The sequence below is a fragment of the Fringilla coelebs genome, assembly GCF_963513975.1.
Source record: "Fringilla coelebs genome assembly, chromosome: 2".
NCBI lineage: Eukaryota > Metazoa > Chordata > Aves > Passeriformes > Fringillidae > Fringilla > Fringilla coelebs.
In genome coordinates, this window is record NC_140029.1 from 7,021,456 (window position 1) to 7,084,094 (window position 62,639).

The following is a 62,639-nucleotide window of genomic DNA, read 5'->3' on the forward strand; positions in this document are numbered from 1 at the left end:
AGGAAGATAAAGAGAATGAGGAACCAGAGGAATGCAAATCTAGGAGCTTCTTTTGACTCCCATAAAGGTGAAATAAACCAGCAATGAATTAATGATGAAGGCTGGTGCTGGACAGACTGGAAGGGGGCTATCCTTCAAGTGACAGATGGAAACAGCGTGCTGTGACTTCCGTAGATGCAAAGCAGCAGGGCCATCATGATCAAGAGAAAATAAAATGTCACCAGCCATTATTCACAAGAAAACATTTGGCATGAGTGAGATGCACAACTTGTCTCTTCAGGAACTCTTCAGATTAGGTTATTGGTGAAGGAAGGACATGGTAGATTTTTTTGTCAAAGGGATGAAAATGTTCCATTTCCTCACGTATTCTGAGGTATGCTGCTGCATTTGCCCAGGACATTGTCTTTTTAGAGGTAGGAGATGGAATTTCATTGTTCTCATCTGCTTTGCATCTTTAGGTTTTGCTCACCTAGTTCAAGAGAAAAAGAACTGAGCTCAAATCGACTTTAAACATGGGTCAGTAAAAAATAGGTATTACATAGCAAAGGCTGTTGGCTTTCAGTTCAGAACATGTCTTCTGGTCACTACTTTAAAAACACTGATCATTTTTGAGCAACACCCTTTGATTAAGTCTGTCCTTAAATCTGTCCCTGTCTGAAGCAGCAATATGGAACTTTCTAAGGCACTTTAATTTTCTAACTCCTTTACATTTACATAAAACCTTGCTTTTCATTCTGATCTTATCCTTGCCTGCATGGGTGACCTGTGGGCCCATTCCCCAGGAATTCTGCATGGCAAGAACTGACATTGCCCATGAACAAATGCAAAGTGCCTCTTTAGAAATTGGCACAAGTCCACCTCACAGATGCCATGGCAGTGCCAAGCACCTCTGCATGCAGTTATTCATGCCAATAACAACAGTGAACACCACCACAAACCTGAAAATAGATTTCTTTTGGAGGAAAATTTTGCAAAAAAAAAGAGAAGCAATAGGAAATTGGATCAGCCTGAACTGCAGCTAATCATCAAGCTGAGATTAGCACAATCCAAGGATGAGCTTGACATTGGGGAATTAATTTATGTTTGTTCAAGGGTTTCCCCCTGCTTTTTCTTTGTTTGTTTTATTAGTAAGTATGCATATATTTGCATGATTACCATTATTGTTTTTAATCCTTCCATCAGAATGGTGGTTACACCAGTCACAGATTTGTAAAAGTGGGCTCATTAGGATAAACAGATGGAAAAGAAACCAGAGACTATGAAGTAGGATATCTGGAATGCTTTGAGACATCACATCAGTTTTCTTCTACTCCTTCTTGGGGTTTCATTACACATGCAGTGTTGATGAATGGCTTCTCTGTGAGATCTAATGAGGGCACATGTGACTGACTCCTTGTTGTGTTAGAGCCTACATGGCCTCCCTCCACTGAATGGGAAGCTGTCTCTATACCCTTTAGACCAGGAAGATCCTTAAATCCACACAGACAGACCATAAATAATAGGAAAGCTAAAATTATTTTGTTCTAAAATCTTGTGCACTTGTATTAAATAATTATGGCATCAGTAGGGACCTAATTTTGGGAGCTGCTCCAGCCTGGGGGTGGGACAGGCCTGGGCTGTCACCCTCCCTTGGGGGTCCCCATGATCCTTGTCCCCATCCCCAGGCCTGGCTGTATGGTAGTCAGAGCCTTGCTCTGTCCTTCTGCTGCGGCTCTGTGTGTGCTCAGAATGTGAATGTTTACATTCCCTCATTGCTTCTACTAACAGGCCTAATCTTGTAGGTTTTACATTTAATGATCAGTCCTACTTTGAACACAACTTGATTGATAAAATATTCAATTTTTGCTTATTAGCTCTAGGTGAATGTCAGACTGTGTAAGCTGGATTAAAACTCTTGGCTATTAACATTTACCTCTCCAGTTAGCATTCACTGCTAATCAAGAGACATTTCAGTCATGGCTGATGCACTGTGGAGTGCAGGGACAGAGCAGACAACCTGCTGAGACACCTTGCAGCAGTTTTACCCTAGTGGAAAGCCTGGCATGCAGCTTTTGCTCATTTAATTGTGCAGCATTTCAAAAGCACTGGGGTGCTTTCACAATTTCTGCACTGATTGCATGGGGGAAATTTGAAACTGTGTAAGATGTATGTTTAGCAAGGTATTTAAATCTGCCTGTCTTCTGCAACACCAGTATTCAGCAAGCACAAAGGCACTAAGCAGGAGAACAGCATGGCTTGGTTGCAGATGAGGGAGGTGCCAAGCCATGTTCACCCCTCCTTCGAGGGATGCTCCACCAGATCCACTGGGGGCCTGAAAGCACCAAGGCTCAGGGAATGTTCTGGTCTTGTCAGGACAGGGTGGAAAAGGGTGAGAGGAGGATGAGCACCCAGGGATCACTGACAGGGACCTGGCACAGTGGGAGTTTGCATTCAGACCAGGAATTTAGAAGAATTCAGTCACACCCCTGCCCCTGAAGCAGGTGCTAATATAGTCTGCAGGTAACAGAGGAATCCATTTGGGTGCTTTGGCTGAAGGTGATGTTAACATCCATTTACTTGCCAGCAGGAAATTTCAGAGATGTGAACCAGCTTGTCCCAAAGAAGAGATTTCTCCCCTGAGCATGTTGAAGAAAAATTGTAGCACATAAACAACAAAAAACTGGTTTTTTAAAATGCACTACTGTCTAATGTGTAGAAACTGAGAGGATGTGCTGCACAGTGCTTTTACCAGCCACTGACCAGACAGTAATGAATCATGTGCCTAAATTCTACCTCTCACACTTTTAAAATGTAGAGATCTTTGGCTTTGACCCCTACTTCACCATCTTTCCACTAAGTCCTCAACATTTAGTCCCTGGCTGTCGGTACATTTTCTACCAGACAGCATAGCTATTGTGCCATTTCATTGCCACAGTGTCAGAGAGCCTAAGAAAATTTATGAAAACAATGTATTTTATCTCAGACAAGCTCTACTCTGAGGTGAGAAAATGTGGAGGCTCTCAGCTGCTGTGTTTTCACTGAAAGTTCACTTTGCTTTTAACATCATGCATTCAAAGGATAATGTGCCAAAATCCAGGCACAACACACTTTATCTATTTAATTAGTTAGAATCACATGGGAGAAGTAATGGGATCATAAAACCCAGGAACTGAGTCCTAATGTGATTAGATGTGAAGGTTCCAGACCAAAAAAAAAAAAAAAAAAAAATCATCTCTATGCCATCATATAGGCTTTGTTAGAGTTATGTACACCATTCTGCTCATACCCTCATACCTGTTAAAAACAGATACTTTTGGACTGGGATCTGTGTATAAAATCTTTATTAGGATCAGCAACATTGCAAACAGAAAAGCAAAAAGGGGAATACAGAACCTGTTTGAATGTCCCATGTTGTGCTAGCTTTTGTGTGGCCGGGGTTACCATCAAAAAGAACCTTTGAAGCAGACTTATTGCAGGAGAGAGGAAGGAAAAAACACCAACCTGGCCTTGGGAGAGGTTTGGCCTGCTCTAGACAGTGCTGGATTTGCTCACTAGCAGGGTTATATAATGTGTCCATGAACATACAGAAACAGACTTAATGACACAGATCTTTGCTCTGTTGTGTCTTAACAGGAGGCCTTGGAGGGCTTTGTGCCTTGATAGGTCCTTTAACACATACCCTCAAATGCAAGCACCACAGCCTTCTGTTTTAAACACAACTATTTAAAAAATAAATAAAAAAAGATATTGGTTCTTCGAGCTCCAAGAGAAAAATAGGAACCAGAAGAATCCCAGGAATAAGTGTTATATATTGGGAACATTAAGAGGTTGTGGCACCTGGCATTAAATACATAAATATAACCATAGCTACCCTTGACAAGAGTCCATAAAATTACCCATTTCTGCTTTTGGAATAGCCTTCCCCAGTTTTCAGTGTTTCATACATGTCTCTGCAACCATTATTTCTGATAATTTGATAATTGTGTCTCTCTCAGGATAAAGAGGTTTTGGAGTTTGATTTAATCAGACAGATTCTTTCAATCAGAGTAAGAATACGTATTTCTATTTTTGTTCTATTTACTGTCCCTTTAATTTTCTTCCCTCCCCATTTTGCCTAAAAATGCAGGACTGCACCCATTGTAGTCAATATTTGTGACTTCCATCACAGATGCCCCTCTCTCTGAACCCCATAAACTCTCACTTGAGGTGTTATGGGAGAGGGACAGGAAACCCTCTCCAGACTCTCATGGCCTGCTTTCTGCAATGTACAGCTCCAGCACATGGAGAATGACAGAAACTGAACAAGTGATTTTGGCTCAGAGGATGTCCTGAAGCTGGGAACCTTCTGCCTGGAGCCTGCTGGGTGTGTGTCACTACAGGACATGAAATAAAACTACAAGGACACACAACACTCTAAGGTAAAAAAGAGGGAAGTTTAATTTCTGACTCTAACATTTATAGATTTCCAAAAGTGACAGTGGATTGGAGCATGACAGTGCTACTTCTCCAATGACACTGGACAAATCAACAGTCAAATGTTTCTCCTCCATAAAAGAATGCAAAACAATAAGTTATTTACATAAAGTGCGTGAGAAAGTTCCTTACAAGAATGAAAACATCAGAAAGCTTAGAAAAACTTGAAAAAACAGGGCGACAGGTGTGGGAGGTCAGGTATGACTGAAATGAACTGCTGGATGGGATCCCTACAGATACACCAGACCAAACTTATTTCCACACTTTGAGCATCCCCAAACCGGCTTCTCCTGGTGCCACCCTGGCAGTAAAACAGAAACCCGAGCAGTGGAAGGCCCGGCCGGGTGTGATAGGCTTAGGGGACCAGCCTAAAGCATCACGGTGGATTTGATGACCGGAGGCCGGTCTGCAGGAGCACTGACACATCTCAGAGTCCCTACCGCGGCAGCCTCAGGCCCCTCTGGCAGCCCCGGGGTGGGCTGCACAAGTGAATTCCAACAGAACCGAGCAGAGACCCCCACTGCTGCGCTGCTCCACCAGGGCCGAATTCCCTGCCCTTGGCTGTGGGTCAGTGCCCGGCACCGGCACCGGCAGCACCAGCACCAGCAGCACCAGCAGCACCAGCAGCACCGGCAGCACCAGTACCAGCATCAGCAGCAGCACCAGCAGCACCGGCAGCACCGGCGGCAGCAGCACCAGCAGCACCAGCAGCAGCCCCGCGCCGCCCGCAGCGCTCGCTCCGGCCGGGTCCCGCAGCGGGGGCGGCGCCAGCGCGGGGCGGGACCGGCACAGCCCGGCCGGAGCCGCCGCGGGAGCAGCGAGCCCCGGAGCGCCATGGCCGAGAGATGCGACGTGGTCGTGGTCGGGGGCGGCATCTCAGGTGGGTGCGGGGACGGCGGGAGGGGATGGGGCAGCGCGGCGGGGGATGCGCGACCCCCGCCCGGCCCGAGCGCATCCCCGCCGGCTCGGTAAAACCGGCTGAGCACAACCCCATCGTTCGGTGGCGTATGGTGCAGGCATGTTTTTATTATTATAAACTATTAATAATGTCAATTGTAGTGTTATTTTAATTATTTCTCTCTTATTTTTATTTGATAATTTACTTTATCTTTGGTTTTATTATTATTCTTTTTATTATAATTCATTATTATCCTTATTTATCTTTATTAATTATTTCCATTATTATTTATTTCCATTATTATCTATTTCCATTATTATTATTTCCACTATTATTTATTTATTATATGTATAATATTTATTTTTTATATTGTATTTTATAACAATTAATTGTTATTATCATTTTATCCATTACCGTTTATTTTTACTACTATTGTTCATTTTAATCATTTTTTATTAAAAATTTCAATTTTATTTTATAGATTAACGTTTTATTTTACTGGTTCTTCCACTGTCCACTCCTGGCATCCCCTGAACCTGTGCAATTTTTTCCAGTAGCCCTGGATCTTTAGGGCAAGCGAGGCTGGAAGCACTCAGCATCCTCTGCGCCCAGTCCAGGTGTTGGGTACAGGCCCTCAGTCACATGTGATTAATTTGAATCCTTGGCTGCCTTTTGTTCAGAGCAGGTAGAGGCATAAAGGAAAAATGCCTGAAATCAGCTGGGTGGCTAGGAAGTTTCTAGCTCCCCTTTCAGCACAGGGATGGGTTTGAGAGCATGAGCAGCCTGGCAGAATGGACAGACAGCACTGGGGCCCTGGAGCCTTCTTGCACTTGAGTGACAATCAGCTGTTTCTAACCCAGTCTGGGCTAGAAAACCTCTGTGCCTGCCCACAGTGAATATCTCCCCTGAGCATTTTGTTCTGAGATGCATGTGCCAAACAAATTGTGCACGGGCAGTAGATTTTCTTCCCCTGTGCCTTTGGCATGTCAACAGTTGCATTTTGGCCCCTTAGCATAGGGAGGTGTGGAGTGATAGCTCCTGTCCCATTGGTGATCTCCTCAGAGCATGAGGAGTGCTCCCACATCCACAGGTCCAGCAGAATCTCCTGCCAAACCACAAACAATTACTTGAGATCTGTTACAAAATGTGATTTTGTCCATCTGTTTTTCGTATGGCTTTTGATTTCCACTATTTACTTATGTATAATTCCAGGTGTCTGTTTAACCATCATGTTAAGGTGTGTAGCATATAATTTGAATTATATACAAAATGCAGAGACAAAATCATAGGCATTATTTCCAAAGGACGATTCTCTGATAACAAACTGCTGAATAATGTTTGAGTGTTTCAATATGTTTATACAAACAGCAAAAATTAACCATTGCTTTTCTATGAAGCACAGTGGATTCTGAACATGGTGCTATGGCTAATTTTTAACTTACACCGTGTGTCACAGTGAAACTCAATTACAGTAATTAGCTCCTGGTAAATATCTGTTCATGCCTTGTAAACAAAAACATTTCCAGTGGCATGGTTTTGTACAGCAGTAGTGCTGCATTCCCTCTGTTGAATGACTTGGAGTGAGAGAGTCAGTGTAATAGCTTTTAAACTACCCTTGTTATCCATGGTTACCTTGGGAATATTTTCATGGCAAGCCTGCACAGCCCACTTAGGTTTTTCTGGAAGAGCATCACGACAGAGGAGCAGTGCTAAGCTCTGGTCAATTGTTTGTTTCACTCTTTGCCACCTGTAGACAGCAGCAAGTGGCAGGGGGAACCAGTTTTCTATTTACTTCCCTTTACATTAAATAGCCTCCAAAATGCTCCTGTTTCATGCTGTAGCAACTTTTCTCCTGTCTTCCCACAAAGACAGGAAAAATATACAGGCACAAAAATTGCCATTGACCAAGTACCCCTCTTCAGTCCCTTTCCTTTGCCTTTTGTCTACTGCTCCTGCTCTCCTCTGAGTCCCTCTTGTCTGTACATCCTTGAACTTGCAGCCAGGTGATGGAACTGTGGTTTCAGATCTCCTTACACTGATTAAAACCCCTGCTAACATGGGTAGCTGCTGCTGAGATCTCCGCTCCTGTCCACCAGGGAGTGATGCGTACGATTTTTAGAATGAGGCACCCCTGGGAGGCTGGGGTTGTTGCTGCTCCACAATTTGTGTGTGTTCCTTCAGAAAGACTCTGGATTTGAGCTGCCTGAGGCTCTTCTGACCGAGGCTCTGTGGCTGCTGCCTGTGAAAACAGCAGAAGGCTCTTGTCACATTGGGGTGTGCTCGAGCCACCTGCTCCAGCCCCAGCAAAGCAGGGAATTGCAGAGCAAACAAAGATTTGCTGTGCCAGCAGGAGGATGCACACAAACAAGTGTCACAGAGCTGCCACTTGGCCATCTCCTTTCTCTTTATTTCTGCAGGTAAAGCAAGCTGCCCATTTGCAGGCTCAGACCCTCTTTGGCAGCAGCTCTGCCTGTCTTTTTATCCAGGTGTAATCAGTAGGGTTTAAAATGTAGAGACTGAAATCCTGATCATGAAATAACAGTGCAGAGGCCTTCACAACCCTGGCAGTCTCTGTTCTTTTATCTGAAGATGCCACTTCCTTTGCTGAATAATTTTTAGTGTCCTCCATGGCAGGTTTCATAAAAGGGAAGAATAAAACTAAGGAACAATTTTAATTTTATGTAATGAAAATCTACTAAAAATTAGTCTTCATTTCTTTCGAATCAAAGTGATGGTCTGTGGCTTTTCTGAAGATGTCAGGTAATCTCTATAATACTGATGATAATGGAGACCTTGGAGGAGCAGAAGGATTTACTAAGGGTAGATTCTGTTTTACGGATAAAACTTCAGGAAAAGTTTTTGAAATTATTTTTTGCAAATGGTGCAGATTAAAAAGAAATGTTTTAAAAGAAAATTTCTCGGAGTCTAAAAGCATATATAAAAATGCTTAGCCACACATTGCAGTATGCCTGGTACTAAAGAATATTTAGATCAGAAGCATAACAGACCCTCTTCGAGCTGGAATGTGCATTGTGACCGATTCTTCTCTTTGTTTGGAGTCCTCTCTTTTCCTTTGAAGGGCTCCTGTAGCATGAGGGTCAAAACAACTATGAGAAAACTATAAAGGTACATCATCAAACTTGTTTATCTTCTTCACTGAGACACCAATGACTTCAAATAAAATCTTGAAATTCACTCAGAAATTTTAGTTACAGACTTTCTCCTTTTGTTTTCAAAAGTGTCTTCTTATCCCCGCTTTTGCCTTGGGAACTGCTTTCCTTGTTTTGTTTTCAAGTAAATGATAAGATTTTATCCTAATCTTATGCCAGTCCTACTTAAGAAAATGCTTCTCTTAAATCTCTAGTGCACAGATTTTACAATCAAAGTGAGGTCAATCGAATTTTTTTCCTTAAAGGTGAAGTCTTTTGTTAATTATAGTGTTATTTGAAGTATGCTTGGTGTTTTGCTGTTCACAAGCAGCCTGCCATGTTCCTGCAAGATTAGAGCCAAAACACACTGTAAGATAAAGTAATTCTATTGTTGAGTTTTAAAAATATTTCCATACCTATTCTTATTCATTATATTGATGCCACTGTGCTCTCTACTCTTCTTAAGCCTCACTTTTAATTTATGTGACAGTTTAATGTGCTGTATAATTACAGTAGCTCTCACTGCATCTGTGAACCACTGTCAAGTTACTTTAAAAATAAAAACGAAACCAAAACATCCGAAAACAGACCAGGTGTTTTGAGGGCTATTATCTGATGGTATTCTATCTGTTTAAAAATAGACTGATGCAGTGGGAAAAATTGTTTTTTAAAACAAATCTGGGACAAGTTGTAAGAAAACTATAGATGAAAAAAATATGTAATATTCAGTAGATACTTGTTTCCTTTTGCCCTCTGGTAGTAAATTACAATGTCTCGATGCTCCTCCTCTGAAAAGATGGTTCACCAAACAAGACAATGTTTTTGGAGAACATTACTAGTCTGGGAGGCCTATGCTAGATGTGCATTTGGACAAGAAAAAAGCCCCCCAGAACCAAACTGGGGGCATGGATGAAATAGCTGCTCATGAGGAACCAGATTGGACTGGTCAGTGGGAGGACTCTGACCCTCTCTAGGGAATGCCACCCTCTCTGGCACAGGGAATCCAGGACATTTTCCTGTCAGTTGGCATGATGAAGCTCTTGGTTCACATTTTCAGTCGCCTGTCTCTGTATCTGACAGCAGGAATTTATTCCTTTTGTACTCAGCCACTCTCATGGTAAAGCAGTATGAGCCAGTTAGCTGGAATCTGCATTTGACTTCTAGACATTTCACAGAAAAAAACTTGGCAATGCACAGTAAACAGGACAGAAAGCAGATGCATAATGTTGTGAAATGGTTTGGTAGCCTAGGCAGCAGGGACAGCTCTTGTAATTCACTGTCTGAGACCTCCTAATTGGTCTGAGAGTTGATTTGATAAGAAGCTTTCCAGTCTACCTGCAGGAGCCATCTCATCTCACAAGGCTCAGGGTGATGCTTCATTAAGGAAAGGTTTTCCATTAGCTTATTTAACCATTATGAAAGGGTTTTGTTAGGAAAAGTTCATTCAGTCTGCCCAGCAAAATGTGAAAACTACCATGGAAGGGGGAAAAAGGTAAACTGGGATAACAAAACTTTGGGAAAGGAATTGCTGTTGTATATATTATGGGAAGTATGTTAAGCTGTTAAAGGAAATAACTGGTAGGGAACCAAAGTTTCTGTGCAGCAGTGGGTGTTAAAGTTACAAACTGGAGAGTCCACAGGATTTTCTTATCTGTGCTGCTGAATTGCATTTTTTTTTTCTTTGACTAATGATTTTCAGGAGAGCCTGGAAGCTCTTTGTAAGCAAGTTCTGTGCATTGTTTGCTCAGACAACCACCTGCAGGGATACTTTTAGTTGGTGAGATTTGTCAGAGATTGGTCTAGCACTTGACTAGAACCTAATGACCCTAGAGGTGGTGAGTGGTGTTTGTCTGCACTAGGGAGTTGGTTCAGATCAAGTGTGTGATGTTCTGCACTATTTTTGCAGATAGACATTTCCAACTGGTTGTCTTGGAAAACTTAGTTTCCCTGATCAAAGACAGTGACATGGAAAGAGTGAATACTTCAGTTTTGTGGTCTTCTTCCTTCCATGAAGACACAGTTAAAAATTATTTACTTGGTCATCTTTGGACCAGAGATGTGCAGCTGCATCCTCTATATCTATCCTCTCTGCTTTCTCCTTGCATACTTCTTTCTTTCTTTCATTTTCCTGTAGCATCAAGATGTTCCCAAAAGATCGCATTCTGCACGCTAATGAATCATGATTTGCTCACTTTACTCCTTGGCACCATCAAGTTCAGGAGTTATTTTAGAGAAACACAATTCATTGTGCTTCCCCTGCTGTAAGGAGTGAACAGTGTCAGTCTCCAGCAAGCAGCATCGTGTCAGACCCCACAGTGACACAGGTCTGGGTTAAACACTGGTGCCTCTGGTCCCAGTGGCTGGGAGGAGCAGCCCTCTGCTCTGGCTCCATCCTGGAGTGTTCAGGCTGTCTGGGATGATCTCAGGAATGTGTTGACAAGGATGCTGGGGACTACTGGAGGTCCTCTTACTGCTGTGTATATATGTAGTCTTATCCAAAGCTGGAGAGATGTGCCAAAAAGCTGTGTATTCATGTTTGCACTGCCTAAGGAGGCAGTCTGAGCAGTGTGGGCTTACACAGCTCTGACAGTCTCAGAGGTAAACTTCCAGTGCTGCTTGTATTATTATAAACCAGCTGAGAGTTTGCTCTATATTTACATATCTTACACAGCAGCTAATGTCAATGAATTAGGCCTTATGCTTAATTTAATCAATTGAGAAGGATTTTCTTCTTCAGAAGTTATTATTATGTATGCAAACAATCTGGGGGATTTTGGCACATTTCCCACTGCCACGGTTTCCTTCTCCATAACACAACTGAAAACTGTAATTAAATAGTTATGTTATTTCATGATAAAAATCCATGTTGTCTCTTTGCCCCTTCCCAAAAGAGGAGTTGTTTGCCTTTATGTTCTGTCTCTGTTCTGTAGCAGTTATTTCACTGATATAGCACTGAAGTTTATCATGCTTATAAAAGTTTACTGAGCAGGGTCCTATATCATTGAAGACCTTTCTTTGGATTCCCTCTGCTGACAGTGTGTCTTACAAACCACTCAGGGATGATTCTAAAATCAGTCATTGGAGTGATTGTAGTCATAGAACAGTTTGGGCTCGAAGGAACCTCTAAAGACTATTCTTCCAATGACCATTTTTCCAAGGTCTTCTTCTATTCCAACTGCCCTGCCATGAGTAGGGACATCTTCAGCTAGATCAGGTTGCTCAGAGCCCTGGCCAGCCTGGTCTTGAATGTTTCCACCACCTCTCCTGTCCAACCTCTTCCAGCTTTTCACCATCCTCATTGTAAGAAATTACTTTCTTTACATCCAATCTGAATCTACTCTCTTTTAGTCTAAAGATCATTATCCCTTGTCCTATTGTGACAGGCCCTACTAAGAATTTCATCCTCATCTTTCTGGTAAACCTCCTTAGGCACTGGGAGCTGTTATATGGTCTTCCCAGAGCTCTCTCTTCTCCAAACCAAGTTGTCTCAGCTTTCCACATAGGAAAAAGTGTTCCATCCCTTGGATCATCTTCGTGGGCCTCCTCTGGACCTGCTGTAAGAGGTCCTTGTCTTTTTTGTGGTGAGGACTCCAGGGCTTCAGCCAGCCTTTGGTTTCTTGAGGAAATTCCATTCATCTCATTAAAGTTTCAATCATTTAATTTTTATATAGCCATTTTTTGAACTTAATCTGATTTTCCTTCTGGGCAGATAGCCTATTTCATCCTTGTGAACTTATGTCAGATGTTATTATCATTGCTGCCTGGAAGGATGGTCAAAATGTGGTCATTCATCTAAACCACTGTTTTGTTTTGTTTTTTTTTTCTCTTGTGGTCTGATTCATGTCTAAAGTTTATAATTTTGTAATACTGCATTATTCTTGTTGAACATGTTTTTTTGCTGTTTTCAGTGGTCAGTGAGGCTGCACTTCAGGCCATTGGTATTTAAACCATGAATGACTAGCATTCTTCTAAGTAACCTACCCTTGCTCTGGTGTTTTGCACAACTTTCTTTGTCCTGTCAGTTTTCTGTTCAAACAGCTTGCTTTAAAGAAAAACCACTATAAAGTCACTCAGAAAACTGTATTTTCTCCACAAACCATTATTTGGTTTGGGGTGGAAGGGAAGAGAAAGAAGAATGGTCATCAGGGTCTCATTTGGGGAGACTCTGAGTTCTGGATAAGTCAGTAATAAAAGGGGTGCTGAAAAGGGCCTGTCAAGCCAGAGGAGTTGCCTTGACCTAGTCTAGAAACAGTGACAATATTATTTGTGGGAAGAGAAGGCTTCTGTCCCTATGCCACCCACATCCCCACAGGACTCAGCTGTGTAAGTTTTGTGGGCTCTTAATAACATCAGGACCACCAGCAGTGGATGGAGAGCAAGGAACTGCCCAAGGAAATGATGGGCATGGGGATTTTGTAGGGGGTCTGTGTGTGTTTGTGTAGCAGAAAGGAGAGCAAGGGATAGGATGGGGGAAAGCAAAGTGAAAACCATCCCTGGAAGAATGGGTGGTCTAGTCTAGAAGGTCTGAGACCTTGTGGGTTACTTCTAGTAGCTGGCACATCTGGCAAAATAAATCACAGATTGACTTTTACCACGGAAGAGTCTGGCTGTGGCTCATTAGAGGCTTGGGCATCATGCAAAGATGAAATTATGGTGGTGACCTGGCTTCTATTGGCACTTCATTTTTCAGGTGTTTATAAAGTTCCCTGAAGTTTTGATTGATTTTAAAGCTGCTCATCTTACAGATACTACTTTATACTGTTCAACTTTTTCATGCTTTTCAGTTTCACCCAGCTGGAAGTGAGGAGGGTGGGGGGAAAGATGCCCCTGTAGCCTCCTGCCTCCCAGGCAGCTTCTCTTTATCTTGAGGTCATAATTCATATATAAAACATTAAATTGAGTCTGTTCAGTTGACTGCACACAGCAACAGCTGATCAAACAGCAGGTTCATGCTGTGCACCATGATTACCTGGATTACTAGGATAGCTTGAGTATAAACTGGGCTCATTTTTGCTTGAGTGATAAATTTGTGTTTGAATGTATTAAATATTGGAGCAAGACACCTCTTTTGTTCCAATCTGAATTAATTTTTTATGACGTAGCTTGGCTAGAGGCTGAATCAGTGAGTTATGCTAAATAATGAGCACAAATGAGGAAAGGAATGTGTGTAAATGCATTTTTTTTCCACTTTATATAATTATCTTTTTTTTTTTTTATGTTTCCTTCACCATTTTTGCCCCTACACATTCTATCAGAATGGTACAATTCTAGTAGTAGCATTTTTTCTTTCACAGCAGTGATGTTTTTATGAACTGTTTGGCTCAAACCTGCCTGCACTTAGAGATGGATGGATGGATGGATGGATGGATGGATGGATGGATGGAAGTCACAAGTCATCTTATTTAGTGGCTCTCTTTTGGGCTTCTCTAGATGAACTGTACACTCTCAGCCTTTGGTATCTCAGCTGGAGAGTGGTTTGGGCTTTCAGCTGGGTTCATCTTGATTTTTTGGTTGTTCAAATAAATAAAATGTTCACAAATCCTTGTAGGCTTACAATTTAGTATGTGTGGGCACACCTACTTGTATTTGTGGGCTGTGATAATGACAGGAATTTCCAAAGAGTCTCTGGGGCGTGGCTGTTTGGAAGTGACACTGAGAGGTGCTCAATATAAATCTGAAATTATTATGTCCTACTGGTGTGAAAATCGTTAGCTGAAGATCAATTAAAATGTGAAACAAAAGGGGCAGCCATGGAATGAGGGCATGATGAGTCTGCTGGGCTTTGCTGTCGCCCAGCCTGGCCTAGGTGAACACCTGTGAGTCATTAGATACTGAGAAATCTGGGAAATTACATGTTAATCTTTAATGTCAAGATATGAGAATGATAGTCTGCTTATTTTTTAAGTTCACTTCTTCCAGTTGATTTTGGTTTTTTTTGAGCATTTACTTTTCTCAGAGGACTAAAAAAAAGAAGTCTCTGCTTGAGAACAAGCAAGACTTGGCAAAACAGATAAGCATTTCTCTTCTGAGGCAACTGTTGCATAATTTTACAAAATTTTCCAGATGCAGCTTAGCTTTTTTTTCCCACATTGCCACGTATGGAAGGCAAAACTATTCTTCAGGGTAAATCTGACTGGCATTTTATTTGCTTGTAGATCTCTTCATAATAGTAATGCCTGAAAGGATGCCTTTAGGAAACTGCCTGTATAGACCCTCAGCCAGTTCACTGTGCTCAGCTTTATTTGATCCAGTGCTGTGATCTGTTTGCTGTAGTACTTTCAGTTCTTTCTGTCCTTTTTCCCCCCTCTGTTGTGTCTGTTGTGTTTTGAGGCAGCTCAGATTGTAAACTAGCAGAAAGGGATGACCTAAGCTAAAGGAGGCCCTGGGACTAAGGTGTGGGATAATATCTGAGTATAAATAATAATTATATTATTAATATTAGCTTTTTCAATATATCCTGGGGCCATAACAAGGGACATGCAGAATGTGTTTGGGTTTGGTTTTTTTACCTGATTGAAGCCTAGAAGAAGACTTTTGACATGCTTTTAAAGTGTGTGAGGTGGCCCTGGCTGTTCATGACAAGTCCATTAAATGAAGAGAACACAGTAAATGGTTGATACTAGAAATATTCAACCTTTGAAAATCTGGAGTTCCCAGTTCTGTCAGTATGAAGTTTCACTTCAGATGTAAAAGTGAAGAGGAAACGAGGGAAGCCTTGGGGAGAACAGCTGTGCCTTCAGTGCTCAAGCCTGGGTACCACTGAACCAAGGGTGTTGGGTTTCTACCCAAATGTCACAAATTGTCTTCATCCTATGCTTGGCAGGGCTTGAGATCAACACCCCACAACTTTGGTTATCTCACTCTTATCTGCCCACTTCTGTATCACCCAACCAGCTGCAATGCTTGGGACGAGCACAGGCTGAATGTTTGCAATTCTGGTTAAAAAACTTAATAAATGCTGCTCCCTGCCCTGTGGATGGATCATCCAGGAGCTCTTGCAGGGAGAAGAGATCACAGAAAGCTGGGACTAGAGTTCATGCTCCCATGATGTCCCATTAACTCATGGGGATGCTCATATTGACCTCGGTGACAAAATTACAGAATTAGAGCTCAGACAGAAAAACTCATTGCCTTGGCTAGACAATGAAATGCCAACAGAAATAAATTATATTTGCTCATAGAGTGCTGAATCTTAGCCAGAAATGTTAGGTCTTTTGGACAAATATTTTAAGTAAATGTACATTTTAAGCAGATAGGTTGATAATGTCTCTTTCTGCTCCTTGGGGTTTCTGAAACTGTAATTTTGTTTTTTTCCTAAGCTGTGTAATGTTCTAGGTGAGTGATATTCATTTTAATGGCATTAATTGCAGCATGGTGATACAGTTTAGGAAATCAGAGTGTCTCCCCTCATGGCCAAAATACTTGGGTCAAAAAAGAGTTGCTTTGCTCATTTTCACTGTACTGTTTAGACATGAAGGTGAGGCATGACCAAGTGACAACTTACATTGGCCCAGCTCTACCATGGTTTTGTTTCTGAACTATAATTTTTGAATTTTCTGTGGTAAGACTGAGTCAGATATCTAAATTACTATCGTTAAGATGGCCCAAATTAGAGAAGTTAAAAGGTTGCCTTCACACTGAAGGCACAGTATTCTTCACAAGAGCAAAATTCTTTGACCTTTCCATAAAGTGAGGAACCTTACAAAACAATCCTGTACCACCTTAACTCACCCCGACCCTGGGTTTTGCTTTTTTGTTGCAGTTGTTGGTTTTGCTTTATTTACAATCCATATCTATAATGCCTTGCAGGCATTATTGTCTCAAGCCATTATTTCAATTAAAACATTTTAGCTGGCTGATGATGAGTGACAGAGCTAAAGGTGACCAGTGCCAGGTTCAATCTCTCAGTGGTGGAGCAGTAATCAGATTGTGTTCATTAGGGCACAGACAAGACCAAGGCTATTAAATTGCAGTTTCTAGCACAGCAATGCAATGAAGAGGCTGTGGAGCACCAAGGAGAAATCCCACTGCTGCAAAATGCCTGCTTGGCTGTGGGTGAGGTCTTCTCCCTGCTCCTGCCCTCCGTCCCTCCATGGTCACAGTGACATGGAAGCTGTCACCAATGCTGGTGGCACTGAATTACAGGAGGTTGTGGGGACATTTCATAGGAGGAGGTCAGAGAGCCCTGAGTATAAACCAGGACGGGTTTTGTTTGAATTTTTGAGTAATTAGGTCTAAGCAACAGCAAACTGGATTCTTCCGCTAACTGATCTAAATTTTACATGCTTGAAACTTAATTCCTGATTGATGGAGTGTTTTTTCTCTTTCCCCCACAATTTACCTCACCTGCTTGGGGCATATTCCTCTCAGTTTCTTCTTAAGGACCTCATTCACTGCTGCTGTGTTGACCACTAATGGTGGTGCTCTCCCCAAATGTCCTTCTGCAACATTAAGAGATGGATTTTGTTTCTTTGGTGCAGCAGTGCAGCAGTTTTGGCCAAATTAATTTATTTGCTGTATGTATTTTGCAAGTATTCCTGAGAATCAAAAGTGGTAGGCCAGGGATACTGTACAAAGACATTTAATAGTGAGGAAAGTTGTATTTCCCATGTGATCCCGCAGCAATAGCAGCTTCTATAGCTTTTTGTAGGTTTTGACAGAGTTCCTGGTTTTTTCCTAACATTTTAGATACTTCAGGTAGGGATTTTTTAATTTGTTTATTTGGGCTTGGGTTTTTTTGTTTAGTTTTTTTCTTTGATCCTCATTACTCAAATTAAGAAAAGAAGTGACCTCTCTGGTCAAAATGAGATTTATACTGAAGACCATGAAGAAGAATGTGAAGATTACTAAGTAATTACTAAGTAATTACTAAGTAACAGCTTCAATGTGTTTAATATTCATGATCATCTATGAATAATTGAATAATTCTGTTAAAAATACTTGAGTTCACCTAGCTTAGACCCTGAACTGAAGTCTTGACTGTATATAATTAGTTGTGATACATTTCCTTTTTTTTGCTGTCAGTCTTGTGAAACATTTCTGCATCCCACAATTTCTCCATTAACCCCAGGCCAGAGGACTGTGCTTGTTCTGCAGGCTCTTAACCCATTTCCAAGGTGCATTTTTGGGCACATCCTGATGCTGAGCCTGGTGCAATGTTTGTTCACCAAGGCTGCTCTGCCCTCTGGCTCTGTGCAAAGCAGCCTCTGCTACCTGACATCTCTGCAGGCTCAGTCATTTAGATGTGGCTGAACAGGTTGACAACCAGAAAAAAAAAAAATCCTCTGCAAACATATCTTTTGTGTCAAAATAAATACAGGGAGAAAAATGTTGGCAAATTCCATGAATTGGAGGAAGCTCTGCATTAAGAGCTTCAAGTTAATACAGCACAAGTACAATGGCAGCATTTCTTCCTGCTCAATGTTCAATTTTAGTCAAAGAAGGGAGTTTTTATGGTTATAAGGTGAGCAATTTTTTTTTTGTGCCAGCCATTTTAGAAGCTATTAATTGAATGCCTGTGGCTTAGAACTTTCTTTGCTCCCTCCCTGAATTAAAATTTAGAATTCGTAGATGATTTTTATAATTATATAAGAGAAGCAATTTTTTTTTTTCCTAGAAAGGAGATAATAATTATGGAGGAACATGATAAAGTAGTGAGTAATACAGAGAAAGTACAGCAGGAATGCCTTCAGAAATTTACAGCTTTTCAGAGATGCAACTTCCAGTGATGTCCTTTTGTCATGTTATGACCCTGGCACAATGTGAGTCCCCCCCACGAAAATACATTCTCCCTGGTGTCTGCTGTGAGATGTGATCAGGAATAGAGCAAAGCAGGCTCCAACTTAGGAATAAAGGGGAAAAAAACCTTTATTAACCTACAACTGTATGTAAAAAGAAACACACAGAACTCAGAATGAAAGCCTTCCAAAAACATTCCTCCTCCCCCCCACCAAATTCCCAATACATCGCAATAAGACAAGACCTTGGATTCTCAATTCAGTTACCACCCCTCAGATCACTAACTCTCAGTCCATCACCACCCTTCAGACAATCAACTCTCAGCTCATCAAGGAGAGAGGAGTCCCTCTTGCACCATGGGCTTCCCCAGGAAACACAGTTGGAACCTCTTGTGTTTCCCTGTCACACGTGGCACCTCCCGGAAATCATCTGCCAGCGTGACCTCTTCTTTCCATGCCCAGTGCTCTCACCACTGCGCATGGACCAGAGCTGCCTCTAGGGTTTTCCTTTTCAAGGATGCTTTGCCTAGTTCCAAAAAAGCACAGTCTCTCACTTTCGGGACACCTGTCCCCCCCAAATTCACCCCCTGGGGCCGAGGGGTCTCAAGAACAGAGATCCTCTTCTTCACTCAAGAAAGAGGGTACCACCACCACCCTCCTCACCCGTTGTCTCTGTTCATGCGCGCCTTCCATCACATCACTGCACTCTCTTGGCTCTGAGTCACTGCCTCCCCCTAAATGCAGTCTCTGTGTCACAGGAAGAGTGGTTCTGTCCATGGCTATACCAGAAAAGTCCAACCAAAGGCCACTCCATCACCTCCTCCCACCTAGGATTCTTCTCAGCTTCTCTCAGACATCTTTCACTTGCACGGACTTTCATCATGCTTGCCCATTTCCTGCTATTCCATCTCTAGCTCTCTCCTCATTCAGCTCCAGGAGGATCAGCATTTGTAAGGTTCCCATCATCCAAAAAAGGGTTAAAAGTCTCAGGCTCTGCCTGTGCAGAGCTCCCACGGCTGCCCTGCCGGACACCTTCTCCCTGCACGCCCCTTCTCCTTCTCGGCTGGCTGTGCTAGCAAATCTCAAGGTGGCACAGGCACAGACCCCAGCTATTGCTGTCTCTCTCTCCCTCTGGGGAGGGCTGCCCGATGGCTCTCAGGGTTCCTCCACCCTTCCATCCTGCAGGGGCCATCACCTCCCTTCTCTGTCCAGGCCCCCAGCCTACCTCACCCAGAACTGGGCAGGGTTAGGGTCCGGGCTCTTTCAGGGACGGAACCCAAGAGAGCTTCCCCCTGAGAGTTCTCTGCTTTCAACCCCCTGTGTTCTCAGAGGCGTATCCATTGTAAATCAAAGACGACTCTGATGAAGGGGAGAGAGCATGATGCATCTGACTGCATCATCAGAAGGCTGATGAATTACTTTATTACACTATACTATGTACATTTCACCTAAACTGAGTCTGCCCTGCACTCACTCTTGCTCACAGCTGCACAGAGGTGCGCTCATCCCTGATCCTCTCGGGACTGTCCCGTGACAGCCCCACACACACACTCACACACTCATTGGCCCTGACAGGCCCAGGGAACAAAACATCCTCACTGTGGGTGGACAATCTCCAAATTGCATTCTGCTTTAGCACAACACAGGCACAGCAAGCCAGATAAGAATTGTGTTTTCCTCCTTCTCTGCTCATGTCACAGCTTCTCGCTGTTCAGAGGGCATGTGAATGCCACACGTATCCATGTCCTCAGTGGCCACACCAGGTGCCAATATTCAAATCTGAGCACCTATTGGTCTGACCACAGCATCCCAACAAACTCACTTCCTCTCAAACCAGGACACCTTTCTAGTGGTTTTTTGTTTTTTTCTGAAATGCTAAGATTAAAGGTTGTTTCAGTAAAATTGCTGATTCCAGGCAGAATAGAATGGTGTTAATAAATTTCAGGGTTTTTAGAAAATATACTTTAAAATACTCTTATCTAATCAAATATATTTGATCATTAGGCTACATTGTAGGGCACATGGGGGTCAGATGAAAAATGAGACTCTTCTCACATTTGTCAACTCAAATATAAATATGATAAATATAACATTTATATTATATATAATGCAAGTATATGTAATCCAAATAAACACACACACACACACACACACATATATATCTATCAATATGAATAAACATATATAATAAAGATTGGACTCTGATCCTGGACATACTTCCAAGCTTAATGATTGTATGATTCTATGAAATAGCAGTTTGGATTTTGCCCTAGCATAAATATTTAAAATTTTCTGTTTAAAAATGAATTAAAAATCTGAATTAGTCATTCAGGATAAAAAACCTGTTGATGTTAGGAAGTGAGGTTGTAATGAAGCTGTTCAGTGAAATGGTGCAATTTATTAGTAGGTAAAGAGACATCAAACAAGAAAGAAAGTAGTTGGAACTGAAGATGAAACAATTACTGTGATGATTACATTTGAGTCCAATCTGTGTGAATGCGGAGTGCTGCACGATGGGGAAAGATATGATTTTTGTGACTTGAACTTGTGTTATAAGATTCTGGGGGAGGCAATCTCCCACCAGCATCTCTGGGCGGCTGCCTTGGGTACCAGGTTGCCATGGCGACAGATGGAGGCTTGCCCGGTTAAGCATCCTCTAAACACGGTGGTATTTTCAATCTGGGGTTTCAAATAATCATCTTTGCCTCTTTGTTGTTTGCATTAATTACCTGCCTGTTGGTTCTTTGAGCAGAACTGCAGGTGAGGCTGCTTAACTGTTTGATTTCTGCTTTATCTCTCTATTTATTTATATATGGCTCTCTCTGGCCCCTGGGAGAAAGCTGACCTGTGCTGGAAACCCAATTTCTGTCTCTTGTGTAGTGGTGGCAAAAGTGGCTGAGCCCTCTTATTGCAATTCAGATCTGATTCTACTGAGATGCTCCTGGGAGCAGGGAAAGCTGCCTCTGGGTGACAGAACACTGTGCACAGGAGCAATAATGGCATCAGTCACAGTTTTGGATGGTTTTTGCATTTCAATGCAGCTCTTTGCCTTGCTTGTGAGGAATGGGGGCAATCTCAAAGATCTGCCTTTTGTTAGTGATGTGTTAGAGCGGCAGGTAAGCCAGAGGCAGAGCTGGAATGTGAAACATGTGAAGGGTTAAACTTCTCAAGAGGAGACCTTATATCATGTGTGACTGATTTTTCCAGGCTTTGCTTCACAGGTATTGTGTGTGCTCTGTTTGCAGCAGTCAAGGCACAGAGAGACCACTCTGACTCTTGCCCAGAAAAGAGGCTGTGGTTTGTGGGGTTTTCTGCAGCAAACCTCAACCTTGTGCCCCAATATTCACATTTTAGTGTTCATTTCCATGTTAATATGCTTTTGTTGTTGTTCCTGGTGCCTTCCCTGCTCTTGCACCACTTTGGCTCAGAGCTCTCCCTCCCAGACATCCACTCCCCTCACTGTTATTGCAGTGACAGTCCAAGAGCCCATTTGGGGCCCTGGGTCCAGGTCCAGGAACAGGTATGGAGTGATGTGGCAGTACTGTGATTCCCAATGTGTGAAGTGCCAAAACCAGCAACATTCCCACCTGACACTTGCACTGTGATGTGGTATCTGGCACCAGCAGCCTTGAGTTATCCTGTTCTGTGTGTGCTGAGAGACCAGCTCTGGTCCTTTGCTGTGCCCTCTGACCCTCCTGAGCCTCTGCCTTTGCTTCTTCCATCTTTTTCCTGGTATGTGTTTGGGATGATTTCTGCAGCAAACCTGGGACCAGCACAGAGCTGTGAGGTGGCTGAGAGGAAGGGGGGACCACCAGCCCTTGAACTGATCAGGTGATGCTTAGTTTGGGAACCCTGCAGACTACATCTTCCAAGCCCCAAGGACACATCCCTCCCCTTGCTGAGATCTGATCTGCTGGAGGATGGGCAGTGAGATATTAATGAGTCTTATCCTTCCTTCAACACTGTCTGGTTTTTGGTTTTGCTTCAGGAAAGAGGAAATTCCTGTCCATCTTTAACAGGTCCATGTGTGAATATGACAGGGGGTGGGGGAAAGGTGGCACATGCCCCAAAATGGGGAGTAAATACCAGGTAGGTCAATCAGGTGGATGAAGGGTGCAGGAGGAGATGAGGAGATGCTACCTGGGCTGCCAGTCAGCTGCAGTTCAGTGGAATCCAGAGAGTTATCCTTTTACAAACTTCTCTGTTGGTTCAGCTCCTGGGAATAAACTGCTTTTGTTCCCAGCTGCACTGCAATGTTTATTCATTAGATTTTAATAAAGAAAGTCAAATCTCATATCCCTGAATCAGTGTTGGTAACTGAATGCTATTAATTGATTACTCAATACCTGTTAGCATGAAAAGCCAGCAGAGACCTTCAGTGACAACAGCCTTCAGTTTATGCATTCATTCTGTAAATTATTAATAACTACTATTGATCCTCCCTCAACTGATGAAATGTTTGTCTTTTTTGAGAAATAAACTCTTTTTTTCTTTGACAGATAAGCCAGATTTATTTAGGAGATTCGTTGCTTATTTTTTCTCCAGGAGCCAATCTCTCTTTGCAAGTTGTTTGAAGGAGTTGTCCGTGTTTACATACCATGGCTGTTTCTGTATTTTGTTCTTCCTTGGTATCTTCAAATATTTTTGAGTGTAGTCAAGGCCACTGATCCAGCCAGATGTTTTTGCAATATAATTTCCTCAGTAGGAAGTATGGAAAGACCTTTATCAGTTTCATTACTGGTTTTCTCACAAAACACTTATGTGAAAGCCCAAGATAAATAAGCCCATGAAACGAGGAAAAAAAAAAGGCAGGAGGGTATGATGTTTTAAGGGACACATCTGCAGCTGTTCTTCAGAAAATGTCAAATTCTTTATGTGCATAGGTCTCTACACTATTGTAACTTTTTTTCCTCTCTTTTCAATTTTTTTTTTTAATGGGGTAAGAAAGAGCTTAATTGCAGCACATTGCAGCAGTTTCACTGCAGGGCTGGGAACTGGACTGGGTTCTCCTACCCCAAGTCCAGGAGCTGGTGACCAAAATGTTCTGTAGCCTCTCCCCAGGACTGCTATATTTTCTTCATTTTCATTTCATTCAGTCCTGCCATGTTAGCTTGGGCCATCTGTTTTTGCTGTCAGTTCTTTTTGCCATTTCTTCCACTGCTGCTTTCTGCTTGGAACAATCTGTTTGGATGACAACTCAAAAACTGCATGTACTAGGACACACAGAGGGAGCTGATTGCATTCTCATGGTAACAAGGCAGGGATCCAGAAAGGATAGATAAATTATGATGTCTGAGTGTGGCTTCCAGCCTGGCCTCTTGCTGAACTTTATTCAACACATCCTGTTGGTTCAAAAGGATGATACAACCTGCTAGAATATAACTCTTTTCCTACTAGAAATTCACATGGGGCCAAAGTAAGCACCTCAGTTTATTTAAATCTCAGTTTGTGTGCTGAAGTAAAAGGCAGAGATGTTCTTGGGAAGTTGAGAGGTTGGGCTGGATTCCCTCCATGTGCACCCTTTCCAGTTCTCTTCATTCCCACAGCAGCTTGACACACTTGCTGCAGGGCTTGACTCTGATATTTTCCACTGCGATTGTGAGGATTTACGACATCACAACTAAAAAGAGATATTGCCTCCTCTATTTTTACTGTTCCTTCACTTGGATGTCCCAGCTTCAAGAGTTGCAAGATGGAAATAAAATGTATTAAAAAATGGATGAGAAAAAAGCAATTTTTTGGGGTAGACTTACCCATGTGCTTAATTCTTCTTGCCACACACAGCTGCATATTCCATCTCTTAGTCAGACCATGTGTTCTAGAGATGAAACCTCTGACCTGACTGTGTGGGAACATTGCTGCTGTGCTTCAAAATATTCAGAACTGGAAAGCAGAGACATAGAGCAAGTGTCAGGAAAACTTCACAAATTTAGGACAATTCTAATAATGATTCATCCTTTTTTGTTGTTGTTGGGGTTATAAAGAATGAAATGCTGGGGAGGACAGCTTTCTGTTTACAAACAGTAAAGTTTGTAAGTTCTCTGCCTGGCTGGGTGACCACCCTACCAAGCGCTGGCTGATGCATTGGAATTCCTGAGCATGTGGTGCAAAACTTGCTCAGCACATGTGAATTTGGACAACAAACTGTTTAATTAGGTGGCTTTTGTTCCTTTTAATGATTATTGGGTTTGAGGGTTTTAATTCCACCACCTCACCACTCTGATGAGCCTTTGAATGAAAAATTCAGGATTTGGATGGACAGCTATGAGAGTATTTGCATATCAAGTCACAAGAGCTGTGCAGTGCATACACAGAAGTATTCTTTAATTGATTTTTATCTTTTAGGTCTCTCAGCAGCCAAGCTACTCACTGAGTCAGGCTTGAATGTGGTGCTGCTGGAAGCCAATGACAGAGTTGGTGGAAGAACTTTCACTGTAAAGGTAATTATCCCCAGAGCCATTTGTATTCTACATGTTCATACTTACAGTGTGTGCCATGTGGGGAAAATTTCCAGAGTACCAACAGGTGGGAAATTTCCTGATGCTGTACCAATAAGAGAAGGGAAAGACTGGCATGATGGTGGGGACAGAATATTTCTGTGATCTTCAACCTCTGGAGTCATCCACCTGGGATGGAGAACACAACGAGCTAAGTTTCAGGATAATTTCCTGGGGAAAGACACTGCATGAGTCTCTATGGAAGAAACACCCATGAGGCCAACCATGCTGTGAAGAGTCTTGAGCTGGGCTGTGGCATGGCCATACAGAGTGGTGTAGGGCCACTCTGTGAGTGTCACTCACTCTGTTGGTGTCAGGGCTGGTTGGGAACTAGAACAACTCCCTTCACTCCATTCTTCTGCTCTGTCTTGATGTGGGACAACTCCTCTCACTCTGCCCATTAGAAAATCTTGCCTGTGCTGCTTCCTAGGATGGTGTGTTTTAAACTGGTCATTGGTGAGAAGCCTGACTGAACAAGAGCTGCACAGATGTCTCTGACTCTCCTCTCTCTGCCTGCCAGGTTCTTTCCTCTTTTTAAGGCTGTAATGTCACAATGGGTCACTTATTCTGGTTATGAACTCCAAATTATAATCAACGTGCTGGTTATGAACTCGGTATTCACCACACCAGAACTCTACCAAAGAATTTGTTTTCCGTGGAGAGAAGAATCTTAGCCAAAATGCTCTTGGAGTATTTAATTTAATTTCATTCCTCTGGATTGCTCTTTTAAGCTGAGTGCTATTTACAAAGGGCTTATACCTTTTGGTTTTGTTTTTTTTTTCTTCCCTTTTGTGTGTGTTGTGTGATAAACCAGAATAAGCAAGTTAAATATGTGGACCTTGGAGGGGCTTACGTGGGGCCAACCCAGAATCGTCTCCTGAGGCTCTCTAAAGAGCTGGGAATAGAGACATACAAAGTGAATGAAGTTGAGCACCTCATTCACCATGTCAAGGTAAGAGATGCTCCCAAGCTGCTGCTGTAAACATGAACATTGTGGTGATGTCCTTTCTCCTTGTTTTCCACTTTTGCTGCAGTGGAGAGTACCTGTTTGAGTATGCAGCATCTGAATTTGTTGCTTTAAAAAAATGTGTTGATAATGAAGTCACCTACAAATTTCTATACCAGTACAAATTATGACACACACACATATTTCTTTGTGTACCCCGTGTGTGCATCCTGTTAGCTCCTGCCTTGGTTCAGGTCTCACCTCTGACTTGAAAACTCTCAAAAAACTTCCTTGTTTATGAACAGTGCAACTGTGACTCTTCTGTGCAGGCCAGCTCTGATATGCACTGCCCAAGGTGTCTGAAAATCCCTGTCAGAAGTCCTGGATGTATCTCCAGGGGGCTGAAATTCTCTCAGGATGGCCTTCCTAAACCAGTGACATTTATTATGCTGATGAAAGAAACGTGAAAGGCTATGTCTGGTTGTGCTGATGGGGAGATTTAACATGCAGGGTAGCAAAATAGTAACTGCAAAAGGCTCTGGGAATCAGACAGTCTTGTGGAGGCAGATCTGAGCCTCCACATGGTCTGAAATAGAGCAGCTGTAGCAAAGCTGTTAAAAAGCCCACGTATTCTCAGTAGTCATTCTCCAAAAGAGCATCCTTTCTCCTTTCCTGATATAGACCAGTGCTGCACTTGCAAGAAAGGAAACTTTCCTTGTTAGACCCAAGGAAGTTAACTCTGGGTTTCATTGGATGCTTAGGAAAAGCCATTGTGCAATGACTGGCAAAATATTTTTAGTTGATGTTTGATCAAAGGTTAAAGACTTTGACAGTTTTTAAAACAGCAATAGAGAAAAGATGTCTTGTCACGTTTTCCATTATTTTTTCCACTCAATTGTTATTAAAAAAAAAGAGTTTTCTCAAAGTGATTTGCTATGGTGACTGTCTGTAATTACCATTTCTGTGGTAGAACTAATGGATACTTCCACACTGCTCTGTTTTGTGTGCCTCTGGCATCAACTTCACAGCCAAATTTTCTCTTTGTTCACAGTATTTTCTGTGCCTTCAAATCTCCCTAACAGTGATAGGAGGTCATGCCATGAGGGGAAACACTTGACATGGCCAGTCAGGATGCCCAGCTTTTCAGGGCAGCCTGCTGTCCTGAAAAGCATGGTGGCATTCCAAAATACTGCCAGAAATCACTGTTTATTGGGGTTGTTGCCAGTCAAGTGTTGAAAGTCTCCAAGGAGGGAGATCCCAGCTGCTGGCTGAGTACTCCCAAGCCATGCTAATAGCCTAAAAGTTATATGGGAACAGTTTAGGCTCAATTGCCTGTAGGAGTTCCTGAAGAGAGGAGGGAGAGAACTGTGTGCCAGAACTCCCTGGTAGCTGAGCAAGAGGTAAAGAGAAGAGATAATTCCACAGTCAGCAGCACATCCTTTGCATTTTGTCATTTAAAATCCTTTATTTCCATTTTTCTCCTGTGTTTATACAATTGTGGGGAATCATTAACATAGTTGAAGAATTACTCAGAGTTAAATAATTGGCATGTGAGCACTATATAAGAAACATATGCACTGTCTTGTGGCCAAATCTTTAGCATTTCATGTGTCTTCACCACATTCCTTGCAGGTTTCTGAGCTGTGTGGCTTGTCCATGGTTTCCCTGAAAATGAACAGTGCTCATGTGCTCCTTGAAATCTGGGCAGTGCTCCCAGGTTGTAGATTCAAAGTACACAAGGGGCTGTGTCCCCTGTGTAAATTTCAATTCACATGCTGACCCAAGCTTGTGACTGTGGTCAAATGTAATTAAATTCTGGACCACAAAATTATCCAAGCCCAGAGAGGCAATGAAACCCAAAGGTTTTAATTCTTTTTGCTGCACAAAAATCAGGCATCACAGTGCATCTTGTAAAATCAGCCACTGTTTTTTCTTATACCCAAAGGCAAAATAAAGCCTTTCATAGTTAATTAAATTCATTTTAGAGGCTTTTTAATACAAGTAATATATGCAGCTTCTTTGTACTACAAAATGAAAAGAATGCATTTTGTTGATCTCTGGGTGGGTCTCTGCTAATTAGGCTTTACCAGCTTGATTGGGTTGCATGGTTCTTTTCTCCTTTAATCTTTTTTAATGCCAGGTTCTATTGTGAGATTATTTTTGGTCTTGCTTATATGACGTGTGATATTTTCACAGTAACTCAAAATTATGTTTCTTGCCCTACATTTTTTTTTCTTTTCCCTCCATTTGTTAAGCAGCCTTTTTCATGGTCTTTGAAAAGAGATTAGCATGTTCTTTTCATTTTTGTAAATACTGGTTCATCAGCCTTAGTGAGAAAATTAGTATAGCTCTGTAAGTAGTATTTGGTAGGCAAATTGCTGCCTGAACACCATTGATTTTTCAATAGCCTAACTGAAATTAGGTTCATAAATCCAGATTTAAGAAGCAAAAGCAGAACTGTCTGAGAAGTCATCTTCTCCTAACAGTTCTCCCACTGGACTGGTAGGAAGATGTAAAATCTGTAAAAATGCTTCTTAAAATGGGATAACTTCTTAGCTGGCCAGGAGAGTACTCAGGGTCCTACCTTAGATATGCACATTTGCTACTTTTGACTAGTGGTGTTTATTTTCCTTCACCAAAATGACAGCTTTTGTCTTTTAAACAAGCAGAGCTAAGAGCACATAATCCCAGTAATTTTTACCATGTAACAGTCTCTGGAGAGAATGAAATATGAAAACGTAGCAATTATTGTGGGGGTTTAATTAACAAATCTTCCTTGTTAATTCAAGCTGCACTTCACTTCTGTGGACTCTCATTAGCCATGCCAACTTTCTGCATTTTGAAACACAAATTTACCATATTTTCAGTTGTAAGACAGGTTCATTCTCCAAGGTAACTGTGGAACTGGTTTTCTCTGCAATCCTAAATCTGTGTGAGGAAACATTTCTTTGTATGAATGGCTTGCCCAGTGAATGTTTTTACATTATTCCTTCATGTGCTGTGGGGATGATCCACTCTTTCTTTGTCCAGCTGTGGTGCCAACTGAACATCCTCTGATCCTATTTTCTACCAGATCTTTTTATGGGATAATGCCATTGATGCTTCTTGGAAATTCCATATTATAAAAAATGGTAGAAACACTTGTTCCATCTGATCTCTGTGTTGTCTCAGGCAGGCTGTGGACAGTGCTGACAGGTGCCTGAGGTAGCTGGCTATTTTCACAGCCTGTTGCACCTGAAACATTCCTCTCATGGTTATAACTGAGTTATTTCTTTAGCACCAAAAAGGCCCCAGGACCCATCCTGGGGCTCTTTCAGGTTCAGATGCTGGGGGAAGCATGAAGCATCCCCTCCCCAGTCACTGGATAAGTTCTTGACAGCAGCTTGCCACCCCACCATTCCCTCAGTCAAGTTCCCTGTGAGAGGATGGAGTTTCCCCATGCTCATCTCTCTGCCAGCAGCACTGGCTGGAGGTGTCTGAATGCACACCATGCCCACTTGAAGTTTGGCACCACTTTCATACAGAGATTAATAATTGACAGCTCTGGGGAGAGTGATAATGGGAACCCTGCCTGTAGCACCTCATGAAGGTGAATATTTAATCCTGTGCACACAGAACTTTTAACCAGGACCCCAAGTCTGCACTGATTTTGCCAGGTTGCCTACGATCTTCTTGTTCTGCAAGTAGACTTGCAGAACAAAATTTTACAGCCCTCTTGGGTGTCATTCATTTTCATCACTATTGTGCTTATTAAAATGCAGTTTGCAGTGGTCTTGTTCATGAACTAGAAATATGATGGTTGTGTTGTATTGGGATTTAATTAGCAGCTGGATAAGTGACTGCTGTGTCTAAAGCTGCAGAATTTAGTGATGTTTCTTCTGTGATATCTGTGATACATGCACTGAAGCTAAACAATATGATTTACTTAAGCTTTTCACCTGCCTTGTCTGCAAGTCTAAGGGCAGTATCTTCTGGCATAGTCTGCACTACAGAACATAACTGCTTAAATGCATTTTTGAAATGACTTGATAAAAGTGCTTTCATTGTTCTTTGTAAATGTCAATTAGAGTGCAGTCAGAGAATGGACAGGCTGTGAGACTCAGTGACTATCAGTTTAAGTGAGGTGAAATACCCTTGTGTCTTTTGTTTTCTCTCCTTTTTGGTGACAATTTGTGAACAAGAATTTGGGGAACTGGGAAGAAGACATCTGAATGTTGAAGAAGCTGGGCATCTGCTCTCTTGAAAGGGAAGCCAAGTAAATTCAAAGACACTTAAATTGCTGCAGGGCCTTGGTAGTGTCATGTGTCATGGCTGGAACACAGATCTGGAGATGAGGATGCAGACATTCCTGCCACAAGATGCTGGGTCATCACCACACCCACTTGTAGCTTCAGAAGTGAGCCTGAGGTTGGCCAGGCTCAAGTTGGTGAAAGCATCTTCCAGACCCCCAGAAGGGATGTCCTTCAGTCAGAGAATGAAGAGCAGCTTTTGGCAGGAGTATAGGAAAAGCTGGACTTGTTTGGTCTCACTGGACCTGCCCTGTAAATAGAGGGGCATCTTCCCTTTTCTCCATGCCAGCCAGCTAGCAGTATTTGCAAGGAGAAATTTCCTAATTAAGACTTTTAAAATTAAAATATAGATATTTGTATTAAAGCAGCTTAAAAGAAGCAATTATGGACAGCAAATCTGCAAAGTTATCTCTGTAAAGGGGGGCTGTAAAGCAGGGTCTTGCAAAGGGTGTTTATTGATGAGGAAGACTGAATGGAAGGCTGGAAGCTGTGACCTAATGGTAGCATGAGGATGAAAGCAGTAAGAAAAATGAACTGTGAATAAAGTATGCATTTCTTAATTAAATTTGAGGGGAAAAAAGTCTTCCTGAGTCTTAGCTTTCCCAGACTCCATAGTCTGTTGGTGAGGAGACAAGGAAAAGGACTTGTGCTCCCACCAAGATTATTTAATTGAGGCTGCTGGGAGAAAAGCTTCTGATTGTGGAACTGATCTTTGTTTCCCTTGAGAAGCTGATTAATGCCTACAGGAAAACAGAATTAGAGAAATGTATATTTAATGCTGGAACAACTGGCTGAGCATACTGGGTTTCACAAGTCTGTAAAATTTTATGTAAGTTTTCCTATTTTTAGTGACCCCACAGTCATGTTCTACATAAACCCAGTGTTCTAGTTGTGGGACAGTGTGTCTACTCAGTTATGCTGTGGGCAGATGCTCTTTTGAAGGCTTTCTTTCAAATGAATCCCCACTTTTCTTTTGTTTTCATTTATTTATGCTCCATTTCTCTGCTTTTTAGAAGGGAAGGAAGATTTTTCTTAAGACTAATTCTAGAAATACTGAATAATTTTCAAATTATTTTATCCATTTTGTTGACTGGTTAAATTCAGGTGTTGAAAGCCACATACAAGCCCAGTATCAAAGAGTATTTAGAAACAAAGTCCCTATAAATCTGTGCTTCATAAGATACCTTAATGTTTTTCCTAAAGGTGTTTCTCAGTGTCTGAAAACAAAAAAAAATCTCATTCTAGTAGGAAGGAGAGTTGGTTAATTATTTTCAGAGCTGATTGGAACAAATACTTATGTGTATATATATAGTTATAGATGGACTTTAAATTCACAGCAGGTCCTCAAGATCCTCAATTTCACTTTCTATATCACTTCAGTGGTGTTTCTCTAATTCTGTTTTTTTTCAAGTATGACATGTATTTAACAGATTACATGACCAATGCTGCAGAGTGAAGATGGACTTTATTTCCATAATACAACAGAAACAAGTTGTTCCCAATTAGCTCCTTTCCTTTTTAGAATGCACATTTCAAGCCGCTGTGTCTGGCTCTGCAACACTTAAAATGGAATTAGTTTTCTTAATGAAATTCCCAAGATGTGTTGGCATCCACAACTGATGAACTCAAATTAAATATTGAAAGATATTTGGATGAAATTTTGGCATGTTTTAATGTTCTAGCTTTGCACCATCAGTTACAAGGTTTTTTTCTGCTGTAATTAAATTTTCTAACCTATAAATCTTCTTACCTTTAGAATATCTGTCAGTGTCGTAACCAGCTGAGCATTTGAGATCCTGAACAGTTTTGCAATTAAGGGAGTTCTATTGCAGCTCAGCTCTGTTGCAGTTTCTAAGTTGGTTGTAAAATCCCTCTAATTTTGGTCCAGCTACTTGCCATATTTTAATTGAGAATCATGATTATAAAAGAGGCTTAGTCTCAAAAATGTCTTGTTAGAATTAAAAACAAAAAAACCCCAACCAACCATAAAACCCTCAAAAAGCAACAAACACATGCACACACCCCAAAAAGCCCCCCTCAAAAAAAACAGACCAAAATTATACTTTTCCATAAGGCAACAGATGAGAAACAGAATCTGAGACAGGTACAGAGTTACAGCCTGAAGTGATGCTCTTCTGTTTCTGATTTTTCTTGTCACAGCTTGGGGTCTTACGGTTCCTGAGTTTTGTATGAGTGACATTACTGGGATTTTACTCTGAGAAAACTGGGTGTGTGCTGTACCGGGGCTGTGAATCAGCAGAGGGCACTGCGTGCCAATAAACCTGCCTGGCTGTGAATTAACATGCAGAGTGACAGTCTTGGTGAAGTGAGCATCGCTTAGTCCAAGGTTTAGACGGCTTAGCTGAGGGAATATCTGTGCTCAGCGAGAGCTGACTTAATTTATAAGATGTTTATACTGTGCTATGAAAAATGCATGGATCATTGTCACCAGGGGCTTCAGTTCACACTGCTGCATCTCACTCCAACACTACCTGGGTGCATAATGTTTAGGGGAGCCTGGCGTTGTCCTGGGCCTGCAAAAGCAGATTTTCTCCTGAGAATCCCACTCTGCATTGAGACATTGATATTTCCTGGCAGTCCTTTCTCAGCCAAGCATTTGTTCACTGTCACCTTCACAGGAGAAGGCACAAGAGATCCCTGTGCCCTGCTGAGTGCTGGGGCTGATATTCAAGGGGCTGCTGATATTCAGTTGTCATGCTGTGGGGCTTTTCCCCCTGTAATAATCCATTTCTTAAGTCAACTATTTGAACTGAAAAAGACCTGGTGTATAAAGAAATCTTATTTCTGCACGACTTACACAGGTCCATCGTAACTCAGGCAAATGTCAGCTGACGTGAAACAGATGGCTGAGGAAAATCTACTGGGAGTTGTAGAGTTTGTGACAAACACTGGGTTTCTCATTTCCCTGCTGGTTTATTCTTGGGACAGCTGGGTTGCAAGAGTTTCCTCCCTTTAGTTTCATCTTCTTCAGTGAGTTTAGCCCCCAGTGCAGCAGCAGCCTTTGTGATCCAAGTGATTCATGCAATGGCAGGGAGATCTGCAAGGGCTGATGCTGCTGTTGTGGGCTTTTTTTCGGAGCACTACAAGTGGCATCATGAAACCATTTCTAAAATTTTATATGCAAATTAAAAAAGGGCAAGAAATACTTCTGAGCATCGTAGAACTGGTGTTGAAGGACCGTGTCAAACGATTGGAAGTGATGGTTATTGTTGAGGGTTTTATACACCTCTGATTTAGGCATAAAAATATTTAAAAAGGAAATGTTTTGTGCATCTTGGGGCGTGCAAGTGCCTTGTTATTCTTTAGAGATTACACACCACCAGGAGGCACAGAGAATGCTATTCCCAGCAAATAAGCAAATTTTGCCTAAATATCAAAAAGGTTTCTGTGTTTGCAAAAATGCAAATTCAGCACGAGTGAAGCTGAAATGTTTTGGTTTGTTGGTGACTACTCAGAGCCATCTGTAGTCTTTCTTTGCTGCTGCTAATTTTGCTTCTGTGTAGAGCCTAGTCTGGCAGTCTCTTCTCAAACAAAATTCTGATTGACAGCTCCTGCAGTTTTGTTTGTGCAAGAAATAAGGATCAGGCCTTAGGAGATGCCTTAGGAGCTCTTGAAAATAACTTTCACAGGAAACTCGCTAACTTTGATGGCTGTTTTTATTTTTTTCAGGTAGGAGTTCGTGTTCTTTATGAGACTTACACCACGGGTTCCTACACAAGAGACATAGCCAAGGTTTTGCTTTTGGCAGTTCAAATGCAGTGAAATAGAAGAACAGTAAAACAGAAATATGGTTTGTGTGTCTCTTAGCCGTGCACTCATCAGGGAGCACCGCAGGGAATTCATAAGACTTGAGTTCACTCAGAGGGGATAACTGGGTTAGGGTTGCCTCTGGCAGATCAGGAAGCTCTGAACAAAATCAATAATTAGAATAACCCATTCTGATGCTGTCCTGGTTTTCTTGAGCACAGCAGTATGCTTGTTTCATAAGCTAAATTTGGGAAATAGCAGGTACTTTAAACCAAACTGATAAGCTCTGGCTTTGGAATACTTACAGGATGCTGACACTGGTGAAGGCTCCAGAGTGCAGAGGAAGCCACAGTAAAACTGATTTTTTGAGGCCATAGGGCCAGTTATGGAATTTTAATGTTCCCCAAATATCTAAAAGATCATTTCCAACACGGTTCAGATGTTGTCACGTGGGACAGGAAGGCACTTGGTCTGAGAGGTTTCGCTCTTCTCTGCCCTTTGGCAGCCAAGTGTGAATTGATTTGTGCCCCAGTGTAAATTGATTCCATGTGAAGAGATTCCATGGTAATACCTAGATGCTCATGCTGGAACCAAATGCCTCTGATGAAGCAAACCTTTTCTGTTCATCTCCATCTACAGGGATATGTTTTCCTGATTCCAGATTTTATTTTCCCGATTCCAATGTTCTCATACACTTGAGTACAAAAAATGTAGAAATGCACTTTTTTTTCATGCTGAATAGAAAAAAAAAAATAAAGACAACCTTCCATTTTCTGGGTGAACATGTGTCATAATGTCCATCCTGAAATTGGAAGTGTTAGGTTTAGTGGAAGATTTTCAACCTTGGTGCCTCTGGCACATGAAGTGACTGGAGGTCTACTCTGTCTATGACAAAACTTCTGATTTAAAACTTCTAAAAATTTGATTTTGGCATTGTAAAAACCATAATTTGTCCTCCAAAGCACTGCAGAATTAAATTTTTGTCTTGTAGCTGCTTCTTGTCCATTTACCAAAGAATTAAATCTTTTCCTCTCCATTTTGCTTTCTTCCTAACTTTCATTGCCTTGGTGTTTTTTGACAAGGATTCCATTAGGGTCTTCTGTCCATAAAGACTAGGTGAAAAAACAGTTTCTTCTTCACTTTCTCTGACCTGTTTGGGAGTTTTGTAAACTAATTTTCTCTTTATCATAGGTTTGATTTTTTTCTTACTGATTGAGTATCCTTTTTTTTTTAATTGAAAGTTATTAGCCAGCATTTTTCAAAGTTATATCTCATTTTGTTATTTCTAGACCAAGTTTTGAGTGTTTCAGGATCCCTTTGTGCCCTTTTGCTGTATCTTCTGGTGCTTGCAGACACCTGCAGATTTGAATAATGTGCTCTCTGTCCCTTCTTTCACAGTATTAATAAAGAGCCTAAATCAAATCAGGCCTGACATTTCTTTGAGAAAGTGGTCTTTGGATACTTCTTTTCAAAAAGACATTGCTGTTGTTGTTACCTGGTTATAAAGAATAAATCTTGGTGCAGTATGATTTTCTTAAGCCGGTGTAAATACTTTTTTAATGATGGATTGGTGTGGCACTGCATTGAATATCTATTAAAAGTTAGTACTTCTACTGTTTGATATTCATGCTCATGCAGTCCACACTTAAATACATAATTTAATATAAATTCTGGAACATCAGCCATGGCATGCAATATGGCCTTTATTATTTATCTATCTTATGGAGTCCATAATGCATTGTGAAAAAGCAACTACCCAGATAATGCTAATGAGCCTTTCTTTGTGAATTTTTAAATTAGGCTGCTATTAGGCTGCCATCCATATAGTCAGATAGGGAAATCCCATGTAAATAAAACAGCTCTACAAATTACCCATTGTCTTCCACTCTTAATTAAGCTAGACTTTCTGAACATCTAGTAATGGAGATTTAAATACAAAAAAATCTGACTATTAGACATGTAATGATGTAATTAGGACGTTGGTATTGCTCACACTGTCCCACTCTGTAATTTACAGCTAGGGGTCTTGGGCTAGAAGAATAAGTCTACTCAGTAAATGCTACATTTTCTGCAGTGCTGATAATTTTGAGGTTAGTTGAGACTTTTTTTTCCCCAGGAAGGTCTCTGAGCTATGATTGAGTGTATAATAGAGGTTACCACAGCTACTTTTGTTTGATTCTGAAAGGAAAAAAACCCCCAAACTGCTAAATGCAATTAACAGTCACATGTTTTCATGAGCAATTAGAAGGGAAAAATAAGTAAAATAAATAAATATATCTCCTTTTCAGTAGTAAATAGCCAATTTTTCAACTCAGTCACACAGTGCTGTTTCATCTCATTTTTTTGGTCTGATATTAGTCACTCTGCTGCAGGGTGTTAGTTTGGCTGCCCAGAAGTGCTGCATGTGAAGCTCTGGAGGTAAAGTATCAGTTCTGCACTGGCTTGCTGAAGTCTGACTTGCTAATTCAGCTGTGTATCACACGAAATTGCACGTGCAGAGGAACAGGAATAACAGAATAACCCCCTAGAGCTGGTTTCCAGGATCTTGTTCAGGTAACCTTTGGGTATCTCCGAGGTTGGAAGGCACCACAGCTTCTCTGGGCAATCAGTGCCAGTGCTCAGGCACCCCATGGTGAACAAGCATTTCCTGATGTGCAGAAGGCACCTCCTGTGGTTTTGTCCTGCACACACAGACAGTGACCCATCAGAAGCTGTCACATGGATTGATTAAATTTGTGCGTTTTGTGGGCACTTAACCTTTTGGTGCTGCTTCCCATGCATGGAACCCATGATTATGGTTATCTTTCGGGGTTTTTAAGGATGTTTGTGCTTGGTTTTCATCCTTTAGGGTAAATCTTACACCTTTAAAGGCCCATTCCCTCCTATGTGGAATCCCTTGGCTTACCTGGACTACAACAACCTGTGGAGGACCATGGATGAAATGGGAAAGGAGGTATGGCATGAGCATTGCAGCTGAATCAGCCCAGCTTGTCCCCATGAGGGGCAGAGGGAAGGAACTGGGGTGCAGACAGGCAAAGCTGCTCTGCCTTGAACAAACCCAGTGCTGGCAAGAGCAGCCACATATTTTATGGCCAGAGCACCTCTGAGAGTGGCCTCCTGGCAAGCTCTTCTGCATCCTGTGCTGCTGAGGCTGCCTGCACACATCCCTTTGTTTTTCTGGTAATGGGAATGTCAAGGTTTATGCCTGTGATTGATTTTTACCATTTTTCCTGATGATTTGGTAAGTAATATTTTAAGAGGCTTGCAGAACTCAAACGTTTGCCCTTTTCTACCTTGAAACTCAACCGGTGTAGAATTCATTCTTGTCTTGTTCTAGTTTATTACCAGTTTTCCATTGACTGAGATACAAAATTTGAGAAGAGGTTGCTCTTACTCGTCTAGATAATTGTGAGAGATATGGAATAACTTAGAGACATTTCTTAACTCTAAAACTGTTCTCTATTTTTCAATCTAAAAAAAAAAGAATAATGTTAAAACAAGCAAACAAACAAACCACCTCCCCCAAAAGCATTCTCTGTTAAGTTCAGTGTTACCTGACAGAAATTTGTAGGCTGAGTTTACATTTTAGGACAAAGTTATTTGTATTTCTTTGGCACTCATTCACTTGCTGATAAATGCTTTTCTTTACGTCTCCTTAGATTCCCAATGAAGCTCCATGGAAGGCTCCACGTGCAGAAGAATGGGACAAAATGACTATGCAAGATTTAATAGATAAAATATGCTGGACAAAGTAAGAAACTTTTTAATGTGAAATATAATGGCTTATATTTATATACTTTACAGCTAAATAAGCATTACTGCCTTTCAAACAGGTTTAGCTATCACTAAAATACAGCCCTTTTAAAGAAAAAGGGTGAGAAAGTTCTGTAATAATGGACTATGACACCTGTCAGCACACTCAGTAGATTCTGTTACATTTCCCTAACTTTTTAGACAAAAATAAAATAAATTTGGGAAGGTTTATTCCTGAAGAGATGGATAGTACCCTAATCTATTATGTGCACTTTCCTGGTCTTTACTGTGTGTTTAGCCTTTCAGAGAAAAATGTTATGGTTACAGCAGGTTTTTGAATCAAACTCTTGATGGAACAACACACATTTATTCTGTGCTGGACCAGCTGATTTTACCAAAGTGCTATCAAGATAACATTTGTCTTTCAGTAGCACTAAATCACTTTAGATCTCATCATTCTATTGTTCAGCTGTTGCACTATAGGGAAACTGAAAATGCTTCCTGTTTTTATGTATACATCAAAGCAATTTTTCTTTACTTGCCATTCAACAGCAGTTTGATTGTTTTCCTTCTCACTGAAGGGGAAAAAAAACCCCATTAATCCTGGTTGCTGAAGAGCAGATTGATTTCTACAGCAACCTCTTCAGAATTGCTGAGTATCTGACATGTGGCTGTCGTGAGCTGGAGCTTGGTGAAGGAACCTGTTAGTGCCTGCTAGGGCTGGTGCTGCCACTGACATTTTTATGGGATATATTTCTGGCTTCAGGCAGCCTCTAGAGAGCAACACAGCCTTTGTTGTTCAAGTTGGACTGTTGCAGGGTGTTGCAATTTCCTGTTTTAGACTTCCCAGTCCTTTCCCAGGTAGCAATACCTTCTCTGTTCCCCTCCCCCTGCCTCTTCCTAAGTGATGTCCATCAAGCTTGACTTTCCAGCAAGGGCATCGTGTGATTGGCAGAAGTTCAAAAGATGCTTCTCAGCCCTGGGCCATTGGCCTGTCTAAGTGTCATTGTCCCCTGAGACTCGCCCTCTCCCACCTGGTTGGTAGCTCACCTGTCCTCTCCCCTCCCCCTCCCCCTGAGCTTAAAAGGACCTGGGACCATGCGGCCAGGATGCTACTGTGGCTGTTACCATATTCAGAGATCTGTGACCCTGGAATAAAGCTCTGGATTAAATCCTGTGGTAGAATCCTCTCCTTTTCCTCTTCACCTAGCCTAAGGACTTTCACCAGGGGTAAACCTGAGTTCCTACCAGCCTGGACTTGTTCTCAGTGTCCAGCTGCAACATCCAGCCAGCCAGAGAGATCTCTGTGGTGGAATACCACAGCTGCTGCCTCTGGTTGAGCAGCAAGGGCCAGACGAGCCCAGGCACTTTCCATCCGGTAATATTGGGATCTTATTCCAATATTGGACCTGTTGGAGTGAGTCCAGATGAGGCCACAAAGATGATCTGAGGGCTGGAGCGCTGCTGTGAAGATGGGCTGAGAGGATTGTTCAGCCTGGAGAAGATAAGGCTCCAGAGAGACTTTAGAGCACCTTCCAGTGCCTTAAGGGACTACAGGAGAGCTGGAGAGGGATGTGAACAAGGACATTAGTAATAGGACAAGGGGTTCTGGCTTTACAGTGAAAGAGGGTGGGGTTGAATTTGGTATTTGGAAGAATTTTTCTTACCACGAGGGTGATAAAGCACTGGCACATGTTACCAAGGGAAACTGTGGCTGCTCCATCCATGGAGGTGCCCAAGGGCAGGCTGGAAGCCACCTGGTCTAGTGGAAGGTGTCTCTGCCCGTGACAGGGAGGTTGGAACTGGAAGTGATAAAGGACACTTCAAGTTCTTTCACCATTCTATAGTCTGTGATTGTTAATGGACAACAGGCTGTTGTCCAAAAACTTTCAGTCTTCTGGTTCATGGTTTTGCTTTCACAAGAGTGACAATTGCACAGAAGAGTATAGAAAACCTTTCCCATTTGTGCCATGGTCCATATTGAAAAGCCAAATGGAAATGTGTGCTGACAGCTGTGCTGGCCCTCTGAGCCTTGGACAGGGTGAGGAACTGTGCAAGTGAGCAAAACACCACTCACTGGTGCTCACTCAACATCCAATAGCTCATGTGACTGCAGTCATGTTTTTTCCAGCTGTGATGGAATAAGAGCTGACATTTTACCTGCATATTGGCATAAACTGAAGATGCTTTTCAGATTTTATATGTGCATCTTGGCTTGATTTGCTCTGTTTGTTCAAGATTGAGGTAGCATGCTGCAGAAATGTCCCACACTGGAAGGTAATGATCCAGAAGGGCAATCTTCTACTCTTTCCTCTTATCTAACAGACTGTTCAGGTTTGCTTTTGGCTAGAGCTGCATGCTGGAAATATCCTGAGTGCTCTTGGTTTCAATCATACTGCCATTTCTAGACAAAACATCAGGAACTGAAAAGCAGTGGGAGAAGGTGGCAGAATCTGATAGAGTCTAACCACCATGTAATAGCATCTGCTTATAAAATATTAATAAATACATCAGGCAAAATATCTTATAGAGTTAATAGTACTTTACAGTATGTGTTTAGGCAGATGAAAAATTTTCTGTATTATTTTTGGCTGTCAGGAATGAATTCATAATGCACCCATATTTCAGAAAATGGACCAGCTTTGTACTTGAATGGGTCTTTGCATTTTTAGAAAGGAAAGCAGATTCCTTTTTCTGTATAGATCTAGAGCTCTTTGAAACAGTATGTTAGAGTTACCTTTTTTTTTTTATGTTTGAAGTCTTAAAAAAAAAGAAAGAAGCAACCAGAATTGGATTCTATACTGGGTTTGATGCCTTGCATATAAAGTATCTATAGAATCTCCATCCCTATCAGTTACAATACAGTTAAACAGAGCATCTCCTGGTCCTGTCCATGTCTCTTTAAACTCCTCCTCAGAGTGAAAGCAGAGGGAAGTATTTACTTATAACAGGAGGAATATTTCCCTGAGTCTTAATTAATCCTCTGTCTTAGTGCACCCCAAAATCTTGTACAGGCCTATAGAGTAATTTACAGTAGAGCTGCTGTGAAGGAACAGGTTACAGGACATACAGCAGTGATCCCTTTTCAGACACAGATCAATTTTCTGTTTCTGTGTTCATTGCCACTGGATACTGGGACACTTTAAAATACTGACTTGAGCTACCAAATATCCTTTCCTATTTATTCATTAATGCTGTCCCTTCTCCTATGGCTTCCTACCTACATTTCTTTCTTTGTTGTGTTTCAGCTGCAAAACTCTCCCTGAGCAGAGGACTGGGCAGTGAATGGATGCTGACTAATCCACAGATCTTAGATAATTAGCTTAGAAATGACCCCTAACTTTTTTTTATGGTGGGTTTTGAATAATCTCTGTGCTGTGTTCTTGAGGGGACAGGCATCCAGCAGGGGCAGACAAAGATGCAGATCTGGTTTGATACCCAGGAACTAGGTACAAGGTGGTTTTGGGGTCCAGTCAAGACAGGAGGGCTTGCTGTGCTTAGTCCTGGGGCTGGCATGACAGGCTAACTTTGCATTAGTAGCATCAAATGATATAATCTTGGGCTTTGTCTCTCAATGTCCTTATTTTTCTGGAATACAGGAGTGTTTCATTAATATTTTTTTGCAGGATTACTTGAAAAATATTGCACAAAAGGAATTGATAATTCCTTACTTCAGCTGAAATTAAGGAATCCTTTGCCCCCACAGTGAAAGAAAAGGCTGCCAAAGAGAGGCTCTTGCCTACTCAAGAACAATCTTGTCAGCATTATTCTGTTTTTAAATTAGCTAGCTTTCTTGTCTTTGTTGCAGAGCTGCCAAGAGTTTTGCAACTCTGTTTGTGAATGTGGATGTCACTTCTGAGCCCCACGAGGTCTCTGCCCTCTGGTTTCTGTGGTACGTGAAGCAGTGCGGGGGCACAGCACGGATTTTCTCCACGACCAACGGGGGCCAGGTTGGTACTGTCAGCCATCACCTCCTGCAGCTCTTGGCAGGCCCTGGTTTAATTTCATGCTTTTGCTGGTTTGTTTTAGTCCAGAGACATCCATGACTTTTGAACAAGTAGCACACTGATAACTAATTTTATTAATTTACTCTTAATCTGGATCTTGCAAAACTAGCGTTGAAGATTGCTCCCTACTGATAGCATTGCCCCCAGGGATCAGAAGATTTATATCTGTCTTTCTTTTTGGATGAAGATTAAAGCATTTGCTTTGCTTATCCTCATTGAAAAGAGAAAAATTTACTTATGCTTATTTCTGTCACGAGGCTGAAGTCATCCTTAGCACTGCAGAAGCACTTAATGGAGCTGGCAATGTCAGCTGCAAGTTCACACTAAACATGTAGCCCAGAGCTGGGTTCCTAAGATGCAAATTTCCAAGGATTAACACCATTAAGATTTTAAGATCACTCTAAAGAAAATGAACACCCCTGCTTAAATACGGTATTGCTTTGAAATGTTTGCAATCTGGTACATTAGAGCTGCTTCTGCATTTGAAGAAAGTAAAGGCTCTGTTAATGGTCTTCTACTTGAGAAGTGCAAATTTTGCTAATTGTATTAGAAATGGATATATTTTTAGAAATGCTAATTATTTAATCATAAATAAAAATGCAAATACATTAACCATATTAAAATGCATAAATATGCATAGATAAGCAATTACTGTACTTAATTTAAGTTAAATATGTTTAATTAAATATTATTTGAATTCTGTACTGTTAGAGATGATTTGAGTTTAAGTTGGGTTGAATTACATAGTGCAGCAGACATTTTTGATGTGAGCTATGTGACTTCTTACACCTTGTTATTTATGAAGATCAGGTTTCCTGCTTCTGATACACAGAGCTCTGCAGGGATGAGTGAGCTCAGAGAAAGGTTTGAAGGTTTAAGCACTTTTCAGAAGTCTTGCTGATTCACACAGGCCTGTAGCATCTTTTTGGAGTCCACATTTGGAGAAGGGATTTTCTTACAAGGTTACTATTACTTTTAGTTTTGACTAGAGTTCAAATGGTGGTCAAATATGGGAAGGATTTGAGAAGCTGATGGAAAAAGAAAGTAGAATGGGTGCATTTCCAGAGACTGCAAAAATTCCAAGAGGTGTTTTGGTAGCAATGGAAGAAGGAGGTTTGTTTTGAATGCTGAGAGCAATGCTTGCCATGATCCACGCTCCACAAGCACTGCTGTGCTGAGCTATTGTGTCTGTGTTTCAGGAGAGGAAAAAATTCTGTGTTTCAGGAGAGGAAATTCTGTGTCTCAGGAGAGGAAATTCTGTGTTTCAGGAGAGGAAGTTTGTTGGGGGCTCTGGGCAGATCAGTGAGAAGATGATGGAGCGCCTGGGGGGGCGGGTGAGGCTGCGCAAGCCCGTGGTGCGCATCGACCAGTCCGGGGACGGTGTCATCGTGGAGACCCTGGACCATGAGCTGTATGAGGTAATGCCATGTCCGCTAAGAAGTCATTAGTGGTGGCTACAAAAGCTTTAGCTGTTCCTTTTTGACTTCTCCAAAGTACAAAAATGCAGCAGAGATTTAAGTGGCTGTGACAGAAAGTCACACGTTCTCATTGTCCTGAAGTAACAGCGGTGTAGGAGCTTTAAAGTGCTGCCTAAAAGCAAAGTGTGGGTTCAGACTTTCCTGGCATCTCTTTGTGTTCAGTTACCTTCTGAATTAGAGGGTGATTGTAAGGTGTAAAATGTAATTTAGGAACAAACTTTCAGTGAAAAACACTGCAAGCTTTGCTTCCAAGTTGTAACAGAGGAGTCCAGATGGAAGGGAGACTGGTGGACTCTTAGAGCACAGCACTTTCTTTTAAACACCAGGGGAAGGGCAGCTGCCCATCATTGGAACAGATGGCTGTTTATGTAATGCTTGCTTGTTATTTAATGAGCAGCATTTTGTGAGGGTTTAGTTTTTAGCTAAATGCCAAAATTGCTCCACAAGCTGTACTCTGTAGCCTCCCCAGATGTCCTCCAAGACCTTTAGGGCAGTGCACTTGGGCTGAAGTAGGGGAGTACTGTATTTGCTGGGAATGTCCTGATGAAGGCAGGAATGATGCATCTGACTCCATGTTCTCAGAAGGCTAATTTATTACTTTATAATACTATATTATATTAAATAATACTATGCTATACTAAAGAATACAGGCAGGATACTTACTAAATGCTCAAAAGATAATCATGAAAACTCGTGACTCTTTCCAGAGTCTCAACACAGCTTGGCCCTGATTGGCCAAAGAGTCAAAAGAACTCAGACCAGAATCCAATGAAACATTCACCTGTGGGTAAACAATCTCCAAACACATCCCACATGAGCAAAACAGAGGAGAAGCAAATGAGATAAGAATTGTTTTCCTTTTCTCTGAGGCTTCTCAGCTTCCTAGGAGAAAAATCCTAGGCGAATGGATTATTTCAGAAAATGCAAATGCTACAGGGGAGAATGGATTTGGCTTACGGATAATTTCTTTTCCAGGGCAAATATGTGATCAGTGCCATTCCCCCAGCTCTCTGTTTGAAGATTCATTTCAACCCACCTTTGCCCCCAATGAGGAACCAGCTCATCAACAGAATCCCCATGGGCTCAGTCATCAAGTGCATCGTGTACTACAAAGAAACTTTCTGGAGGAAGAAGGGTATTGCATTTTAATGGAAAGGAACAGTAGTGACAGAGAGAGGGAAGAGAGTACCTGGCAACAGGACACGCTGTTCAGAGCATGCTAAACCTTAGAACGAGACTTCATATTTTTCTATGCCTTTTTTGCCTTCCCCTGTGAGAGAAATGCGAGAGCTCCGTTGGGAGGAGAGGGAGGGTGAGGGAATGAGAAAAGGAGGTACTCATGAAGGGAGAATTCATGCCTCTTCCTTATTGCCTTTGTTGTTCTGTTGTCCTCCCCTTGAGTGGCACCTGGGTATGGGATGAGCTTCTCCCACGTGTGCAGGGTTGTGAAGGTACAAGTGATATGTGATGGAAGGGTCTGCAAAAATGCTGCTTTCTGGATGGACTGGTCAGCAGTAATTGAAGGTGTCTTCCCACAGACATCCCCAGCTGGGTTAGTCATCCTGGGCTCCTCTGACCTGCTGAATGCTTCCATCATGAGTCCTCTTTTGGAAGCCACTGAATCCAAGGCAAACTGCAATGCAGTAACGCCCGCTTCTCATTAATGGCTGTAATGAGCCCACATCTGTTTGCCTACAAATATCACCCACCCCTCCCCTTTCTAAATGAACCTGAGGGTTCTGCATCCTGACATGTGCTGGCTATTAGTCTTGGGATGGATCAGCAGGAGGTGACTGAGTATTTGACAACTTCTTGGAAGCTCCTGTGTTCTGATTCATGAATCGTGGCTGCTTTTCCGCCTTGTTCTTACCAGGGTATTGTGGTACCATGATCATTGAAGATGAGGAAGCTGCAATTGGTCTAACACTTGATGACACTAAGCCTGATGGCAGCTTTCCTGCCATAATAGGGTAAGGAACAAAGAGAGTGTCTTGTCTAGTTGTGTTTTTTATTTTGTCTTAGAGGCAGCAATTGAAGTAGAAAATCTGATACCTTTGAAAGAAAACACTTTAAAAATAATTAAAAGTTTAATTTCTCAGTGCGTCATAATTTTCTATGATTGTTTTACTTGAAATTTTTTCTCTATTATTTCATTGCTAATTAAAAAAATTAAATTCTACTTAACTTTCTACTTTTTTTCACTATAATCTTTTGCCTTGGTGTGTGGCAAAGTACAAACTTGGAGAAGAGGAAAGGAAAGAGAAGAAAAAGAGGATGATTGCAAAAATGTACTTCTAAGTACTTCAGTTCTTTAAATGAAAAGTTGTTTTCTAGAATTAAATTTTATTTTGTTCTGGTTATTTTAGCAACCAGAGAATAGGATCAGTCTTTAAAGTTCTATTAAAAAATAATAAAACTTTAAAAATAATAAAAAATTCCAGCTCAATCCCAGGTGTTGTGTCATTGCTATACGCCTGCACCCAAGGCTGTATAAAATTAAAGTAATTGGGAAACAGCTCATGCAAATATTCTAACATGAATTTCAGAGTGGTTCCTTCCTAAATGAGTCCTGCAAGCAGCAGGTAGAGCATTATGCAGAAAGGTGAAATGGATGTTTTTTATTAGAGACCCTAAAGCTATTACTGTGAATGACAGCATCTCATCCTAAGTTGCTGGCAGTTCAAATAATGCAGGGGATGTAACAGCATAATGGAGTAAATTGTTTGTGGTCTTCCAGCTTCATTCTTGCTCGGAAGTGCAGAAGACTGACAGGTCTCACCAAAGAAGAAAGGTAAGTACAAACCCTGGAGATCTGTGTGGAATTCGAGTCAAAATTTTGTTATTAGTGACCAGAGCAGGAAAAAAATGGCCTGATTTGAAGGAATTTATCTGCAAGCTTGTGCCAGTAGGCAGACATTAGAGAAGAAGATGCCTTACTTGGTTTGGATGAAGGACCCATGGAACTCTCACATAACTCTTGCCCTTTGGAAACTCTCTGGTCCTCGTTCTTATTTTCCTACGAGGCTTCTCTGTTTATGTGACTCTTTCTAAGGAACAGCTCTAAGGTTCACAATATGAAAGCAGTGTAGATATTCTGCTGGAAAGTGTCCAGGACCAGCCTCCTCCTCCCACTGCTGCTTCCCTGGCTTCCTGCAGGTGCCTTGAGCTCTTGGAAAGCTTGTCAGAAGGGAAAGGTTTGGCCTCTGTGTTCCATTTTATCTTTATTTTCCGTTCACCCTGGAGAGTCCTTTCAGTATCTGTAACTTAGTGCAACTTGAGCTTGTAGCTACTATGAGCAAGCTTCAGCATCACTAAGGGGTCAGAAAGCTGCCTCCATCTCTGGACACTCAGTTTGGGGAAAAAATGTCCTTCAGGCAAAGATGAAAGTCATTTTACTGTCTTCTTGAAACAAATCTCTGCATAGAGTAGTGCTCTTTGGTGTATTACTAAAATGGAATTTATAAAGTAATGATTTTTTATTTTCCATCACACTGACTCACTGTATCTGATCAAATGAAAGCTGCAAGTAGAAACTGTGGGTTATGAGGAGAGCCTTGGTTTGACAGGGAGAAAAACATTTGATTTTAAAATATGATAAAGGAGCAGTGTGCCCAAGTAAACATTTTTACAGTAATAGCTGGTCTAACTAAAGAAGATGCAGTCATGTCAGATAATCTGGCAGTCTGGGGATAATGGGTCTAAATGGAGCTGTTTATGTCCCAGCCTTTTCAAATGACAGCCTGGTACCACAGAGCCCTTTTACTTTTGGCAGGAATGGACAAGCACTGAGGCTTTGAGATAGAGGCCCAGCAGGTGCCAGATGATAAAAGTCATGTAGGTGTTCTGCCCAAAATTTTGAGCCATCCTGAGCACCAAATGGTGTCTTACACAGTGTATCAATAGCCTCAGTTCAACTGAGCATCTACAGTCCTTGAGAGCAGCTTCCCTTTCTGTGAAATTAGGGTCTGTCCTGGCTGTTTGCAAGGCTCCATCCTTTTCCCTGGCCATTAAAAGCACTGGCACAATTACCTGACTCTGCTGCTGCCAGCAGCCAGGTTTTATACAGGAGTTTTGAGCTCTTGTCTTTTGTGGAATAAACCTTGGACCAGGAGGGACTTTGCCTGGGTAAAGAATGGTTATGGAATGTGCTGGCTGTGCCCTGGAGCAGGGCTGCCTCTGGCTCCAGCAGTCTTGGCCACAGCCAGAAAAGACAGGAACAGCTCCTGTCCTCCCCAAGAGCACAACCCTCCTTCCAGTGGAATTTGGGGTGCAGGAGAAGGCAGAACAGGAGCCCAGAACTTCTCCCAGTGTACACTCAGGGTACAACCAGTTTGTATAATTTCGATGTGGTGTTGCAGGGAGGGATTTGTTCTGAGCACAGGCTTCTTGTGACACCCTGCAGAGGGTGAACCTTGCTGAGATGCTGTCCTCACCTACCAGCACAGCCTGGGCTCTCCCTTCATGGTGCTCTGAAATCCTTGGCAACGCAGAGTAGGATGTAGAGTCTGTGGCGTTACTTGGAAGCTGTGGGAGAGGATGGAAATCTTTTTACAGCTAAGCCAAAGTGAAGGAAGTCAATTTCACTGCTGCCTCCCAGCTGGTCTTCCCAGGTCAGGTGCCAGTGGTGAGATGGTGCCCTGCCTTTCAGAGCTGTGCAGTGAAGGCCATGGCATCCCACACAGCTGTGCACTAAGAGACCAGGAGAAGAGCTGTGTCTGCACTTCCTCCACACTGGGCACAGTGTGGCTCTCAACTGGAGCCTCCCTTGGTAGCTCCAGGCATAGCATTCCTCTTATTTAGTGCTTATAGCAATTTCAGAGCTGAGCCCAAAGCCAAGAAATGAGGATTTTACTCACTGCATATTACTCCACGTAGTACTATTATCTTCCATGCTAGCATTAACTAAAAGTCCATTAATAAGGATTTCTTTAAACTTCTCTAGGACAAAAAAATGCAGATCTTGCAGAGACACCAGCAAGATGCAAAGATTGATTTTTTTAGGGGTAATGTCCTCAGTGATTGATTTATGTTGGTGCAATTCAAACCTTTAGAAACTGTTGGTTTGGTTTTTGCTTTGTTTGCTCATTTGGGGTTACTTTTCCTGTCAAATAATACCCTATTACTGATGACTAATTCCTTCCAATGTCTACACTTCTTTAAGAGTCTGAAGATACCCTTGACCTGAAGCTTAATATTTTCCTTTGCACAGCTATCTTTAACTAACTGATCTGTGTTTGCAATGTACTCAGCACAGCTGTGAACTTGCACCTCTGTGCAAGAGCCCTGCAGTTGGCCACAAGTGACAATACCAACCTGCCACTGGTATGCCATTTCCAGGCTCCCTGGAGGGTCTGCAAGTCGTTGTAGAAGAAGGACAGGGCACAGGCAGGTCTAGAGGGGTCTTTCTCATCCCTGCCATGGTGCTGGGAGGAGCAGATGGGTCCCAAGGTGATAATTCATTTTCCTGTGGAGCCCTGAGGTGTTTCTGACCTGCCCTCAAAGGAGGAATTGGTGGCATTTGTGAGACACCAGCAGAGGCTTGGTTGGACCCTGCTGTGAAAATGGTTTCATTCTGTTCAGGCACTGAGTAGGTGCTGGTGGTCTGCAGGGCACAGTGCTCACCTCATTAGGGAGAAATTGGGAAATCACCCTTTTCCTTATGGCTGTTGCTGGATTTGTGTCGCTCCTGACTCTGGGGGAATGTTCATATTCAGGTCCTGGAGTTCTCTGAGCCTTCCTGTCCTGTCAGTGCTTCTGGAGGAGGCTGACCCTTGTCCTGTGCCCCAGGGCAGAAGGAAGGGGCTGTTTCCTTCCCCCTGCTGCTGCTGGGGGTGACATCAGCCCGCAGCAAAACCACCCCAGGGCCACAGCTGTTCCTGAACTCTAGCAACCTTCACTTTCTTGCTCAAGCTCCAACCTACATGTGAGGGCATCTTCAAGGCCCTTCAAGTCATCCTTCATCCTCTTTCCATGGCATTCTTTGAGTTCAGCTGCTCATGGGTATAGCTGGGCTCATGGGTTGCTTCTTGCAGCAATTATGTGTGGCTTCCTCACATGCTTTTATAGCTGAAAGAGGAGCCCCCCACAGTTTCAGAACTGGGACTCCTGTGTTTCTGTACCCAGCATGGCTTTTTGTGGAGCACTGGATTTTCTTCCAGAAGTAAATGTCTTTCCAGAGCTGTGTTTGCTTTCCATAATTGTTATTTCTTCCTGATCTTCTTGCTTTTGGGTGCAGCATGGCTAAGAGTAAGACCCAAGGGCTTGTGGGAACAAACTTAATTGCACTTGGGGTTTGCTACAGAATAAGTTATATTCAATGATTTTTAGACTCATAAACTTAAAACAGGAGGAAATTTTATATGAACAGAAATGAAGTACTGATTCCCTGAGAGCTGCAGTATATTGAGACCTGCATCTTTGTAGGAACAAACTGTAACTTAGACTATGTGCCATGACAAAAAAGTGCAATGCCTTACTACTTTTTTCCTGACAGGCTGGAGACCCTTTGGGTAATTTGAGGATTTGGGCTGCTGGAGTTATCTTAAGAGAACAGCTGGAAAAGCAGCACTTATGCAGCACAGGAGCTCGGGTTATTTCTAGTGATCCAGAGGCTGATGAACTGGGATAGATCCTAAAAAGCTGGAACCTCAAATTCAAGCAGATACAATACTTGTCCTCTTAGTAGCAGGCTATTTTAGAAGTGATTTGTTTTCTCTTTCCTCACACTGAAGTCTTGTGTTGCTTTTCTCCCTCAGGAAGACGAGGCTGTGTGAGCTCTATGCAAAGGTTCTGGGATCAGAGGAAGCTTTACATGTAAGCACAAAATCTCTGAAAAGGCACCTTTGGGAAAGGCACCTGCTCTGGGAGCATTTGCTGCCCTCACTGGGGGAGTGGAGAGAAGAGAGAAGATGGAGAGAAGATTATGGCAAGCCACACTTAGCAGTTTTAACAGTGTATATTTGTACCCACTGTACACATTACAAGTATTAAAACTGTATACACTGGAGGTTAATTTGGTTTCACATGCCTCAAAGAATTAAGTATGTGCACAAAGCATAGATTAACATTGACAGATTAAGAGGATTGTGCTCTACAATGGCCAGATTAACTAGTTTTTTAGACAGTGTATTCTTATTTTTAAAAACTCAGGGCTTATTGTGTTGAGTTCATGCTGCATTAAGAGACTTGTTAAACGTGCTCATCTTGTCAGATGTTGAAATGCAACAAATGATAAACTGTTCTTCTCTCTCCTCAGTTCTGTTATTAACTTCCTCGAGACTTTGTCCTTTCCCTGAGTGAATTAATCTCTGTTTTACAGCCTGTGCATTATGAAGAGAAGAACTGGTGTGAAGAGCAGTATTCTGGGGGCTGCTACACAGCCTACTTCCCACCAGGCATAATGACTCAGTATGGAAGGTACAGTGCCTATTTATAGGAGTGCTAAGATAAGACCAAGTTAATAAATATCCTCAGAAAGGGTCATAAATCCTCTGTCACTGTTCACTGCATACCTTGAAGATCACTGGGGGATGTTTGAAGCAGATGGGATAACCTTCCACTTGTCTCTGCTGGGCTTCATGATGGATGAGTACAGTATCATGAGGGGCTTTTATTCACTCCTGTTGTTTGGTGGGTTCAGCTGAGGAGGTTCTGGGAAGAGGGTTGGGAAGCTTCCATAGTCTGCTTACAAAAATGGCTTTGGGTATTTGAGATCAGTGTAGCCACTTCAAGCACTGCTTTAGCTGATGATTTAAAAATACTGACAGAGACTTAGTTCTTGCCAACATTCATGGTAATGAGTGATTTCTTTGACCATTCCTTTCTTTTTAGCAGTGAAAGCTTAATATAGTGATCAGTGTGTCAATGTATACAGTCCTCTCCCGATTTTGCATGAAAATAAGATTTACCAAGAAGAAAAAGACTTACTTCAGACTGGGGATTTGATTTAGATACACAGGTTTTAATCTGGTAGAAGAGCCGTACTGTTTAAGTTCTTATAATTTAGAAGTAACTTGGAGCAATAAATCAGTTATAACAAAGAGCTTATGGAGGCCTTAGGACTTGAGGTAATTAAAGTTATAATTATTGCAGATTCTGGCACAAATAGAGTTAAAACAATGCTTTTTGTTCATTTACTTATTGCTTCAAATATTATGGGGATATATTTCAGAATGCTGCGCTCTGCCAGTAATGCCTGGCATTGGTACTTATGCCATGGCTGGAACTGTGAGTTGTGTAAATCTCATCTCACAACAGTAGTCCTTTCCACCTATGAACAGTGTAAACATTTAAAAAATGTGAACACTGCTGTGTTCATTATAAGAAATTAAATGCAACCCAGACTTCTCCTCCAGCTCCACTCACCCAGTGCTATTATCTTCAAGTGCTTGCTGTCATTTAAAACATTTTTATTCCAGCATTAACCCAGCTATTTCAGTTCTTTCCTGATACAGCTGATGTGACTTTTTGCTTGTCCCCCTCCAGGATCATTCGGCAGCCCGTTGGCAGGATCTATTTTGCTGGCACTGAGACAGCCACTGAGTGGAGTGGATACATGGAAGGGGCTGTTCAGGCTGGAGAAAGAGCAGCCAGAGAGGTACAGATGCTCAGGGGACACTGTCAAATGTCCTGTGGAAAATTAAGGGTCTTGTGGTTGGAGGGGAAATGAGAACTGAGGGTTGACAGCTTCGTATGTTCTGAATCCTGATGCAAATCCCTGCAAAGGGGATTGACTTCAAAAAGGATGAAGGTTTTGCACTTAGATTTGGAGTGTTAGGAAGGGCTCTGGCTATTTTGTCAAACTCTCCCCTTGTTTAAATTCTTAAAGGATTAAATTCTTTCTTCTTTTACAGAAGTCCCAAACTCTCCCCCAGTCATTTTTCTCCCAAATCTGTTAATCGTCGTACTGAGGGATCCTGGCTGTTAGAGCATGGGAACAGCTCAGTCCTTCAGCTCTGCACACCAAGCCTCACTGTTTCCAACACAGTGATGTTCCACTGAGACAGCCTTAACAGAGTCACTAAACAAGGATTTAGATATTTTTCTTCTGAGAAAATGCCCGTTTCCTGAGTATTTTCCAGAACATTACAGTTTATGGAGCAGCAAAAGAAATTTAATCTTTGTTTTATGAGGTGAAGGGAACCTTGTGGCTAAAAACTAGTCAAGGAACACAAAATGTCCTGGAAGGAACATGAAGATTTAATCTAGCCCATGCCTCTGCCCCAAGAGACAGAGATCAATTTTCCATAAATTATCCCATTTGAGAAAGTTAAACCTGAGGTGCTCCTGAAAAGCTCCAGAGGTCTCATGACCTCTCTGATATAAGGACATTACAGCAGAACCTCCTCAGCAGAGGACAGATAGGTGCACTTGACTGGTAAAAATTCTGATGTTCTCCTTTTGTTATTTACTTATGAAAGGAAAATGTTGAAAATTCAGTGCTTCTCACTCTCCTGCATTGAAGAGTTCACATTGTGAACTACACTAAAAGCCCGTTGTAAAAGATCCTAAATCTTAAATCTACAAGTGCCTGGAATAGAGAAAACATAATCACCATCTCCATTTTATTTCACTGTAGAAGAAGCTAATCTTGCTATCTTCCCTGAATATAATTTCAAACAGTCTTTGCTATCCTGGTGATCTCTGCTATCTTTGATACTTTGAATGGGATCTTTCCCATTGCAAAGGTTTCAGTTTTAGTTTTGCTTTTCTCTCCCTGAAAGCAGCAGTCTGTCATCACTCCCAGGATGATGTTCCTCTTCCTACATCAGGATAAAATTTGCAAAACAAGCTGTTCCTTGTACCTGGTGTCTTCATGCCTCACTTTGCCATGAGTGTCTGCTTAGCTCTTAGTCATAATCACATTATCCTGTTCCCCTTGGATTGGCCAAATTCCAGTATCTTCCATGGACTAACTAAGCATAAAGAGATTTTTCTGTTTCTGTGTTCCACTAGGAGGAGTGGCTTATTAAATATCAGCCCTCTACAGAAATAAGTTGTAAGAGGTTGAGTTTTCTTTTAAGATTTGAATACACTGTGATTTATGTACTCAGTCCATTTTTAAACAACAATTGAAGCCAGGTTTTTTTTTCCTGTCTGGAAGAATCAGTGGTACTTATCGAGAATGTTATTTATTTTCAGATACTGTTTGCTATGAGGAAAATCCCAGACAGTGAAATCTGGAAGCCAGAACCTGAATCAGTTGTAAGTATTTATGTAGATAAAATGGATTGGGTTTTTTTCTGCTGCTTTGCTGATGAGATAAATTTTTTGTCTGTTTTTATGTAAGTTCACTGAATCACAGCCACAATACACTTCCCCTTATTCACCACAATTTCCCTTCCCTAAAAAAGGAAGAGGATACAAACCCATGTGACAAGCCTGTAAGGCAGGATTGGAAAGAGCTGCAGTTCTTAACCGGGCTGTGAATCCTTTCCATGTGTGTGTTCCTCCCTTTAACTGAGCAGAAAATCTGGATATACTTCTTCTTGATAAGATATTCCTGCTTCAAGCCAGTTCTGTTCCTGCTGCAAGAATCTCTTTGATTGACACCCCTCCTCACAGTGGAGATGCTGTGTGGATAATGGATGTTCTCCCCACAGGATGTGCCAGCTTTGCCCATCACTACAACCTTCTGGGAGAGGAACTTGCCATCTGTGCCAGGGCTGCTAAAGCTGATTGGATTTTCCACTTTCTTCACCTCTGTGGCTGCAGCTGGGTTATTTGCCTACAAAAAGGGACTTCTGGTTCGAAACTGAAAAAAGGTGCCAGCTCAATGTCTCACAATTGAGGGATTTTCTCTTTTCTTTTCAGAGGGATTGTCTCTTTCTTCCTTTTCCTCTTTTTTTTTTTTTTTTTTGTTCACGTACTTTTCTGTCTCCAGAATCTGAGGAAGAGGTGAAAACAGTAGAGAAAACAGGCAAGAGGGGAGGGATGTAGTAAAGGGATCCCTATTGAAAAAGAACCCCTAGAGTCCAGGCCTATTTCCACTTCTTGGTTGTTGAGTTTCTGGGGTACCAAGTGTTATCACCTTGAGCTTTTGATCTTGATCTCAGAACAGAAGTGACAAAATACCTCTCTGAAGCCTTTTCTGGTGAGATTTCTGGGTGGTTTTACTCCTCTGTCAAACCAGACCCTGAACCCCAAGTCTCTGTAGACTTTATTTGTACTGCACTGTACAACAAAATCTCTAGTTGTAAACAAAGGATTTCTGCCTTCCTGTGGGGTGGACTGAGAAAAGAAATCCAGAGCTTACAGAATAATCAGATAGTTCATGTAAATTACTGGCAAGAAACTGTTAGTGTTTTTATTTCTTACCCAAGAAGCACCTAAGTGACAAGGCAGGCTAAATTTATCCATCTTAACCATGCAACCATAGGATGCTGGCATTTCCAGGGGCATGTATGTCCTACAGTGAGCTAAAGGACAATAGTTCTGCTGTGTCTGGCAGTGTGGTTGAATTTCAAGCTCCCCAGATGTGTTCACAGCTGCCTGGCACAGCAGAGCTCCTGTCCAGTGGTGTCTGTCTGTCCCTGTAAGCACCTTGAGGCTGCTAGGGCACAACGGGCTTGAAAATGTAGTGTTGGCATTAAACAAACAAAACAGAAGAAAAACAAACAAAACAAAAAAAGACCCCAACTTATTTGCCCCCAAACTCTTGCTTCATGCTGAACACAGTTTTGCTGATTTAGAGTTTTGGTCTTTCCTAACAACCATATTGATGGGATTAGCAGTTCCACTTCTGCCTGCTGTGCTGTGTTGCACTGACTATGCACTTTTGATAACTAATAAGGGATCTAAATGATAGTGAGATCAAAGAGAACTGTGGACTGGAGAGTCTCATGTAAGTGCTTCTGCTCTCCACAGCTGGGTACTGTTCAAACAATGGGGAAAAAAATAAAAGAAGATAGAAAGAAGGCGGTATGCAGAGGGAGAAGTAAAAAAAAATTAAAATCCACCCACCAGTAAGCCTCAGTACCTACTTGTCAGCGTGTTGGTACCTTGTTCTAGATATTTCTGCTGTGTTACCTGGGCACAAGATGAAACAGGGAGACGCAGGTGTTGCTGAGAACAAGATCTGGAGATGTCTGGAATTTTTCAGGGCCTGTTTGCTGCACTTCTCCATTCAAGGAGCAGCAATTTATATGTGAAAAATATTGGATGGCAGTAAAGAGCCATGGAGGGAAGTATAATAATAACTTCAGCAATGGTGTGAGCAGACGGTGGAGGAGCTGGATCACCAGTCTCAGGCAGGCTTTTTGGGCTAGCATCTGATCTTACTTGTGTAGAGCATTACTTTGTTCTCCAAATAGTCCCATGGAGATGCACTGAACTGCTTGGAAAGCTGTAATGTTTGTGAGCAGCACCTCGCTTTCTGGCCCTTAGGTTTTGTTCTTTTTAACTCGATGTGCTGGTTAAACGTCATCTTGTAGCAGCAGCTTGGGTTTTATCACAAATGAAGAGCCTCATAACAGCCTTTTAAAATGCATGGGGGAACTTTTCAGGCATAAAGATCTTTAAGGCAGAGGAGGAGTGCAGCAGTGTGCATATGGCCTCTCTGGTTGTATCACATGGAGCTCTAATTTGCTGGGACATTTGCCTACTGCAGAGAGCTTCTATGTGGCTTTCTCTCCCTGTGATTTATTTACTACATGAATTAGGAACTGAAAGCTGAATGGGAAGTTCAGAGCTTTGGCAACTCACACAGTTCTCAGGCCAGAAATAAACATAGGAGCCTAAATTTGGGAAGGCATTTTTGAAGTCCTGGCCCCAATATTTGTAAGTGCTAGACAGTGAATACATAGTTTACATATAAAGAGCTGCTGCATTTGCAGATGATTTTTCTGCCAAAACTGTTTGGAATTCAGGTCCTGCTTCTGCCCTAGAAATACTCCACCTGCTCTAAAGGGGAGCAAATTCATGAAACTAATGAGGATAAATTGCTTTTATTCACATCCAAAATGTATTTCTCTCTTCTTTGCTCCTGAACCTGGCAGAAGTTTCTCCAGTTTAACAAGATCACGTTGTGTGCCACAGGGGGAGAAATTCCAATCAAAACCAGAAATTACGTAGTTAAAAATGAACTGAATCATAACTTAAGCTTTTCACGAGATTGGCCAATTAAAAAAAAAATTGAAAAGTTTCTATACTTATAAACCTTTTTTATTCTTAGTTTCAAAGTGAAAGAAAAATGGAAAAATAAGAAATCCCATAAAGCGTGTCTCATCTTAATCTGCCACAACTAAAGTAGGTGAGACAGGGATTTATTCAAAATAATTTATTAAAAATAAATTTGGATTCCCTGAGATTTCTAATCAAATCTGGTTGAAGCTGGGAGGTCTGAATTGTGACATCTGTACTAACACTCTAAAATCTCTGTCTTCTTCCTTGCAGACTGCCAAAGCTTTTGGAAAGCTCTCTCTGTCTTTACAGCCGTGTCTTGCTATGATTGTGCTGTGGACCTTCCCACCACTATGGGATTAAAAAAGGATTTGAGACTGTTTTCTCAACATTTCCACACAAAAGGAATATGTGGCACCTTGTGTACATGGCTGCCAGCGTGATGAGGGAATTAACAAATGGAGGTAGAGAATCAAGCTGCTTCCCTGTGGGTTGAGGGAACTGTTAGCACTGGCTTACATTTTTGAAATTAAAATTCATGCCAACCCTTTGAAGAGAAGAATGAAGTCTGTTGTAATGGATAACCAGTCGTGCTGTATTCTTAGTTTATTACCACATTTGATGAGACAACTGCTATCATGAAAGTTCCAAGAGTTTACCAGCTTTGTAAAATGTACTATAGGAACAACCATGGAAATAATTGTATTTGTCTCTTACAAACTGAACTGTGTTACCATGCATATTTTGTATTTGTAATGCTCATAAGAGTTTACAAAAAACAAAACAAAAAAAAAGAAATTTACTTTCTTCTACACTGTTCTGACAGCCACTGTACATTGCAAGGAATGATGGGTCATGGCATAAAAATCCCTGTTAACCAAAGTGCTTGAAATCTAATTGTACAGACTACTCAACAATAGCAAGGATGGGAGCAATCTGAGGCAGCCCCCTTGTCTTCCCTTTAGTTTGTGTGTTTTTTTCCCCAGTGCAGATCTTGATTCCAAACAGCACATCTGCTCTCAATACAGAGACATGAATCGTGTAACTAAGTTCCTCTCTGAGTATTGTCCATCACTGGAACCCATGGCCTGGACAAGAAATTATGGGGCCTAAAGAAATCTTTGTGTCCACAGTGGGACTGTTGTTTCACTGAAGTAGGCTTTACAGATGTGCAGAAATTTTAAGATTTTTTTCCCCACTTTTTTGAGACATGAAAAAGTAATATTTTTGAGGAAGAAGGAATTGTATGACCTCCAGAAATACTAGGGAGCCAAGATTAAATAACAGACCTGCCACTGCTCCTGGGCAGGAAGCAAACCCCCTCAAATCACAGGTGACAAACATTCCTGATAACAAACAAACCTAACCTATGCTCAAATGAACTAACATTCCCTCTCCCGTGTCCACCACCTTAAGATCACCCTGATCTTCCTTCTGTTGAAGAACAGAGTGTAAAAATGAGCCAGCCAAAGCAGCCTGGCTTTCCCAGTGTCTCTGCAGTGAATTCCTTTAGGCGTTGTCTTAGACTGCCGCTTGTGGCGTGTCTGCTGTGCTCCTGTGCAGCTCAGTGCTCAGTGGTGCCTGCCTCTGTGTTTTGGAAAATAAACTTAAAAAGAGTGACTTCACTTTGCAGGAATATATATGCTGTGTGTGTGATGAATTTGTGCCTTTTATAACTGTAGCATTTTCTAAAGTGCCTCTGTGGTGACTGTCTCCCTTGGTTTCCTTCTTCAGCTCTCTTTTAAATAGGCTCAGCAGATATTTTTATCTGACAGCTGTGAAATTTTTTTAACCTTAATTAGAATCAATAAATATTGTCATGTCACATGTGTTGTTTGAGGTTTTCTTTTGTGGGAGCCCCTTTTGACTTGGTTGTAGTGGTACTTACTGACACAGCATTTTGCATTTCACACTGAAACCTGTAACTTCAGCTTTTCTTAGTAAAGAAAACTCTGTAAAGAAAAGGAGAGTATAAAAGAAGAAAATACGAACCCAGCCAAGCAACCCCCCAAAACAGTGCAAAAAGCCCCCACTCAGCCCCTTAAATACACAGTTGAGAAAAAAATTTTCTGTGAGAAGCTTCTGGAAACTTCCCCCATGTCCAGCAGAGCCAATCCCTGACAGCTCCAGGACAGACCCACTGCTGGCCAGGGCTGGGCCAGTTAGAAAAGGTGGAAACACCTCTGGGATAGCAAATATAGGAAGGAAAACAGTTGTAGTGCAGATGTAATTGCAGCCAGAGAAGAGCAGGGTGAGAATGTGTGAGAGGAAGAGCCCTGCACACACCAAGGTCAGGACACAGGGAGGGGCAGGAGCTGCTCCAGGGGCTGGAGCTGGGATTGCCCTGCAGGCTGGTGAGACCCTGGTGGGGCAGCTGTGCCCTGCAGCCCAGGAGGGCACAGGGGGCAGGGATCACCTGCAGGAGGGCACAGGGGACAGGGATCACCTGCAGGAGGGCACAGGGGGCAGGGATCACCTGCAGGAGGGCACAGAGATCACCTGCAGGAGGGCACAGGGGGCAGGGATCACCTGCAGGAGGGCACAGGGGACAGGGATCACCTGCAGGAGGGCACAGGGGGCAGAGATCACCTGCAGGAGGGCACAGAGATCACCTGCAGGAGGGCACAGGGGGCAGGGATCACCTGCAGCCCAGGGAGGAGACCCAGAATGGGCATGGGGATGCTGAGAGGAGGCTGTGGCCCCATGGCAGGCCCATGAAGAGAGGAGCCCACCCTGGAGCAGTTTCCTGGCAGGACTTGTGACCCTGTGGGGGACCCACATTGGAGCAGGCTGTGCCTGAGGGACTGACCCCGTGGAAGAATAGCCCACAGTGAAGCAATTTGTGGAGAACTGCTGCCTGTGGGATGGACTCACATTGCAGAAGCTCATGGAGAGCTGTGTCCCATGGGAGGGATCCCACCCTGGAGCAGGGGAAGGACTCCTCTCCCTGAGCAGTGGCAGGAGCAATGTGGGATGAACTGCCCATAACCCCATTCCCCATCTCCCTGTGCCACTGGCGGGAGGAGGGAGAGCTGGGAAAGAGGGAGGGATGGGAGGAAGTTGTGTTTGCAATTAATTTTTACTTCTCATTATCCTGCTCTGATCTTGTTGCTAATAAATTCAATTACTACCCCCAAGCTCAGCCTGTTTTGCCCATGGTGGTATTTGATGAGTGATCTCTCCCTGTCCTATCTTGACTCATGAACCATTGTTTATATTTTCTCTTCTCTGCCCACCCGAGGAGGGGAGCGACAGAGTGACTTTGGTGGGTGTCTGGCATCCAGCCAGGGTCAAGCCACCACAGTGTTTTTGGTGCTGAAACCCAGGATTGTGATGATTTTGAGATAAAAATGGTAATTGGGAAAGTTTGGGCAAAGCATGGACCGAACATTGTTAGGGAGTAGAAAGTTCATGGTGAATTTTGCTGTAATTGTGGTGAAGGCACAAGGGGTGCTTTTTATGTGAATTGCCATTTTTTGTTCTGTGTTGTGATGATGTTATTTTGATTTTTGTGGGGGGAACTTTTGTGTTTGGTTGGTTTTGTTGATGGGAGTGCAGGTTTTGTGATGGATGCGGATTTTAATGATAATTCTTAAATATGTGATTCACAGAGGTGAGGGGTGGAAAGTGGAGTCATATTTGACCTACCTTTTTAACCCTTTGTTCAGACATATCCTGGAGCATCCCAGAGGACATAACTGAAATGGTATTATTATTAATTTAGTTATTTACAACACTTCAGTGTGCATTTCAAAGAGACTGTGTTAGCCAAGGGGTGCTTCATTATTTCAATCAGTCCAGTGTACAGAAAATTAATGTGGACAGATTAATACAGAAGAAATCAATTTTATTTAACATCTGTAGAAGATACAAATATGATTTCCCAAGAAACCAATTCGAAATCTCACTCATTGTTTAGAAGAGGATGGGATGTGAGTGCAAATTATTTGGCTAAATCATGCAAAACTTGGTGCTACAAGAGCTGAGGATAAATTTTTCTTCTTGTCTTGTGTAATTCTACCAATTGCTCATCTGGAGCAGATCCCAAAATGTTGGAGGGACTGATGAGTTTGGCCTTCTGGCTCAAGACAGGATGAATTCTCCCTGAGCCTGTGGCACTGGCTCAGAAAATCCAAAAATCCAAGAATGATGGCAGAACCAAAGTACAGTTTGGTATCTGCTGGAAAAAAAGACACATCTTTTCTCAGGTTGGTCCTGCTCTGTGGAGTGGGTGTGGAAGGAGGCTCCTCATCCTCATCTGCTGTTTGAACCCATGCAGGTACTGTAGGACCCCTACAGACATGTCCTTCCCTCTGTGTCCATGTAGGAGGGATGGATGGGATTTTGGAATTCAGTAATTGGATGGAATCGACTTGCATCTCACTTTTCCTGCAAAGAGCACATATTTACCCACCTGGAGGGCAACTCATGAGCTAGAACTCAGTGGCCTTGTGCCTCTCAGACGTTCAAGGGCACCTTGTTCAGCCTCCAGCTGCTGCCCCAAAAGGAGGCAGCTCTTCCAGAGGCCCAAGAGAAATGTCCTAAACCAGCCCTGCCCTGTGGCACTGATGATCTTTGGGTACCAAACTGGGCAGCTTCTACCTCCCACCAGCTGCTGATGGCAATTAGGAACTTCTGGGGGCATTTAGCTTTGGAGAAATGCACCAGGGATGATGTGGGCTCTGGGAATCCAACATGGTGCATGTTAATAGCTAGCTGCACATATAATGTGTTAATACATGGCTGTCCTTCACCCAGGCAGGATATAGATGAATTTACTTGTCACTGGAAACAGACCCATGATATTCCAGTCATAATATTAGCAGAGTTTGCTAGAAAAGCCTTCAGTTAGCAGCTGAGTGCCAAGATAAGCTGTAAAAAAAATACACCTGAGTAAGAGGCTTTGTAAGTTGATTTTAGTGTGCATGGTTTGTGCAGTCAGTAGCAATAAGCTATTCTGAAGCTAGGCTAGAAAAACCTCAAAAAATAATTTTAAAAAAAAATCACAGATTAGTTTGGGTTGGAGTGGATGTAGAAAGGGGATCTTTCTAGGTCACCTAGTCCAAACCCCCTGCCATGGACAGGGACATCTTCAATTAGACCAGGCTGCTCAGAGCCCCATCCAGCCTAGCCTTGAACACTTCCAGGAATGGGTCATCTACAACGTCTCTGGGCAGCCAGTTCCATTTTTTTCACCCTATATCTAATCTAAATAGATCTTCTTTTAGACCCTTTGTTCTATCACAACAAGCCCTGCTCAAAAGTCCCTTTTAGGTACTGGAAGGTTCTCTAAGGTGTGCCCAGAGCCTTCTCTTCCCCAGGCTGAGCAGCCCCAATCTCTCAGCCTGTTCTTGCAGGGGAGGTGGCCCAGTCCTGTCATCAGCTCAGTGACCCTCCCCTGGGCCCACTCCAGCAGGTCCATGTCAAATACCTGTGAAGCCCACACTGCTTCATCCTCTGGGACTGTGCCCAGTGCCAAGCTGGCTCATCCCAGCTCTCCATTCCTCCTGGCACTGCTGAAAGAGTCAAACCAAGTTGTTTTGAGTCCAAGCTGGTCTCACTCTGTGTTTTGACAGAAGGTGAGATGCTGTTTCTAATTTAGAAGTAAAGGTATTAGCTTTCTTCCAGTGCTGTTTTTTTGCTGTGTGCACAGTGATAGCAATGTTTCTAATCCTTTCCTAGCAGATCAGCCCTAACAAAATAATCCATTTTCATCCAGCTCCATTTACTCTGACATCTACAGGCTCTGTAGGCTCCTTCCCACCATCCCTGTAGCTTTGTGTGTGTGTGGGGGGGGAAAAGCCTCATCCAAATCTAAATCCATTCATCCAGCCTCTCGTGTTTCTGTGGTTGAAATGGCTCCCAAGGTATTAAAGAGTTTTTTTTCCCAGCCCCACAACCAAAGAGGAAGTCAAGATTCCTGGGCTCTGGTTCTCAAGGTTGTTTATCTGCTCTTATCTAATACATTCCTTCTCTGACCTGCTGAGGTCTGTCCAGCAGGTCAGGTTGTGGCACAGTCCCTGCCCTTGGGGTGGTGTTGGCTTTTTATACTAAGAACTACCTGTACTTTATTTACAATAATTTTCCAATACCTATCAGCTATGTTAGACAGTCTGTCTCTGCCCTAAACCAATCCAGAAGTGTCACCATCCCAGCAGAAGGTGGAGGACAAGAAGAGGAAGAAGGACAGGACACACCCAGATTCCTCCATCTTGCCTCTTGAACCCTCGTTCTAAAAACCCCAAAATTCCACTTTTTCACCCTGTGACAAATTAACTATCATTCTACTCAAACTCCTGTGGCTTGTAAATCTTCACACACAAAGTTGGTAATTTTTTCTATGCACTAAAATGGAAGGCATAGGTGTTTTTGATTCCATGCCAAGGTCTCTGAGCCCCCTGCCAGGGTCTCAAATCACCCAGGGCAGCCAGAGGAATGTCCTGGGTCCAGACACTGGCCTACAGCAGAAAGGGGCTGAGCAAACACAGACCAGCCTCATCTGCCAAGGGCATAATGTCATGGAACTTCAGCAGTGTCTTTGAGAGG

General features: G+C 42.3%; 1 protein-coding gene across 1 annotated transcript; it reads left to right on the forward strand.

Annotated features, from left to right (window-relative positions):
* The first annotated feature begins 5,241 nt into the window (after positions 1-5,241).
* Positions 5,242-57,845, forward strand: MAOB (monoamine oxidase B). Its single transcript, XM_084226435.1, has 16 exons — positions 5,242-5,332; positions 24,582-24,676; positions 25,548-25,685; positions 36,585-36,689; positions 37,396-37,487; positions 41,298-41,439; positions 42,765-42,914; positions 43,950-44,109; positions 44,848-44,944; positions 45,712-45,765; positions 49,730-49,787; positions 50,293-50,390; positions 51,459-51,570; positions 53,115-53,177; positions 53,576-53,737; positions 56,367-57,845. The coding sequence occupies exons 1-15, from the start codon at positions 5,287-5,289 to the stop codon at positions 53,729-53,731; spliced, it is 1,566 nt and encodes a 521-aa protein (XP_084082561.1). The 5' UTR covers positions 5,242-5,286; the 3' UTR covers positions 53,732-53,737; positions 56,367-57,845.
* Positions 57,846-62,639: the final 4,794 nt, after the last annotated feature.

Excerpts from the sequence above, each read along its gene's own strand:
- MAOB (XM_084226435.1), top strand. The coding sequence starts at position 5,287 with ATGGCCGAGAGATGCGACGTGGTCGTGGTCGGGGGCGGCATCTCAG. Across the intron at positions 42,915-43,949 it reads TGGACCATGAGCTGTATGAG|GGCAAATATGTGATCAGTGC; the intron begins GTAATGCCATGT and ends TTTCTTTTCCAG. Across the intron at positions 53,178-53,575 it reads AGCCAGAACCTGAATCAGTT|GATGTGCCAGCTTTGCCCAT; the intron begins GTAAGTATTTAT and ends TTCTCCCCACAG.